General features: G+C 30.4%; 2 protein-coding genes across 21 annotated transcripts in view; one reads left to right on the top strand and one right to left on the bottom strand.

Annotated features, from left to right (window-relative positions):
- Window positions 1-9,156, top strand: part of LOC129920597 (uncharacterized) — a 26,506-nt gene extending 17,350 nt beyond the window's left edge. For 17 of the 20 annotated variants that reach the window (XM_056001980.1, XM_056001981.1, XM_056001983.1 and 14 more), the window contains 7 exons: window positions 979-1,066; window positions 1,560-1,748; window positions 1,861-2,067; window positions 5,177-5,559; window positions 5,853-5,973; window positions 7,283-8,011; window positions 8,288-9,156. In XM_056001980.1, coding sequence (XP_055857955.1) covers window positions 979-1,066; window positions 1,560-1,748; window positions 1,861-2,067; window positions 5,177-5,559; window positions 5,853-5,973; window positions 7,283-8,011; window positions 8,288-9,009 — 2,439 coding nt within the window. In that variant the 3' untranslated portion in view covers window positions 9,010-9,156. The remainder of the gene's footprint in view (window positions 1-978; window positions 1,067-1,559; window positions 1,749-1,860; window positions 2,068-5,176; window positions 5,560-5,852; window positions 5,974-7,282; window positions 8,012-8,287) is intronic. The other 3 variants (XM_056001982.1, XM_056001993.1, XM_056001986.1) reach the window with 3 other exon arrangements.
- Window positions 9,157-17,819: 8,663 nt separating this feature from the next.
- On the bottom strand, window positions 17,820-49,193 carry LOC129920596 (putative uncharacterized protein DDB_G0282499). The gene is made up of 5 exons (XM_056001977.1): window positions 47,959-49,193; window positions 39,799-40,647; window positions 24,254-24,564; window positions 21,887-22,756; window positions 17,820-18,457 (listed from the first exon to the last, which is right to left on the bottom strand). Exons 2-5 carry the CDS (start codon window positions 40,446-40,448, stop codon window positions 17,910-17,912), a joined length of 2,379 nt encoding a protein of 792 aa, XP_055857952.1. The 5' UTR covers window positions 40,449-40,647; window positions 47,959-49,193; the 3' UTR covers window positions 17,820-17,909.
- Between the last annotated feature and the right edge of the window lie 22,896 nt (window positions 49,194-72,089).

The raw sequence follows: 72,089 nt of genomic DNA, 5'->3' as shown, positions 1-72,089 counted from the left end.
ACTGCAATCTCATTAGCATTACATATACCGTAAACCAAAATATGGTAAATAAAATGATTATTCTGCGATTGTCTATCGAGTGTATACAAATGCTATTCTTGTACAAAAATTAATTTACACTTTAAAGATAGGGAACAAATACATCAATTTTGATCTCGGCAAAGGCGAGAAAAATAAAAAAGAAGAATATTGTGCGCTGGCGCATCAAGAATGTTTTTTTTTTTTTTTTTTTTTTTGTTAATTTGCTTCAAAATTTAACTTGAAAATTTGTTTAAAATATTTATGTTGGTTTCGCGGATTTTATGATTTTTACCTTTCTACACATTGAAAAAGCTTTCGTGTCAGACGATTTCGAATTTTCAAAAAAACACTCAAATATCAAACAAGTTTTCTATTTGTACTCAACGAGTATTGTCGATTGTGAAAGTGTGCAGGAAAATTTTATAGTTTTGAAAAAAAAAAAAAAAAATTGTGCTTTGTTTTTGAATTTTTTTTTTTTTTTTGGGAATTATACACACATACAGAAATGACGTATACTCGTAATTTTTAAATATGTAAACATTAGAAGTCTTTTTTATGAGCACAATAAAAATAAATAGAATTTAAAAATATTAAAACGAACAAAGAATTGTTGCTTACTAATGTTTAAGAATTTTGCAAGATATTAGACCAAAAAAAAATATGCAAAAAAGTGTCAGTTCTATTAATGTGCCATCAGATGGTGGCTTAGCCAGAATTGAACACCAATACAGCAGAGTTCAGAAATCACAATCCATGAACAATTGTGTTGTAGAAAAGGAACGTGGCTTTAAGCCAAGTGATCGGCATGATCCCGCCAAACGAGAATTTCTGACAGATTTAAGCAAACAAATTTGGCATAGAACTAAGGTCGGCAAAGCAAATAATATTTAAATAAAATTGAACCAAATTTGTTATGATATAAAATATGAACAAAAAAATGTTTTCTTTCTCTATCAGGAGTCATCATCAACGATTTCAAAAAGAGTCGATTTGCAGAAAATTTTCACACCAGCAACGGATTGTGAAGAAATTATACCAAAGAATCGTAAGTAAATTAATTGTTATAAGAATTATAAATATCAACATATTTATATTATCTTGCTAAACACGAAAGGGATTTTTTTTGGTTGCGATTGTGTTTGTTTTATTTTTGATTTTTTTTTTTTGTTTTGTTTATGTGTGTCTGTCTGTCTTAATTTCTTCGCAAAAACTAACAAAGTATTAACAAAATTCTAATTTTTTTTTACATTTTAAAGAAAAAGTCAAAACAATTAAACAAAATAATTCAAATCCATTTATGAACCGTTTTTTTTTTTATTTAATAAATTTAAATAAATACATCTGTATAGTTGTTTTGTACCTAATGCATGTTGGAGAAGATATAAAAATATGAAAGTATGCAACAACCAATCACTGAAAAAAAAAAACGAAACAAAGTATCCAATTAAATCCCAAAATTGTTTCCGAGAGTTATAAATATGTTTAAAAAAAAAAATAAGTTCACTTATTTTTTAGTAATTTTCCTGGTTTGTTGACAGGAAAACTATATGCATCGTCAGCGTTTTATTCGCCAAATCTTCATCCGACTGTCGAGGATCAGGTTGCACTGGCACGAAGGATATCGCATTCGTTGAGTGACATTAGCAACCATACATCGAAGGGTCAGTCAATGTACGTAAATCGAAAAAAGCGATCCGTTAAATGGGTTCACGAAGGTTCAGGAAAAGGTTTGTCAAACTATAGTTCATATATGTTGTATGAAGTAGAAGTCGTTTTTTAGTTTACAATATGTATATTGTTGTACGCTGTAAATGCTACATAACAATGTATCTATCATAGGTCAACCCGATATTCAGGAATATAATGAAGAATACAAGGAGAACGAGAATAATTATAATGATAAAAATCTTTTAAGATTGGTCATGAATCCACGCGGTCAGGTACGAGATTTAAATTCAGTTCGCGAGCCGTTAAGTGAGACAGGTTTGTTGTCTCCTGATCGGTGTGCTGAGTTAGTAACAGCACTGAATGCTCCAAAAGGACGAGGTAATCATAATTGATTTGTTATAATATTTTGTGTTACATCCCGTTGTCATTATTAATTGTTGCAATAAATCAATCCGTAATTAATGCAGATGCCAGGGGCGTACATGCTATTGGGGCAGACGGGGTGGTGCCTCGGGGCCTCCGATATGGATGCCAGGGCACTTTTGGAGATCATGTAAAGCAGAATTTTGTTAATATTTATACAATCTAGAACCAAAAAGACACAACACAATATATACACATTTTTTGCCATAGGCACAATTGCCACACAATTACTGGGGGCCCTATACAATTAAAAGACCCTTTAACAAATTAAATGGACTTTTTAAAAGCGAAATATAAACCAACATTATTAACCTTAATTTAGTTTCAAAAGCGCATTCCAAGAAAGCCCAGGCAATCCTTTGAGAGCTTTTACAACCAGGGGCTCCAAAAATAAACAAAGTTTTTTGAGACAAACAGACATACTCGTATTTACAGGCCTAGCAAACAATACTCTGCAATTTTTTCAGGGGTTCAAGAAAAGTTCTCCTATATTGATATTATGCTGGCACAAAAAGGGCATTTTTCTTTAATTCTTACCAAGATTTAACTGTTTTACACAAAAAAAAAAAAAAACGATTACAATAAAGCATTTGACATTGAATGAAATTACGTTCAATTCAATCATATGATCAAAAATTCACATATGAAATTACGTTAAATAAAACGGCTATTGGCAGAGTCCTCTCCTTATGAGGAAGAATATTGCTCTTATAAAGCTTTAAAAAAGCTATAATTGCTAGCATTAATAAAACTTTATAGAAGCAAATTGTTAGTTGGGTAAGAAGATTTTTAGGACTTTCGCCCGAATTCCTATAGGGCGAAGAATTATATCAGCCCTGATTTCGCACCGTAGCGTAGTTATGTAGATGGTATTAAAAAGCTATTTGGCTTCAATATTCGAAAAATATAAATTTTTAAACATTAAAAAAAAAAAATGAAAACATAAAAGAAAAAAGAAAAAAAAAATGCATTACATTTTCTTAAATAAAAAAACTAATAGAAAAAAAGCTTCAAAATTTAGACCTGCCCCGGGGAGGCCCTCTAGTGACAGTTCAATGTACGCCTCTGCCAAAACCAGCTTAAAATTAAAAAGAGTTTAATTGGGCATTTTTGGTCAAGTTAGTTTGTTTATGTACATACAAAATTAAAACAAAAATTTTTGTCCCGACGTTATATTTATATAAAGAATATATTTATATTTAACACACCCATCAAGAATGATACCTTCTATGGAAATTACTTTTGTTCAATCAAGAGCCCTCTGGAACAGGCATGAGTATCAATTTTTCAAAGCTATTTTAACTATAATTTAAAATTGCTGTTATAATTTTTTATAAAGGTTTTATCAAAGATTATAAGATTTTATTAAATTAGGTGGGTTTTTTCCTCAGTGTAATCGATGTTAGTTACTATATAGCTTCGTGTGAAATATGTTCTTAATCTAGATTTATGACAAGAGATTTAAAATGGTTCTTCAACCGGCATGAGATGATTTATACCTAAGAAGATTTATTCTGCCAGCTCTACGAAAATCAGGTTGTAATACTTCTGGATGAAAAAAAAATCCTTCTTAATACGAATTTTAAGAGGCGTTAGGTGATTCTTTTACTGTCTTTAGCCTTAGTTTTTAATTTCTTTAGCTGAAAGTTTCTAATATACAGCGAAATCGTGTGGGAACCAACATTTTTCCATTTTAAGACGATTATATTTGATTGCGATTTAATGAAATAAGTGCTTCCAGTCCTAAACAAACAGTAAAAATATTAGCCTTGAAGGAGGTTTTTTATATGAGATTTATCGATTTATTCGGGTTTCAGTTTCAGCGACCCAAAAAGCATATAGAAAAAAAATAGTCTCATCCCCAGATGCCAGATCAGAACTGTTTTTTTGCATAGCTGTGACAACCTAACGCAGATTAGCTCTATATCTCCAAACTTTTTTTTCTTTCACTTAATTTGATATAAAACAAAACCCTTAATTTTCAATCATAGAGAATTGGGCTTGACCCATTATTATTCTGAACGCCTCAATTTATATATTTCTTTTATTTATTTCATGACAAATAAATCACCTAAATTATAACAAAAATACTTTTAAAATAATTTTATTTGTATTTTTATACTTTTAATCCCCATTTCATTAAAAAAAAATCATTTGATTTAGTAACTGTTGAGTTCGCTTAGAAGTGCGTTCTTTTATTAGCCGATGTTAACTATTGTTAACAATTATTAACACATGCCGTGCGGCATGTTGAACGAACCAAGCATATGCGCATGCGCATTATAACCAGGGTTATGGGATTGTGTCTTTTCGCTCCCTCACAAATGCCTTTTTTGTGGGGTTATGCCTTTTATGGTTGGGAATTTAAATCCTTTCTAAATTGAAAAAAAAAAACAAGTAAAACTGTTGTGTATGGATTACATAGATGTTTCTCTATATTAAATGCGCTAAAAATTTAATGCGCAGAAAAACTATATCAGATATTATATTTCACTCAGTATAATGGTTTAGAAAAATGCTTTGTGAAGTGAAAAAAGGAAACTTCCGTTTTTTTTTATTTTTACACTATTTAAAAGCTTATGGTGGCACTGATTTAATAAATGAATTTTTGAATTAATTTTTTAGAAACCAGAATTAATATTTCTAATTTAAGTTATGATTTAGATAATAATAAATGTATCCCGATCTTCAAGAATACTTTAGGTTAGCTACTGAATTTATTGCTGTGATTTTCAAACTCTCTGTGGCAGGGCAATTGAAGATCCTTAGCTTTGTTCATAAATGGAAATAGGTACTAAGTTCTATAACAAAAGGAAATAAAACTTTAAATATTATTTCTTCTTCGATTTCTCATTTTTTCTAAGTTTACTTATGCTTCGCTTAAAATTGCGACTTTTAAATCTATTTTGGCTTCGGGGATTGATATCATTGAATAGAATGCTTTATAAGCTATAACTATCTTGTGCTTTATTATATCAATAACACAATTATATCTGAACTGAAACTAATGAACAATTTTTATATTGTCAACAAAAACGCAACAATAACATCATCACTACGAAAGGTGCTGAACTTTTTGCAAAACGTCGCAGGAAAGCTGAAAAATGGATTGTGGATGAAACCAACGCTGGTATCGAGTCGCCATCGGGTCTAATAGATCATCAGCAGCAGCCGTACAAGCCAACATCACCTGCGAGCATGGTTCCAGCATACTCTGATGTAGGTATTCATCGTGTCCAACTGAACATGCAACAGGATAAAATTCAAGACAAGTACAGTCAGCCAAGTTTGAAAATAATCAAATCACCCTGGGAAGCCGCATTGGAAACGGGATCAGCTAGTAATGCTTTTGAAGAGGTAAACAAACATGGTGGACAATATCCTCATTACGGGCAGTATGAATATCAACAGACACCACACAAATCAATTACACCAACACCACTACAAGTATGAAATTCAAATTTACACTAAATACCTAATTATACCTAATAACAAGTAACAAATAGCATCTGAATTAGCTTCATATTTTTTTGTGTTATAGCCTGTTTTCAATATAGCCCAAATGAGATATTCTCGCAAATTAGGTCAGTTCAAATTTCAAATAAAATTATTTTTTCTATACGCTTTGAAATTCGAAATGAGATAATTTGCGAAATTATGGGCTCTAGTGAAAACGGGCTATTAAACTAACTTTGTGTTTGTTCTTTTTTATGAAACTAATTATTTTATTCATTTTTTAGGATCAGCAAGGTTGCAAGGTTTATCAGCCGAAATCATCGTCGTCTTCTAGTCAAAGGGATCTAGCTTACAAACCCAATATACCACAGGGATGGAAAGCGCCAGCAGTTGTTTTGCCTAAAGGTATGTCTTAAACTATAGTTAGTTTTTTTTATTTATGAGAAAGCTTTTAAGAAAGATTTTAATTCGACACTTTTTTTGATTTTTAAAATAACTAAGTCAGCTAAAAAAAAAGTGAAAAAGTACAATAATGAACAGTTTCAAGCTTATTTTGTAGTCATTTTTTTTTTCGGAATGGAAAACAAAAATGTACCTACTGTGCAGAAAGTTTAGAATTCGGTGTATCTAAAAAAACAATTTGTATAGATAGGTACCCACCCACTTTCTATTACCCAAACAAATAGCTCAACGCCTTTTTTAACCGACTTCAAAAAGAGCGGAGGTATTCAATTATAGTCTGTATCTTTTTTTTTTTTATGTTTGTTACCTCATTGTGAACCAACTTTGATAATTCTTTTTGTATGGAAAGCTGCTGCCTGCAGTCTGGTACCATTTTAATTTCGTCCAGTTATTGCTAAAGAAACTATGAAAAAAACCATAAAACCCAGTTTTGATCTATGGAAGTTGGTTTTGTTTTTTTGATAAAAATTATAATTTAATCAATGGGATCTATCGATTGCACTCCAAAGAACTCTACGAAAAAATAGCAAAGAAGTCCTCGGACTTAACACAAAATATTTTTTGCTATTTGATTTTTTTACTTACGTACAATATGTACTTTCTGCTAACTAAAACGTTATTTACGGAAGCGGTTAAAGTTTTGAAGAACTGACTAACATTTGCCTGTACAAAAACAGCATCTAGGAACAAGAGGACAGATGATCTCATTGGCTTCATTCTAGAGTTCACAATATGAGTGTATTTCTAAAACCCTTTCTTATTAGGGTATATATAATCATTTCTGGTTTTCCAAACAGCATTTTCAGAGTCAAAATTATTTGAATGTGTGATTGTTAAAACAACATAAGTCCAATTTAATTTTTTTGATAGGAGTGCCAAAAACCCATGCACTCAAAACTTTTTCGGGACAATTTTGATTTTTTGAAACTAATATCAAGACAATTTCTTTCCTGCCGAAAAATTATAGTCACCTTTGGTTTATGATATTATTATTTGCCTGGTATTAAAATTTCAACTGTTCAAATTTTGTCATATTTCACTTTTTGAAAGTTTCACTGGACCATACATCAAAATATGTCCTTTATCACGACTATTTCAATTAAAAAAAAAAAGCTTTCAAATATATCACTTTTTAATCTATATAATATCTTATTTCTTGAATTACGCACCATCAATTTACCATTAAATGCTTTAAATAAAAAAAAAAAAAAACAAATCTATGAAAAAAATATTTCTCCATAACTGCTGTCAGCTGTTTCTCCATATAACGAAATAGCCAACTTTGTCGAAGCAACAACAAAAATCGAGCAAGTTTCCAGTGCAGCAAAAAAATGTGAAGAAATTACACAAAAGGATGAAGATGAGATTATTCATCTAATGACAAAAACAAAATTAATAATACCGAAACAAGAACAACAACATATGAAGACAGTTCCATACGCTGAAAACGATTATGTGAGCTATGACAGTGCTCTGCAACAGCTACAAAATGTTCTTGAGGGTTGTGAAAAACGCGAGATGGAGATGTTGCATGAACAGCAAAAACTTCAGCAGCAAATAAAACCTGAATATCAGGTTGGAGAAATGTTCTCCCAGCGAAAACAATCGGTTTCTCCAGATAAAGAGTACGAAAGCAACAATGAAGTTGCGATAATTGAAAAACAAGATGAAAATGAAGATTACGTCAAGGTTCCAGTAAAAGACCTGATTTCGACGTTTGAACAGCAGGTGGTAGCGGAAAAAATTGCTGCCGAGACCCAGATAATTATTAAACCTATCGCTAAAAAACCTAAAGTTATGAATATACAGGAACAAAACGAGCCGGCAAAGCAGGGTGAGTACAAAGGACTCTTTAGACCAGTAGACACGGAAGAAGACCATCAGCAAAAGACGACCGAAGAAGAAAAAGAATCATTCAAGTGCGATACAGATTTTCCACAACAGCAAAACGACGAAAAACAGCAATGGCAGAATAGCAAAGGCAAGCCAAATCGAAGTTAGAGCTGAAATTTTAAACATATGACTAGCAGAGAATGTTGATTTTATCCTTAGTAAAAAAAATTGCTATGCTTCCCATTTCCATTTCATTTATGTTAATACCAGATAATATATTAATTTTATTTTCGGTCTTGTTTATTTTTAATTTTGTTTCCCTCTTTTTCTTTAAATATTTGTGTTTGAACTTTCAATTAATACAAAATAACTGACAAATTTTTTTCTTCTCATTGTTTTTTTCTTATTTCCACAATTGTTTTAGAACTGTATGTGCCCAAGGAGATACCCCTTGAGAGTTATGCACCACCACCTCAAACATCCCACTATATTCCGCCGAGTAGTGGTTTTCCCGTGTACCAACATCCATCTTCTAGCTTTGCAGCACCAATTGAAAATAAGCCATATTCCGGTTTCCCATTGACCAAACCTGCAACAGATCCTTACAATCAGGTGCAACAACAGCAACAACAACAACAACAACAACACTCATTTTCAAGAACACCACAACCGCAAAAGCAACAATCGTGGACACCAACTTTATCTTCAGCTCATCCAAGCCCGGTAAGCTTCAATCCTTCGCCGTTGCCCTACAATAAATTGGCCAAGTTCGAACAACCAGATCCATCACCGATTCAATCTTACCAAACACCATATCAGCAGCGTCCATTGGATGTCCCAACTTTGAATAAGCCAGCAAACGTTTCACCTACAATTTTTTCAAGCTCTCCCATGAAAAGTCATTACGTTACACAAACTTCACCTCGACCCCAATCACAGCAGTTCCCTAGCCAGGATTATAAATCCTATAATGCTGGGGGCTTCGTAAATGATAGAATACCTATGGTTTCATCGGTCGATTTATCAAATTGTCAAAATTTTAATAATTCTGCTAGGGGTTGGGGTGGAGTAAAAAAACATGAACCTTATCGTCCAATGGTAGTAACAGCTAAACCTGTTGGCAATCTTCGCTATTCAGATTTTTAAATGGCAAAGGCAACAAAACACAACTCTGGTGACTATTAAATACCTTATATACATATATATGAATCTTGTTGTTTATAAATATAAAATTGTTTGTCTATATACGTAAATAAATCTTCATATTCTAATATATCAAATTATTATAAATTATATGCATTGTACTTTATGTATTCCTTTACGAATCGGTTTGTTAGCCTGCTCTTTTTTTTAAATAATACATATTTTTATTTTATTATTATTTATTTATTTACCTACAATTATTATTTATTTATAATTTTGTATTACATACATAAAATGAAGGTCATATAAATTTAAATTTTCTCTTTTATTTTTTGCCCGGCGAAAAAAAGCTTTTTAATTTTAATCAAAACGAGGAGTTATCTTTTTTTTAATAAGTAAGGCGCTAAGGGCCAATTTTAAATTTAGCACTAAATTGAACGGATGGTAAGGCAGTACAGATTTGTGTACTTATATTTCTAATATTAACTTAAGTGCCACAAACTTGAGTGTGAAACTGGCCCCAAGTCATTTTACTACCACCATGGTTATGAAAATGCATAAACATCGTCGTTGTTTAAGAAAATAAGCATAACTGGAAACACATTATATATCCTAACTAACAATTTAGCTTTTAAAAAGCCTTACAATTACTACTGTTGCTTCTTTAAAGCTTTATAGAAGCAGAATTGTTAGTTGGGATACCTACTTCAAACACATTATTTAAATTTTCTGAACTTGAAAGAATCGATTTTCTCTAAGCATTGCCGATTTTCTTGAACAACGGCTTTGTATCTAAATGTTATACAAGCTGTCCCGTAAAAAGATGAGAAAAATTAGGTGGTAATTCTTGGATATGTTTCCAAAAAACATTAAGCCACTATTTACAAATTTGATATAACTTAACGATGATTTAAAAAATCTGGTATACCTTTAGTCATGTTAGGCATAATTTGTCTGTTAATACTTATGATAGATATATCGCTAAGGTCTTAATTTTTAGGAGAAATTTTATCCTTTGCAAGTCCGTTTAAATAATGTTGATTGATTTTTATTACTGAGATATTTGCTTTGCAAAGCCGATCCGTTTTTTCTTGTCCGTGATATTTTGGCTTGAGGTCAATTTGAGAATTTTCTTCGAAAAATGCGTAATAAAGATGTAAACAAGAAGTTTTGTATGCATCTAGAGCACGACACCCTTAATGAAATATCTATCATTAGTAAAAACTGAAATTAACATTTATGACTCAATACAATACCAAAATAGGCGTGTTTTTAAATCATCGCTTATTATTTAGAATTTGCAATTTTTTCTTTAAGGTCAAGAACCACTTAAATTTTCTTTATCTACAAATGGTCAACCCTGTACCTATATTTAATTTCAAAACGCGTTCATCAGGAACAATTTTTGGCAAAATTCATTTCCTCCTAAGAAGGGAGAGAAATTGTATTTTGAAAACGAATAATAATTAGTTTATAGCAAAATTAATATAATACTCAAAATGTATATCATTTAACTAAAATATTGTTTGTACGCATAAACCGAACTCAAAAAATACATATTATAAGAAATAATATATATATAAATATCTAAATATAAAAATATATATTTTCTAAAGTTAAATTATTGCTTTGTTTGATTTTGTCATTTCAAATAATGTAAACGATTTAAACGACTTATTTATTATGCAAATAAATGAACTAAAACCGAAACACATTGAAAAATTCTTTTGATAAACCGTGACCACGACAAGTGGAATCCTGTCAAAACGTTCGTCGGGCAGCAATATTTAATTAATTTGAATAATAAAACTCGCGGTAAGTCTGTTTAATAACTAAATTAAAATTAATATGTATAATAATTATGTAAATTAAAATTTATTTGAAGTAATTGGCAATATGGGAAAAAACAATGCAAAAGAAAGTCAAATGTTTTTGGAAGTTCAAAAATGAATTAAGAATTAAAGATGGAAAACACAACTGAAAACCAACAAATTCCAGGAGGTATGGTTGCTGAATTATTTACAATCGAAATATTGTTTTTTCTTACATTCGGAAGCAGATATTTTCGGACCAAGGTCTCCAAAAATGTTTTGGTTAGCAGATATGAGCTCACAATGAACAGGCCTATCCATTTATGTAAAAAAAATTAGAAATTTATTTTTTTAAGATTTTCGAGAAAAAATCAAGGTTAACCCCTTGCCTAAAAAAATTGTATTTTCAAAAAAGTTCTCCAAATCCATCGAGTGATACATCAAAAGAAAGGTCTCTTTAAGCTCTATTCATAACCGAAAACCAAAAGTTTCTTGGACGTCTGGTTGCTGAATTATTTGCAATCGAAACATTGTTTTTTCTTACATTCGGAAGCAGATATTTTCGGATCAAGGTCTCGAAACAAGATTCGGTTAGCAGATATGAGCTCACAATGAATAGGCCTATCCATTTATTTATTTTTTTTAAGATTTTCGAGAAAAAATCAAGACTTACTTACCCTTGCCATAAATAAATCTTCAAACATTACCTCCATCCATCGAGTGTGATATCGAATAAAAGAAACGAATTATAAAAAAAAGAAAGAAATACCATTATAATAAAATAAAACTTAATGTAGAAAAGAAGATCCTTGTTTTTTGAATACAATTGAAAGAATATGAGCCAATCAGGACTATCGTGAGTTCTAAGCGAACAAGATTCCACCTGGAAAAATTGAATTTCACTTTTCCCCTATCGTTCCGAAAAGTTGTTAGCGTTTGGAAAACTCGCCGTATATTAAACTTTTTTTCAGGTAGTATTCGAGGTGGTCGACACCTCTTTTCTCACTTAAACTTTGATGGCGAACAAGAAACTAGTTTAGCGGAAAATGTAAATTCTCTTCGAGGGAAACTCCCAATAGCTTTTAAAATTCAAGGCGAACAAACTATTTCGGGTGGAAATAATTCCACGTGAATCTCAGGATTGGGGTGAATGTTGTTATATTTTGTAGATGCCATTTAAAGAATATCTGAGGGACAACTAGATCAAATGTTTACTTCATACAAAGCGGTTATAATTCAAAACTATCTTTCAAGCAACATAAAAAATATCTATAATTTAATCCAACTCAAAAATTAAATTTCTTAATGTTTTAATTTTTACATAAATTATAATTATAATCTTTGACTAGTTGAAATTCCAAGACAATTTTAAAACGAAAATTTTCATTTCTGAAAACTGTATTTCTTTCAGAAGAAGCTGCGAAAAAACAAAATTAAAGTAAGCTTTTTCTCAATATCGCAATCAGTTGGCAAGGTTTGCTTCATTCCCTTCAAGCCTTCAGCCTAAGATGACAAGTCCTCAAAGGTTTCATTTTATCAAAGTTTTAGCTTCAATTTCAAATAAAAAAATTTTTATATAATCAAACCGCTAAGTTTTTTTATAATATTATTTTCAATGCCTGCACATTGCAGTTTTTTTTTTTTATTTAATGATAAGGTGTTTATAAATTAGATTAAAAAACTAAAATACATTAAGGCTTAAAAAATATTGTGATAATGGCTTTTTTGTTACTGCTTTTTGTTGTTCTTTTATTTTTAAAACGAATTCATACTCCGCCTGTTTTTATTCAAGAGAGAAAAAGATCGAAAGCAAAGATTTTTTTACAGAGGTGTTCTTATTTTTTGTTTTCATTTTCAATTTTATTATTCTTTATATTTCGTCCTTATGGATTTTAATGTGGTTTTCTATTTTTGTTTTTTTTTTTTTTATTTTTTATTTCAGAGGAATATTATCGTTTGTGTTTTAATGTTTTTTCTTAACAAAAATTGAATTTTTTTTGTTTCTTAAAAAGTAAATTAGTTTAACTTCGATCACGACACAACAATTTTTTCTTTTGTTCTGTTTCAACACTTTTTTACGTTCAGTTTAAAAACGTATATATGTATAACACATGGTACATATATATATAAATTTAAGTTGATTTATCCGTTACTCATTTTTGTGTTTTTGTTTTTTTTTTTTTCTTATTTACTTATTTAAAAAGAATCTTGTTCTCCTCATTGCAATAAAATACATCTTTTTATCGTTTAGTTTTCTTTTTGTTTAGTGTCTTAATTATTAAATTTATTTATATATAGATATTTTTTATATCAATCACTTTCTAGTTTCAGTCAAAAACGGGTTTTTCCTAGACCTTAAGATAATTTAAAACAATTAAAAAATAAGTTTTTTTTTTGTTTCCTCAATCGAAATAGTAGTGTTTCTTTTTTTTAGTTTTCGTAAGTTTTTTTTTTTATTTTCTTTTTGCTTAATTTACATTTTTTTATAATTTTAAATTTTATTTTATATTTATCTATTTTACACAGACGCAAGGGACACAAGTTAACGTGCTTAAATCATAGGTTGATCGTGTGAGATGAGTTGAATTTTTTTGTTTTCTGTTTTTTTTTTACAAGTTTTGTTTTTAGTGTTTCAATTTTGTATATACAGTAAGGTTCTTTTTAAGTTGGTACACTAACAACTTTACTGATGATAAAAATTTACAATTTGAGAGTAATAACTACACTGTGTAACATTCAAAAATACTCCGGCGTGGACCTATTACGTATTTTATGGCTTGTTGCATTGATTTCGCAACGGTATGTAAAAATGTCATTACACAGCAAAATCTGGTTATAATGAGGGAAAAAATTCATCTTGGACCTTCAATACAAATTCTAGCTTTGTCAATTTTCAACTGGTTTTAACTTCTTTTTGCCTAAGAACACATTCAGATCTTTCCAACGATTAATAGAGCAGTTGGTTTGAGTACAAAAATCTACTTTTTTTATTGGGGGGATTTTTTCCTTGTTTCCAACATGAGAACGAAAATAATCAAGTTTTTCTCGCTTGGGCATCATTTCATTTCCTAGGAAACAAAATAGACTGCGTGGGAAAAAATAATTCAGAAGTGGATGAAAAATAAAATGCTCAAGACCAAGTATACATAAATGCTTAACATCAAAGTTAAAGAGTTATTTAGTCTAGATTATATTTTTCTAGCCAAAGCATATATTTTATACATATCGTTGGAAAGGTTTTTAAAATTAAAATCAGTTTGAAAATTGACGAAAGTGAAAAACCATTTTTGGACCTAAATTCATATTTTTAGTGTTTTTAAAATAAAAAAAAATTATATGCCATATTTAAATATGTTCACCAAGTCCTAAAAAACATTTTATGTAGAATAAAATTTTGTTTAAGTCACAGTTAGTTATTAACGAATTGATGCAAAACCAATATTTTCTGAACAAATATAAAGGTGAATTTTGTATGTTCTAAATAATAAATCAAAAGGCTTTTTCAAGAATTCCGACTTAAGAAGTAGTATTATGTATAAATATTAAGATCCAGCTCAATTCAACTGTTCTAAATTCTAAAGAAAAAAAATTGTCTAGGTTTAATTTTAACCACCTTTTAAACACTTCTTATTTTAGACTTTCACGTGAATCGAATAGCAGAATAGGGCTGTAAGGCTCAATTTTTGTTCAGAAATTTCAGATACGATTCATGAATTCCATTTATTTTTTATTGGAAGTGAAACAGCCTTATAACGATTGTCAAAAATTAATTGATTGACAATTGAAACCGTTGTGAAAAGTGCCAATCGACGTTGGACGTTTGAAAGTTTCAATTTTATGAATGTAAATCATTTTCAATGAGTTTTTGAATGGACCTATTTACAGTAGATCTTTAATCTGAACTTGTATCAACAAAATTAATAATTGATAACGATAATACCGATTCATCTTTTTTTTTTGATAATTGTCAAATATCATATTGATAATTGACAACCGTAATAGGGCTGCAAATCTATTAAATAAATGAAATATTGCACAAAAAACATAACATAAAAGAATATTTAAAAAAAAGGATTTTTCAAACATCTGTACAAAGTTTTACAATCACTTCTGAGCCCAACTAAACGAAAGTTGTTTCCGATTCTAATTTAAAATTGTTTTATGTATGCATATAGAATCGAACGAACGCGCCGCTAATGCCAATGCCAATTACTTTTATTAAAATTTGCAAAATAAATAACTGATTCTAAAGAAGTAATAAAAAATGAATTTGTTGTAAAAAAAATATATATATAATGTAAAACCATGAAAAATGAAATTTTTCATGGTTTCCATGAAGTAGAAATTTTTCGAATATAACAGATAAGAAATAGTTGACAGTACTAAAATTGTTCGATTTTGGTTTATTTACATTTACTATACATTGAAACTATCTAGGTCGGGATTTTGCAACTTCGAACATTATTATTTTAGAATCGAGATATACATTTAATTAGGCCCTATTACTTCTGTGTTACAACATTTTTTCATATTACAAAAAAAGCGGTTTTATGCGTGTCTAGGTCAGGATTTTGCAACTTCGAACATTTTTATTTTAGAATCGAGATATACATTTAATTAGGCCCTATTACTTTTGTGTTACAACATTTTTTCATATTACAAAAAAAGCGGTTTTATGCGTGTCTTGGAATTAGTATAGAATTTCAGAAGAAATTTGGAAAGCGTGACAGATTTTCGGATTCAAAAATTTAAGTAAAGCTTTTTAAACATTTTTTTTTTGACACCAATTTATTCCATTTTCATCGTTATCTACAGCTTCTTCGTTGTTTTTTTTTTGTTTGTATTTAAAAATAATAATTAACTCTGTATTCTTACTTCTTTTTTTTTTTTTGAAACATCCCTTTTTTATTTTTACATTTGTTAAAAATAAACAATTTTTTAAATAAATTTTCAACATTCTAATAAATAAACATTTAAATAAATTAGCAAATAGATTTACGAGGACTTATAAAATTTGGAAAAAAAAACAAACAAATATCACAGTCTATTTCGAACAGGTACTTACACTACAGTAGTAAAATAAAGTACCTGCTCGAATTACAATGTGAATTCGTATCCAAATCCCAACGCATACTGATTTTAATTAGTCCTAAAAAAAAACTATTGAAATCGGTGGGTATTATTAAGTCTTGGATACGAATATACCTAACAAATGGTTAAAGTAATCGATTTAATACTGAGTACCTTTTTTTTTTTTAAATTTAGAGCATTAAATAATACAAGAATATGAATAGAAATTTGCTAAACAGTGGGTTATGAACAAAATGTGTTTATTTTTGAAGTAAAAATGCAAAACTAAGTCGCAGAATATGTTCCCATTAATATGAAGAGCTTATACTTGGTGAGTAAGTTAAAAAGATGTAAAACAAATCCATTTTCTGAGTGTTTACTAAAAAGAAATATAATCGAGTTTTGTTGGAACGAAAATGTGATTTTTAGCTGAACCTTGACACAACTCGATTGACATTCTTTAATGAATTTTTCGCTCAGCTGAATTTTGGAGAAAAACATCGATCTAAGGTGAATTAAGGTGCATTAACTGAGGTTGCAAATTCTTAGGGAGGTTATGCCCCGGCTCGTTAAGCCGTCTTTTGCTATTTTCTATAGAAAATCGAAAAGTGTGATGCGCTACCTCTCAAAATATGTGTTCGTATTAAGATCTCAAATTTCGAAATGCTCAATTTTATACATAAACTAAATTTTTAAGCCTGTTTTGTAGGATTTTTTTATCGGTCTAAGGAACATGTGAACATTAAGTTCACACGCTTTACGGCACAAATGCTGCACTTTGTTGTTGAATAATGGGAATGTTTTTTTTATTATTATTATTAGAAAGCCGTACACACTTCAGTGTCTAATAATGAAGACAATACATTAATTTCACTTTCTGGTATAATTTTGTTTGTCATGTTCACAGGCAGTATTTAAATTTAATGCCTAACTTATCAATTATAAAAAACAATGGCTTTGTTTTGTGAAATTATAAAAGTCCCAAACATACAATTCTAATAGTATACATTGTTCTTTTTTGTCTGTTCCTTTTTTGGTGAATTTTGAATGACTTCACGCGTACAAAGTTCAATGATTTAAACTAATTGTAAGACAACAATTTACAGATATTCTTATTACAAAATGCTCGTATTATGTTTTAATATGAATGTGAAATGAATGAATTTACAATAAATGACGAGTTTTCGCGCATGAATTATATTAATAAATCAGAAATATTGGTTTTCAGTTTGTTGAAAATGTTGAATTAATCATGAATCAATTATTACAATTTTTTTTACTTCAATTTAAAACTTTAACTTCTTCGATTTTGTGAAATTTATTTTCTTTTAATTAAATATGTATATTAATCTTTTATATATATTAAATAGACTAAAAATGAAAAATAAATAGTTTTGTTTCAGTGCGCCTGAACTAAGTGAACCATACTGTATACTCGCTACAATTTTTTCAGTTTCTGTTTCAATTTAAATGCGTTATCTTATACACATTTTGTTTTTTTTTTTTTGTTTTTTCTTTTGTTCATTTAAATTAAATATATATATATATATAAATACATATATATTTAATTTTTATATACCTAAATATATACACATATATTTAATGTAAATTAAATATATATCTATATATGAATATATATAATTTCATTTAAATGACCATGTACAATGTATATATACATATATATATACATATATATGTATATATAATTACGTGTATATATATAAATTGTGTTCCTTAATTTACTTTAATATTTATAATAATATTAATGATAATAAATTTTATAGTTTTATTAATAAAAATTGTTTTATGTTCTGTTTTTTTTTTTTTTTTTTGTTTTTTCATTTCGTCATAAAAAGTGTTTTTTTTTTTTTGTTAAATTAAATAAATTTAAATTTAAAATAAAAAAAAAACTTTATATTTCAAATGTTTGCCCTTTTCAGTTTTTTTTTTTTTTTTTGTTTTTTGTTTTGTATGTTTATGTTTTTAATTTTAAGTGATTAAATAAAAAAATTATTTTAAAGTTCACCGTAGGGCTTCTACAATGCAACAATCCACAGGTGAATATATTTTCTTTTTTGGTGACGATGAGGACGAAAATTTGGGCGTAAGCTTAATAGATGACGTCCTCGTTGGTGGTGGCACTTTCGATGATGATGGTGATGATGATGTTGATGATGAATAACATAGCCGCATCACACTCCACGATGATGACAGTTTATATTGAAATAAGTTTATTAAAGTAACTAGGACTGTTGTTGTTAGAATAATAGGATTACAATTAGAAATAAAATTTATAAAATTATGGATTGTATTAATACGATTACGATGATTGCTTGTGTATAGCAATAGCTGTAGCAGAGATTTAAATTTCTGATAAATGTTTTTGCATGACGATTTTGTTTTGAAACGCCAGCTGCCTTTACTATTTGCCGTCGTCAGTGGTGTTATTGTTTCTTCATTTGGTGGATCGGGTACTCTTCGTCGTCGCAATTTATACAAAGATGGTGCTGCACTATTATAGGTGAGTTCTTCATTTTTGACTACTTCATTGGGATGTTTATCGTAATCATCTATTTCGATTGAATTTTGTTTTTGTTCGAGAATGAAAAAGAACGGAAAATAAAAAGAATTGGAAGAAAATTTAAAAATTATTAGAAATAAGCTTTTTAATATTGTACATAAATTTGCTTGATATTTTTTTTTTTTTTTTTCAATATTGTTGTTGGTGGCAAATATTAAATCAAGTTGTGCAAGTTACGTTGTTGTTGTTTTTATTACAGCTCGAATAATTTTAGCACATTCATGGCAAATATTTCAAGCTATAGGTTTTATTATATGAATAAAAAAATCTAAAAATAAAAAATACAGATAAAATTAAAATTATAATAACAAATCAGACCAAGAATAAATGTCTCTATATTATTTTAATCTTAACGAAAATTACACTAAAATCTCTTCATTCATAATAATTAGATTAATTAGTGTGTAGTAAAAAGATACATGTACTCAAAAGATGCACTGGTAATGTGTTTCATTACTTAAACAGGATATACAAATTGTCCAATGGAAAATGGACTTTCTAACGATAGGTGAACATGTGAATGTAGATATTTATGACGTGTATGAGTCATACAAAATAAGCTCTACACAAAAGAAATTTAGATTTATAATATTCAGGGTTTTCTCTTTTCTTATTACAAGTTGGATCTCCAGGTGTGTTATGGATAATCAATCAATCACTCGGGGAGCAAATTATCAAAACGATATCTTCTATTTCAAGTTGTCGTTATGATATTTTTGAACATAAAACTTTATGAACCGTTTTCGAAAAAAAGGGAAATTACTAAGTATGTAGGAAATTTAGTACATAGTTTAAACCAAAGCTAAAAACATAAACAAAATGTAGACGGACAAACCGACAAAGCTCCCTACGTTGATTGATGTCATAGTCAAAATGTCGAAAATAAGTGTTTTTGAAAATGTAGAATAAGAGAAAAGTTGAAATAGACCATGTGCAAGTTGAGCAACAGAGTAACTCCAAAAAGTCTCATTTTGCATTTTTATTATTTTCAATAAAAAAAAAAAGTTATGTTGGAAAAAAGAATTTTTTTAAATGGTTAAACGTGAATTAACTTGTGAATTTATATTTTCGCAAACAATTGAGTAAGGGCGTTGAAAGAGTTTTTCATAATTAATCAAAGGTTGAAGATCAAGACAAGGTTCCGAAATAAAAAAAAAAAAAATATCAGACAGGTAAGCATTTAAAACTAAATAAGATAACTAATAAAAAATTAAAACACTTTTAATTAACTTCACATGATAAATAGGTATGACCCGATAGTATAAAGGAAGGATTCAATATTCCTAAACTACATGGATGAATTTGTATATCAAAACTACTGCAAACCCATACAAAATGACACGTTAGCACACTCATACTTGTACATATTATATTAAATGTGTAAAAATTTATTTTGAAAAATTATTAGAACAGAAAAGTCAGACTTAGAAAAAGAATAAAGGCTAATATATATTGTATTTTCCTTCTTGAACTTCTCTCCAATCTTCGCCTCTCTTTCCTTTGACACGATAATTGCTTTATTCAAGTCTAAATTTTGGAGTCCAGAGCGAGTCGTTTTTGTGTCGTTTTAGTACAAATGACTTACGTAAAAGGGTGGAATATTTAGTTATAAATTGCAGTATTTGTGACGATATTTTAAATTTTTTTAATGGTAATCGTTGTGCAATCTATGAAATATTGAAACATATTTTCAGTAATTAAGATTTTTTTATAAAACAGATTTTCATAACTGCATTTTTTGTAAAAATTCAAACGTGCATTCAAGAAATGCATATTTTAAAATTTGTCTTAACGTTTATTTATTTTTTTATTAAAAAAAATAAGAAAACAAGTTTATTCCCGGCATGGATGTCGACGAACCGGAATTTGCCGACACTGCGATTTGAATTGGCCATAGAAAATTTGAATGCATGGGAAGATCATTGTACATGTCTATGGCCGCTTGGTTAACAGTTGATTGGATAGCCAGAAAATCTACGTTTACTGGTTAAGAGGGTCAGTCTTTGGACATCCGTTGTTATAATTAGACATTTTGTTTGAGATTCTTGTTTTATTGGTACGAACAGTTGGGCCAGTTAAAATTGGTAAATGTTCAGAAGTCCTTAAGCTGTTTTAATTTCTTGATTGATTTGTTTTGATATTGTTGGCAAGATCTTCTTCATATAGACAAAAATTGACGCCATTTTATTTTATGTCCCAGTCTGACTTTTCATTTCTTTTTGTTTTTTGGTTAATAATAAAATAACTATATAAATTAAAAAAGATAAATCCATACAAAAAATCTATATAAATAATAAATCAATAAATAAAAATTGATAAATATATAAAAAAACCTATTTAAAATGAAATTGCTAAAAATACTACGTATGTACGTTTAAAAATATATAATTAAATAATTATTTAAAACCCCAAACGAGGAATAATGATAATAATAATAATAATAATGGCTCTCCTCTCTTTTATTAAATATTTAAGTGCTTCTCATCGTAGCACCGATGTTTCACGGTTATAGGTGTGAAAACTTTTTCAAATTTTTGTATAGCTGAGAATTTCAAGACGGCAGTGATGCAGTATATTAGAGTATTATATTTTTTTAAGTAACTTACCATAAGTTTATTTTTTTATTCGTATTATTTATTTTTATTAATATTATTATGTACTTATTTTGTTTTCGTGAATGAAGGACGGGTAGTGTGACAATTGGTTTGCGAAAGAATTAAAGCTATCGCAATATGAACAAAATAAAACTAAACGTTTTTTTTTTTGTAAATTAAAATGGTTTCAGCCAATGCAAATATTACCCATCCCATAGCGCACCCACTGTCGAAAAAAGAGTTAACAAGAAAAGAAGAAAAAAAAAAACAAAAATTGGATAGATTTTTAGTATTTTTTTTTTCATTTGAAACGTTTCATCAAATCGAACAGAGCCAAAATAGGTTTTTTTTGTATAAAAATTAAAATTAAAAAAAAAAAAAAGAAACGAATATGCATTCAAAATTCATAGCCACAAATGCTGTCCAAAAGCAATTTAATCAAAATTTATAAATAGATCTGCATGGAGGAGGATGTTTTACAGAAGAATAATGAGAGAGAGAAAATCATACAACAGACACTTGTAAAAAAAACGTTACTCGCTTTGAAAATAACTTATTTTGAAGTAGATTAATGATTGCAAAGAAATTTAAAATATTTACTTTGCATTCGACCGAGAAGCTATTTACTCTCTCTCTCTCTCAGGTATCCTTTTAACTTATCCTACATGCTTTTAATTTTTATGTTTTTTTTTTTTTTTATTTAACCAAAGTAGGGAGTGAAATTATTTTGTTAGAAAAAGAAAACTCAGCAGGAAAAACTAAATGAAAGATTTTTTTTTTTGTTTTTTTTTTCTTTTTCAATTTTCTGTTACTACTCTACTTACTTGTTTTCTTAGTTGGCTTATGGGACGGTGAATAATTGCTACTACTGTTATTAACAGCGGCGCTATTTAGATTAGGACGTGGTGAAGTTTTATGAGGTGGATAGAAATGCGGGTGTATACCAATTGTTGAAACTTGGGTATCAATACCTCCCGGATCGCTGCCGTCTTGGTTGCCATTATGATTATTATTATGATTGCCCCAGTCAGGCCAGTTTATTGTGCTTTGCACAACGTTACTGCTATTTGTATTAATATTTGCCATTGGCGCAATATAACCCCCATGCATACCATTCTTTTGTGAAGGATGTTGCTGCGATGACGGTACATTATTGATTCTAATGCCAGTTGGATGTTGCCCATTTATACCATTGATCCCGCCGCCGCCGACACCAATGCCATTCATGCCCATATTGCCATTGCCGATGTTGTTGGGTTGTTGCATTGGTATTCGATTGTATTGGTCGATATTTGTGTTGATCGATGTGCCACTGTTTCCGTTAATCATCAGACCACCACCGCCGCCGCCGTTGTTCATGCCAATGCCAATACCACCACCACCCATGCCAGGTAATTTAGGTAATGGCATTTGACCACCGCCATTTATATTAATATTGTTATTGTGCTGTTGTTGTTGTATGGCAGTATTGCTATTAATGCTACCGCTATTGCCACCGTTTACACCATTATTACCAATTCCACCGCCGCCGCCGCCACCGCCTCCCCCGCTACTACCATTGCCACCACCCATGTTGCCATTCGTTCTATTGTTTTTATCTTCTGGTGCACAACAAACTTTGAAAACTACCTTCATATTGTTCGTTGAACATCGACCTCCTATCCTACGATAGAGATCATCTTTCGATGACGTCGCTGGAAAAAAAAAATACAAATTTATATCAAATATGATTATAAATACAAATTTTTAGATTCAAATATAGTCATCAATATAAATGATTTTTGAAAATTACAAAGATTACATGACTTTTCATCAAGAAATGGCCGTGAAAATGATTTTTGAAGCCAAAAAAGCACCAAAGGCACCACTGTGCGGCAAAGAGAACAATAAATAGCCAAAGCGTTCTTGACCGAAAGATTTTTAAATCTTCAGTGACTTCATGAAGTGTCAACTTCATTTTTATTTCTTATTTGGTAAAAACAATTATTTTACAAATAGTTTATAAAAAAGAAAAAAATATGGTAAAAATATAATTTTTGCCATTTTTTGACAAATTTTGAAACACATACGCCACCGGAAGTCCTTAAAAAATTTGAGCCAATTTTTTTTCTACTTAATATTTAGCTATTATGTAAATTTTTTTTGTAAAAATACCATTTTTTTAAATTTTCTTCCTTCTTCAGAGCCGATGCGCGACCGGAAGAAGATATGAACTGATTTTGATTATTTTTTAAACCCTTATCGTTTTAGTGTAATTTCATTGTATTTATGTGAGTAAATACGAAATGACAGTCGGTTAAAGTCAAATTTTAGTTCTTAAAAAAACACTTTCGTTATTATTTCGTAAAAAGTTTATATTATGATTATCATTTTCCTAACCGTTTTGTAGCCCTCTGCATTTCATAGAAAAAAATATGGCCGAGCAATTGATAAATGAACACAAGTAAAATAGGTGCGATAAAACGCAAAAAAATCGTTTTGCTAATATCTCGGCTTGAAGATGTCCTACTATAAAAATTATTATATAATTTTCTATCGATTTGTTGCACATTTCAATTTTCAAGTAATGACTAACAAAACAAAAAAACGGGAAGACTTAGGTGGAGAGCTCAGTTTGGCGAACAACCTCAACCAACTTGATATGTGTAACTGGAGACAGCTAGCCGAAATCCATCCTGTGACCATGTTCTGTAACTTTTATCACTGGCGATAAAATATTTCAATGGTTTTAAAATCCATTTTATCTCATCAAAATAAAAGAAATTTCGTTCAAAATCATAATTTTTTAATATGTATATAGATTCCGAATTTGAAAGAAATTTTGCTTTATTTATGGAAGAAAATGGAAGTTAAAAAACGTTTATCGCCAGTGATAAAGTTACAGAACAGGGGTCCTGGACAGTGAGCGCCACCTTATGTAAGTGAAAAGGGATAATAACCCTTAATCCATTAAATTTGAGCGTAGGTTCACACTTTTTGAAAATTTTTGAAAGCGTTTTCTTCAAAATAATTAAATTCAGAAAAAATTAAATTTTTTTTAGAACTTGAAAACAAAAAAATTGATTTGCTGATACAGAGTAAATAAAGAATTAGGATGATGTAATGTCAAAAAAAAAGGTTCTAAATGCAAACAAACATGGATTTCAATAATTATAAGTTTTAAAGTAAACAAATTGTAAAAGTTTACTTACAAATGAAATAGTAATCATTTCCAGGAAGGAACTCCAAACCACCTGGCTGTGGGGTGAATGGCCGGAACGTTATTGTAAAAAACATTAGTCTTTGTGGTTTATCACAAATGGCTATGACTCGCGGATCTGCATTTGTTATCCGACATGTTTCATACTCAACTTTTGATACATTATATATGATGTATTTTTCGGTCTCGTTTTCGAATGTGCCAGGCTCATAAACAGGACATATTATGTGCACTTGGTCGAATTCGAAGGCCAAATTTCCTTTGTTTACATCGATAATATGATCTGTGTTATCTATGCGAAATCTGTAACGAAAAAAAAAAACAAAAATAAATGATGGTTGTGTTTTAAATTTGTATTTTCTTTATCATAATAGGGGTATTGTACGTATTCATGCATTGATATTTTTATATATGTTTTTTAAGAAAGAAGTTATCTAAATCGCATTGCAGTAATTGAGCATCTACAACACAGGAATTTGCATAAAGATTATGTGTATTCTCATGGAGCATAAATCAGCATATTAGAATAAGCTCAAAGTTTGCAGTTTAAATTAATCTAAGTAATAGCCGTGTTTTATTGGTAACTCAGTACTTAGCACAGTAAAAATTTGCACGGGAAACAACAACAAATGATTATTAGATAAACAAAAGTTTTTTATTTGTTGGTTAACAGAGACATTTTTTTTTCTTAACTTATACATTCTTGATCCTTTAACAATAAAGGATTAGTAATAATAAATAAAAGTAATAGTTTGTTGTTGTTTAAAGAATAAAATGTGAACAACAACAAACGATTACTATTATTTATTAATCATTTGTTATTGAAGACTCATAATTTTTATTTAAAACTTAAATTTTAACTTTGTCTTGGGAAGAATTGAAATTAATTAAAATACTCGTTTTCTTTTTTTTTTTAATTCAAAAATTCTAAATTTAAATCGAATTGCATTTTTTGTTAAATTTTTTTTTGTATTTTTATTTTACTAACTGAACCGAAATACATTACATTCGAAACAAATTATTACGCTTGTAATAATGAAATCTAAAAACATTAGTATGAAATTACCCCAAAAATGTGAAAAATTAAAATATCTAAAAAAAAAATAGAGCTCCCAAAAAGCAACCAGTGTGATTTTTAGGCTTAGTGAACCCAAATGCATTAGGTTTGATAAGAAAATTTCTGGAAAATGTTAACAAACAGTTAAAATAAGCATAACTTTAAAATAAGTACGAAATTACCCCCAAAATGTGGAAAACTAAAATATTTCAAAAAATAGAGCTCCTAGAAAAAAATGAATGTGATTTTTAGGTTAACTGACTCCAAATACATTGAGTTTAATATAATTTTTTTCTGGAAAACTTTAATAAACCCTCAAAATAAGAAAAACTTAAAAATTAGTATGAATAGTTACCCAAATGTGAAAACTAGAAAGAAACAAATATTATTTTTGAGCTTACTAAACCCAAATCTATAAAATTTGATATAAATCTCTCTGGAAAATTTTAAAAAGTTGAAAATTGTTGGCCAGTGTTATTATTTGAAGGCGCTTTGTTTTTTTTTTCGAAGTAAAGAAGATAATTTTTTTCTTTTATAGAATCAAAACTAAAACATTGTAACGAAGCGTCAAACTTCACCAGTTTCTGAATAATTACTTATTACTTATTTTTTCAATCAATCGTTCTTTAGCTTTTTGCTACAAAATACCTAGTTCAGACTATGTATTTTTGTATAGCTTTTTCTCCATCCGAGGATCCCCTTCACTTGGAAGCCGAGGATTTTATGAAAATAGATCCTTAGCTTAGGTCAAAATTTAAAAAAAATTATTGGAAAAGTTCGTTGTTTCTAGTTTTATTTTGCTTTCCTCAGGAGAACCCTGGGTGTCGGCGAGCTTATTGAAAATTAAGCATCAAAATATCTTTCGCCCAGTCAAATTACACTTTTGGTCGCAAATAATTCAGACAAAGCTGGAAATGATTTTAATTTACTTTGTACGATTTGTACTTGTACGACTCTTCTTTGAGATGTCCAAAGTACATTAAAATCATTTCCCAGCTTTGTCTGAATTATTTACGAGCACACCCTATTTTCGATCTAATTTGACTGGGCTACTTGTTTTTGAATTGTTGTACAGAATATCACCGGGACACAAAGGATCGTTTAAAATGATAAAAATGTGAACTTATAAAAAAGTTAAAAGCAATAACGAACGCTTCTAACTTAATGTTTGGACATTTCGATGACTCTTTTTAAAAAATAATTTTATTGGGACACAAAATATAGGCCTGTTTCTGTGCCGAAATTAATTAAGTTTTTGTTCTGATGGTACAGAAGTACAATAAGAGAAAGCCAGAGGCAAGTATTATAATGAAAAAAGCAGTACTACCAGACAAGTCTCAACGATGGGACACAGAAGACCAAAAGCACTTTGTATGCGTTTTTAATTTCGTAGAAGAATAGTTCTACAATTTGGGGATAGAAACTAAAAGTTGAACATATTAAAGTATGCGGTTAGGAAATTTGAGGATTTCACCAACAACATGCTAGAAGAATTAAAACCGAAGTACCTACCGATGAATTTATTTTTTTATTTATTTGCTAAAAAAAAAAAATAAAAACAACCGTCTGCATTGCTGTCTGTATCTGTATTATTTTAATATTCCATATCCTCTTCAGCACAGAAACCTTACAGGAATAAATAGCCAGCCGTCTACATTACAATCTGTATCTGTAATCATCTGTCATATCATATCTTCTTTCTTTACATATCTGTCTCTTTTGGGCTTTTTTTTTTTTGTTTTTGTTTAATAATTTGCTTCCTTTTCATCTCTTACATGTCCTTCAACCAACATAAATGTTTTTAACTACTGTGTCCCACGACAAAAAAAAAATAAATAAAATTATGCAAAACAAGGATACTGCGCGACGGAATTCATTGAAAATTAGGTTAATGAGATGCAAGCATGAACCAAAGAATCCACACATTATGGAAGGAAAATCCATCCCTACAGCGCCAAATAAAACCAACATCATGAAAAGTGGGTGGGTGGGTGTTTGGTTGGTGTTGGTTGATTGTTCTCCACCTTAATGTCAGATACAAGAAAAACATACCCTCTCCTTTCCTATAGCATACACAAATATGTATGTATACTCAAATCAGTATCAGTACTCGTGGACACTCTTTGCTTCTTTTATTTTACACCGCTTATTTCTCTTTAATTCTCATCCCATCATTGTCTGTGTGTTATACATACCTAGGTTAGGTATGTAGGTTCTTTGATGGGATTTCATGACACTTTATTTAGATCTTTCAATTGGAAATGAGACACTAATTTGATATCATTGCAATTTTTTTTTGTCAATAAAAAGTATCGAACAGTTTGGACCCAAAGACTATAAAAATATTCAAAATATATTTTTGTTGGCATGAAACAGTTTTCGTTTAAGCTTTTCAACCAAATAAAAGTAGACTTTTTGGCCTCATGACAAGGCATAGCTTATTTTGTTATGTATTGGTACCTTGTTTTAATTTATATCATATAGCACTAATATCAAACGAGTGTTTGATTTAGGCAAACAAAAAAAAAAAAAAAAGACTACGTACCTACTCCTGAGAGATTTTTTTTTTGTTTGTCTTGCGTCAATCATGTTTGACTGTGTGTCATTTTTCTTAGAAAATAAAATTATAAAAAAAATCTACCCTAACTTCACCACACTAGCATACCGGTAACGTAACAGTAGAAAAAAAAAATCTATGCATGCTATAAAAAAAAAAAAAACAGGACATCAAACACAGAAACGAAAACGCACTTTTTTTTAACTCTTCTTTTGCCTTTGTTCCTCCCTGTCTAGCTTTTTAAACAGAAATAACCAAACCATAACTCCATCAGTGAAAGAGTAGAAAGATGGAGTGTTAAGAGGCGTGAACACACTTCTTCGAAATGGTGGTTTTGTTTTTCCCTACCGGATTTTTTTTTTTTTTTATTTAATGGGAACTGGTTACCGTTAAGCAAAATTTCATACGTATGTTATATATGTAGAGTAAGGTACGTAAGGATAGAAAGGGTGTGTTTATGCTATATGACAAAAGCAACCAGATACCCCAAAGAACCAACGTAACAGTTAACATGAAACCTCAGTAGCATAGCACACGGGTGTTAGACAGTGAGAAAAAAAAGGATGATGTTGATGATGATATTTAAAAAAAAATTTTTTTTTTTTTTTTTGATGATGATGATGATGATGATGATGATGATGATGATGATGATGATGATGATGATGATGATGATGATGATGATGATGATGATGATGATGATGATGATGATGATGATGATGATGATGATGATGATGATGATGATGATGATGATGATGATGATGATGATGATGATGATGATGATGATGATGATGATGATGATGATGATGATGAATTTTTTTTGGAAATTTTATTTATTTGAGACATAAAGGAGTTAAAATTTTGTAGGCCCTTTTTTGCCGTTTCCAAGTTTTCTTAGTTTTTGCCGAAGGTCCACATTGGTTACTCGGATTCAACGAATTGTTGTAAAAGAACAACCCTGGCATCCCCCTCAAGCTCGTCCGCCTGTGCAGGATGACGTTAGAGACTGCACGCTGCTCCGTCAGGGTCAACAAAGATTTCAACGAAAACTTTGATGTAAAAAAAGGTTTTAGACAGTGCAAAGCGACATCAACCTGGCAAGCCAGGACATCGAGTTAGTAAAGTACATCATTTACCTTAGCTCCACTATAAACACAGACAAAATCATCAACGTTGAAATCAAAACCATTGCCATTGATCAACAAATCCCTCTCTCGATCAACTAAGGTGTCCTTATACAGGGTGATTCAGGAGGAATGTGTAAGTTGGGTCGAGATAAGAAAAAAAATCGTATGGGATGGGATGTCTGGGGCGTTGATTTCTAATAACTTCTTTTCCTAATTAAGTCAATTTTTTTTTATTGCCATTCTTGGCGTTCGGTGGCGCAAGCAAGTGGAAGAGGATCTTAATCAAATTGTCCTGCGAAACTGCAAGCAGCTAGCTAAGAAAAGAGCTGACTTGAGAATCTTGTTGGCTGAGGCCTAAGGCCCTGGTAACCCTAAAAAAGTAAGTGAGACTAGTGTAATCATTATTCGATTGACAATTACAAAAATACTCATTAATCAGGATTCAGCAAAAAAAATTTGACGTTTGATGGTTTCATAATGGAAATCTGGGTCATAGATGAAATTCTTCAAGAGTGAACCACTGTAGACTACAACTTCTTTTTTTTTTATTCCATTAGCTTTAAGTCTGCAATTGATATGTAATTTTTCTTTCTGATTCATTTTAACGATTTCCTTTTAATAAAACAACATTTTTAACCTAATTCGAAACTTGAAAAAAAAGAAGAAATCACTCACCCCTGAACGAAACCTATATACGCACCTGAAGCGCAAATACTCACACTTAACAGAGATTGCCACTACCAACATTACCAGCACAAATATTTCCATACTACGGGGAGAGGAAAACCGCTTTGCGTTGCTATTCTTTATGCCGCTTTTCATCCATCTAGATTGGTTGAAATGAAGAAAGTACATGGGGGTAGTTGGGCACAATATCAACAACTTTATTAAAAAAAAAAAAAAAAAAAAAATACCGCCGTGTATAGGACACAACGACAACGCAACGTTAAGAGAAAAACATAGGTTTCATCCCATTAGTGTGCCTTATTTTGTTTCCCTGTGAAAAATTCTATAAAAATAACAGTGGCCGATGAGTGAAAAATTGAAATTTCAAAGAAGAACATCATCATCTTTAGGCGTCCTTCCAGTCATAAAAAAAAAAAAAAAAAAAAACTATGAAGAACCTATAAGAAGGCGAGGAAGCGGGATTTTAGTTTTTTTACATACACACATAGTTGTCGGAGTCTCATTATTCTAGGGTTGCACTAGTATATAGAATAGGAGTTATAATGGTGGAGGTTGCTTTTACGCAAAAGCTTCTCTCATACTAAACCTTAATCCCATATAGGAATGTTTAGGTTAAAAGAATTTTGAAACAAGGAAGGCGAAGCATAAGCAAAAAAAAGAATGGGGAAACCTTTTCTGAACATCTGATGGCTTCTTGAGAGTTCGGGGTAAGGAATTTAGAGTAACATCCCTGATCACAGAGTTTAAACTTGCCGGTAGTAGAGTGTTCACTCGTTGAATGAGAAATATGTCACGCATTTTAATAAAAAAAAAAAGAACTAAAAAGAAAAAAAAAAAAAAACTTGAGCTTTCTCACGCATAGGTTTAAAGATGCATACGTATTATACGAACAAACTTATTATCATAAAGGATTTTATTTCTAAAGAAGCAAACAACATATTTAAATATGCATTTTATTATATATCTCATTCCAGATACGTTTCTGTTCTGATTTATTTTGCGCCTCGAAACAAATTAACAGCGATATACTACATAAAAAAGGATTCACATCATTCTTAAATTTCATATTTTAATAGCTGTAATAAATCATATTGAAACTCTAACTTGTGGAACAATATCATATTTTTGAATCAAATTCATAAAAAAAAATGTTTGTAACCTTTAGTCCAAATAATACATTTCACTCAGGCCCATCAGTTGTGCGCTTATTTATAACTGGGTAATTACACGCAAGTTGGCCAACAATAAGAAAAAATGAAAGTGAAATTTTCAGAAATTTAATGATGATACTAAAATACTTCCAAGTTTTCCAACCCACCTTCGGTACAATTGATCGAACTGCATTAATGTATATAGTTGTTTAGATTGAGAATGACGCTTAAGATTGGAAGGGTACTACAGAATTCATACATGGAAACCAAGGCAGCAGTTTGAGATGGAAAAAATTTATTTTAGTTAAGTTGGGATGTGCCTATGTCCAAGTATATTCGCACTATTTATTGAAGTCATTACAAAAGCATTACCAGAAGGTGTAGATTATGCTGGAGTTACTATCATAGCTCTGCTTTTCGCAGATGAAATAGTTCCGTTTGCCAATACTCCAGCATCGCTGCAGCTTATGATAAACAAGTTGTTCGAATACTGTAAGAGATGGAACTTGGTTGTTATATTGAAGGTCTAGGACAATCGGACTTCCCTGAAAAAAGTTTTGGCCTAAAAAACACTTTATAGGTTAAAAATAAGAATCGTCATAGCAAGTTCATAGCAAAATTCATATTCGTTATCTCCTTTTGATGCCCTTTCAAGCCATGTATAGGTCTCATTCGTATCGATGCTGGTTTTTTTTTTTTTGGGCATTCTCCTTTAAAAAATAAGGAGTTTTTGAGTCCAAAATGGGTAGATATTTTTACTTTAGAAAGCCCTTAAAGACGCTAGATTGAACTATACACTATACTGCTAGTGGACGCGCATGAAAACCACATTGTGCAGCCGACGCGTCGGGCGGAACAACTTTTTTTGCGAAAAACTCATAAACCGTCAGTGTTACACTGAGGGAAAACACAACATAAAATTTAATCTGCTCAACGTTAACCCCTTGTAGCCCCATGTGACATTTCTGTAACAAACCGAAAAAGATCGCCCAAAAGCTGTGAAAAACATATTTTTAGTCTTTTAAAGCTTCTTACATAATCTTTAAGAATTGCTTTATCGAAATAATGCGCCATATTTTTAATAAATAGCACCAATAGTTTTTAATTGGCAGTTAATGTTGAAAGTTTGGCTTTTTTGGAAAACAAGCAAATTTATGTAAAAACTACGAAATTCAGAAAAAATATTTTTCGTGCATAAACTAACGGGGTTTTATTTTTGGATTTTAGGAATGCGACTAAAAATAAATATTAGATAGCTTTTTGTTTGAATTTTTGCATTTATATACAAAAATAAATTATTTAAACTTTTTTTTTTACTGCGTAAATTACGATGTTGGGTTACAAGGGGTTAACTTAATTTGAAAACAAAAAAAAACGAAACATCTTTACCAAATTATGGACGATCTAGTGTTTTTACCGACTTCCAAAAAGGTGGAGATATTCAATTCGTCTGTATTTATTTTTTTTTAATGTTTGTTACTCCATAACTTTGGACTGAGTGAACCAATTTTGATAATTATTTTTGTATTGGTGCCTGCAGTATGGTCCCATTTCAATTTCGTTCAGTTCTAGCTATAGAAACTATGAGAAAAACCATAAAACCCAGTTTTAATTCATGGAAGTCGGTTTTGTATTTGTGTATAGGAAAAGGTGATATCCAATTAAATAGTTTTGCAGAGATTTTTGACAACTCAAATAAGTAGTAGTCCTGTACTGGAAAACTAACACTTGCATTATTTGTTTTCAAGGGTTAAATAATGCAGCGTTCGCACTGATAAATCTGACCCTTATCGAGACAACATGAGGCGAAATGATACATTAAAAAGGGCCCAAACTAATAGTTTTCGCGGCGGATTGTTTTAATCGGTTTTAATTTCAGATTAAAATTGCTCTTAGGGTTCAAGTTGCTAGAATTTGTAGGACTTTTTATATAGGAATTTAGTAAATGTAATTATTCTAGGTACGTATATAAAAAAAAATTATAAAAACATATAAAAATAGTTTTTCAAAGGAATAAAACAACATCTGAAATCAAATTGCCCTCCAAAACATGTATGCAATTAAAATTTCAAAACCGTTAGAGCCGTTTTTAAAAAAACTAATTTTTTACAAATAATTTTTTAGTAAAAAAAATGTTTAAAATAAAATTGGTATGCCATTTTTTAAAATCACTAATCTACATCTAAAACCCAAATTAAAAAAAAATTCAATGTACGGTTTTCGAAAAAATCGAAAAATTATTTTTTTTCGAAATTTTATTTTTGACTTACATAAATTAAAAATGCTTTTTTACAAAATTTTCGTTGAAATTGAATTGGTAGTTTCGGAGAAGATCGGATTTCTATGACAGGTACCGTTAACAAAAGCGTTGGAAGCGTTTTTGAGAAAATTCAACTTTACTAAAATCGGTAGTACCTGCCATTATTTTTGGCCCAAAACAAATTAATTCCAAAAACCCGTCTGTAGAGTCGCCAAATAACGCCACATACCAAGTTTGACATTAATTAGTCCATCCGTTTAGGTTGTAGCTTCGTATACAGACAGAGAGACTGACAGACAGACGGACTTCCGGGACCCACAAAATACATTTAAATCATTTATCACATGTTTAAAATATCCCAAAATATTTTTGTTTTTTTCTATAAGCCTTCACCTCTAGTTGGAACTTGAAAAACGCGGCTTGCAGACAGAAAATTAAAATATTTTTTGAGAAATGTTATCGAATATTTAAACAAATATACAAACAAAACTCTTAGCCTATTATCTTATAACTTTAAACGAGCTAAAATTGTTTATATATATATATATATATATATAAATATATATAAAATTGGGATCTCGGAAACGGCTCTAACGATTTCGATGAAATTTTCAGGGTTAGTTCATCTAAGCGAGTTAAAAGTTTTGGAAGTATTTTTGGAAAAATCCGCCCACTGCCACGCCCACTTTTTTAACATATAAGTTTTTTCGGGAACGGCTCTAACGATTTCGGTGAAATTTTCAGGGTTTGTTCATCTAAGAAAACAAGGTTTGTTTAAATAAGCGAGTAAAAAGTTTTGGAAGTTTTTTTTGAAAAATCCGCCCACTGCCACGCCCACTTTTTTAACATATAAGTTTTTTCGGAAACGGCTCTAACGATTTCGATGAAATTTTCAGGGTTTGTTCATCTAAGAAAACAAAAAGTTTTGGAAGTTTTTTTTTTTGAAAAATCCGCCCACTTCCACGCCCACTTTTTTAACATATAAGTTTTTTCGGGAACGGCTCTAACGATTTCGATGAAATTTTCACGGTTTGTTTATCTAAGGGAGTTAAAAGTTTTGGAAGTGTTTTTGGAAAAATCCACCCACTGCCACGCCCACTTTTTTACCATAGAATTTTTTTGGTAACAACTTTAAAGATTTCGATGAAATTTTGAGGGTTTGGTCCTCTAGGCAAATACAACATTTTGGAAGTATTTTCTCTTATATTAGTCTTGTTTTCGCAGAGACAGATTCAACGATTTCAATAAAATTTTGAGGGATGGTTGCATGTTTTACGCATTGTTCTTTTTCTTTTTGTTACAATAACTAAACAAAATTTTTTAGATCATGACTTTTTTGATCATGTATTGAAACTTTTAAGTAATTTGTTGATTTGGTATCACTAATTATCTTTGTTTTACGTTTTTTTTTTCGTTTTAATGCGACTATTGTCAACGTATAAGAATAAAATAACTCACAAAAAGCAACACCATTGACCTAATGTCAATCTTATAATATACAGGGTGTCCCAAAAGTAATGATTCAAACGAAATATGCTGATTGGGGAACTTAAGGGCTCTCAGAATTTGGTAACTTGTTCATCCCAAATCCTTACGGTTTTCGATTTAATGCAATTCTTGTGAATTTTCGAAAAATCCCTACTTGGGAACAGTATTCTGCTTTCTGCGCCCATTACTGATTTTTGTTTATTAAAATTCTTTTACGAAAACATTGCCAAATAATTAGGAACAATTAATTAATCAAAAAATTAACTAACAGTTGCAAGTTTTATAAAAAATCTATTTCTAACTTTTATTTCCGACCAACACCGCAAAAACAATTTTACGGTGTGAGAATGGTTTATTATTTTAAAAAGTTGCCCTGTTATTGTAGTTTTCAAAAAAGTATAAAAGTTTCCAAAGTTGCAGTTAGATCCCAAAATATTACGAATTGAATTCAACAAAACAGGGTTTTTCAGTTGGTTGTTTTTTGTCCTGAAAAACCCTGTTTTGTTGAATTCAAATTGTAATATTTTGCGATCTAACTGCAATTTAGGAAACTTTTATACTTTTTTGAAAACTACAATAACAGGGCAACTTTTTAAAATAATAAACCATTTTCACACCGTAAGTTTTTTTTTGCGGTGTTGGTTGCAAATAAAAGTTAGAAATAGATTTTTTATAAAACTTGAAACTGTTAGTTAATTTGCAGCGAAATGGCGTATGGAATAAAAAATATTTTGATTAATTAATTGTTCCTAATTATTGGGCAATGTTTTCGTAAAAGAATTATAAAAAAAAAAACAAATATCAATAATGGGCGCAGGAATCAAAATACTGTTGTCAGGTAGGGATTTTTCGAAATTTCACAAGAATTGCATTAAATTGAAAACCGTAAGGATTTGGGAGGAACAAGTTCCAAATTCTGAGAGCCCTTAAGTTCCCCAATCAGCATATTTTGTTTGATCCATTACTTTTGGGACACCCTATATAAGTAAAAAAAAAGAAAGGAGTAAAGCATCCACTGATACAGAATAAAACAGAGATAGGGATAAAAATAATATTTCTTCATACTAAGCTTTGCCGACAAGGCTAAACTTGAAAAAAAGATTAACTTTATATTCACCATCCAAAACTTTCTGACCCGTAAATTAATTGAACAAAAAGGGATCTCATTGCTGTAAGCATTTTCGATAATGCAGATTCCTGTAACCCTGGTCATTGCAAACTCAAACCCACTCCAAAAAATTGCTGTTTACATTTGACTTTTTTCACTGAAATTTATAACATTTAAGGATACCGAGCAAAGCTCGGTCACCCAGGTACTTATTATTATTTCTGAAATGTATCCCCAGTAAATGCTTTAACTATGTTAAACTGCTATTTTATTGTTAGGAAATTTATTTAAAACAAATTTTCATCGCCTCCAGACTATTACCGTCGCGGCGCGCCGGCCGCCTGTTACTAATGGTAGACATGTATTTATTTTTGTTTGTAAATTTTATTCTATTGATGCTCATCACATTATATATAACAAAAAAAAAAACAAAAAAAAAAAAGTAGACAGGTAGGTTTTCCTTACTACACAATATTGCATAAGAAAATCCTTATGATATGTATTTTATTTGAGTATTCATACGTGTTGGTTTTTTTTTTCCTCTGCTTTTCCTTTCCTGATGCACTATGAAAATATAATACACATAACACCTTAAAAAGGACTCGGGTCCTCTTTGTGTCATTTCCAGTTCAAATCCTAACCTAAACCAAGCATCCCATATAAATTTGTATCCCTCCACCAACACAGGTCGCTTCATCAACTGATGCACCAACATTATTGTGAAAGCAAATGACGAAGATGCGAGGTGATGATGATGATGATGACGGCTGCAGCTACAACGACATAAACACAGGACACCAACAAACCTCTATTTTTTAACGTATCAAATGGGCGTAAGTCAATAACCTTAGACAACACGAAAAAATAGGAGCAGACACCTCCCTAGTGTTTTAAATTGTTCAAGTCTATACCTTTGGCACAGTGGGACATAGCAGTCGTAACAATTGAAGTTTATTCTACCAAATAAAGATCTATAAACATGAAGTTTAGCTGTAATTTGTATCAAACTATGAAATTAGATTGAACCAAAAACTATAAACAGTTAGCTAGATTATGAAGTCAGACCCCGCTACCAAATATGACGAACGATCATTATTTATACTCAAAGAAGGATAGTTGACTACAGATAAACTGAGACTTTGAAAGGAATTGCACCAACTTACTGCATAGGAGGAACAGCAAGAATGGGTACTCGAGCACTGATATGCATCAGAATTTGTTTTAAGCACTTTAATTGCGTTTACGCTGGGAATAATTTCTTATTCATATTAAAACATTAAAACACTATACAATACGTATTAGTTGGGCAATTCCATGGTAACTTACGCTACATTCAGAAAAATTTCCAGTTAATAAATAGATTTTTTTTTGGCAATTTTAATATAAATTCATTCGAAAATACTGTCCATGAATGTAGAATAACTATTATTTTCATAACACTGGTCTGCAAGGCCAGGATTTTTATGTGCTGTTTCCGAATCCAAAGTCAAAATTGGCCTAGCACGACACGTTTTTTAGATAATCCCGTTAGAAAATCTCGAAAACCCATTTTGTTTGCTGTTTCCGAAGCAATATTTTGGTGTAATTTAAACTTTTTCAACTTAACTTGTGGGGGTTTATAAAAGAAATTATTTTTTTTTCTTTTAAATTCAGTTTCAATCTTCTCAATATCTCTTTACTTATCTGAGATATCTATATTTAAGTGAGTTTGGCATATCTTACCATAAAGAAACTGATCATTAAAAATTCATATTTCTTCAGTCAAATCTTTTATAATTTCAAAAAATTTTAACTCAGACATATATGTGAGCGCTCAACTTTTGTTTATTTTTTCGATCAGACGGTGGTCAGAGCGCGATCTACGAGCTCAGGAAAAATTGATGGAGTAGACGGAGTAAAAAACTGACCGCGGTCAGTTTCATTTATTTTGTTCATGTCATGAATGAGATGACACGAGAAAAAAAAAATCAAAACTTTTGAAATGGTAGCAGAAGCTAGTTGTTCTCCCACTGAAAATAAAATTAAATTACTTAATTTAATTTGACAAATTTTCGTCAGCTTGTCTTTTGTTTTGTTATATGTGATAGTTCCGTGATCAGGTTTGTTTCTTTATTAATTCCAAAAGCTCTGAGCTTACTCTGCTCAAACCGAACTCGATGAGCTCAGACTCTGCTCGGTGCTCTACTCAGAGTTAAAAAAGAAAAACACCTCATATAAAATAAGAAAATTACCTTAAAAAAATCAAAGGAAATGACGATTTACATGAAAATTTCACAAAAAATAAAAATCTAAAAAAAATAGAGCCTTTTTTCTCAGTATTCACAACCGGATGGCGGCTATTTAACTGCATGTCCAATATAAGGACCACTTTAATATATACATATTTATATTTATATAGCCCTCATTTACTTGAACACTGACATAACTCAAAAAAACTGTTTTTTTCAGGAAACTAGTTATAAATTTAATATCGATTTTTGTATGTAAAAAGCTAGTTTCGAAAGCAAATCTAGTGCTCATTCAAATTTCGTGATTTTTGAATTATAATTTATAACAGTTTTCAAGTAAATGAGCAATATAGCATTTAGACTATTTCAACTGGTATTTTATATGGGAAATAAGCGGAGGGCGAATACTTAATATTAATTTTAGGGACTCTTATTTTGAGAGACTCTGTTAGTTGTTACAAGTAATTCTACTGTTTTTAGTTTTCCTCAAAAAATACGGATGGTAAAAATATGATACATTTTCCACTGATGTCGGCTCTTCCTCAAAATCGCTAATGGAAAAAATTAATGTATAGACGCAGACGGTTTGTATAATAATAAAGGTGAGTATACAAGAGCAAGTTCGTGCGACCCAGTAGTGCATTTAATTTTATAAGGAATTATAAAACCTAAAAATCTTCCAAATATTCCTCCGTTATAATTATGTTGGAAATACCAATATTTTCGACACAAAAACTTGAATAACTTTTTATGGGATTTTTGAGGGCTTTTGAAATTTTCTTTAATCGATGTTTTTTTTCAATTCAACTAAGCTCTACGCGTTTTTTTTCCGGGTCAGAACTCTGTTTTGATCAGACTATGATATGATTTCTTTAAGAATAAAATAATATTTAAAACAAATCACTTTTTAAATGGTTTAATTTATTTTCCATATCGTATCTAACTGAAACTTTATAGATGTATGTAGTTCGGACGGCAACACAATATTTTAGTGGTCCGGACCCTGGGAAGGGGCATTGGGGGGTTGAAACGCCCCAAATCAATTTTAGCCTACTTCCAATAATCGTATCGAACTGAAACTTTGTACGTATCGTCGCTTCAGAAGCAATGTGTCCTACCTCAAAATTTAGCGATTTTGATTTAAATATACCGAAAAAATCACAAAACAACAAACTTTCATTAAAATACTTCTTAAATTGAAGGCGTGAGGACATAATGTTGTTTTGCATTTAAGGTACCATCCCTGTTAATAATGAAAATTATTGTTCTCATTAAGATACAAAACGAAATTTTTTCAAGCATTGCTGATAAAAAAAACACAAGAATAGGAATTATTTTTATGCGAAACGACACAAGTCTGAATATTTTTTTTGTTTTTTAAGTATTTAAAAAAAATTATTTTTACCATTCGATAGAGGACCAAAAAATAAATTTTATTTGTTCTACAACTTTTAGCTCCTCGCATAAACTCTAGACGAAAATTAGTTTTTTAATAGTACAAATATTTCAAATTGCCTTTCTGAAAAACGCCAGATTTTGAGATAGGAAACTTTGCTTCTAATGACTATACAATATTTTAGTGGTCCGAAACCTTAGGAGGGGCATAAGACACAATATCAATTTTATCCTTCTTCCAATTCCGGATGAGAACACAATATATTTGTGGTCCGGACTCTGGGGAGGGGAATTGGGGGTCGAAACACCCTAAAGCAATTTTAGCCTTGCAGGTACGAATTGAACCTACTTTCACTAGCTTGTTTTTTCTTAAAATTTGTAAAAAAAAAAAATAAATCAAAATTGAAAAATGCCGATCCATACATGTCAAAATTAACTTACATACATACGAGTAGATATTTAGATTGGAAAAAGTTACTTACATGCTATTTGATGTATTCCAATGCATGTAGAATGTCTTGGCACAATTCGATACTGTTGACAAGAGCACCGTTTCTAAGCATACTAATGTCAAAATGGTAAAAAACGACGTGGCTTTGAGTCCAGGTAAAATGCGAAAACGAAACTGTGGTGTATGATGATGATGATGGTGGAGGTGATGGTATTGCTGTTGTTGTATCTGGCGGTGGCGCGAATACTGCTGTAATAACTTTGTTCTTCCTGATAAAATCGTTGATGATATTTGCTCTGTTGATCTATCGCCTACGCCTTCCATTACCGTTGGTGACGATGACACAATTCGTGATGGTAGCGGTTCCGATATCGATTTACTAGTTATTGTTGTATTAACAGCAATGCGTGGTAATGTGGATGTAGTTAAAGGGAATATTTTTGTTATTACTGGTGCTTTTGTTTGTGTTGGTGTTGGTGGAAAAGATGGTGGTGGTGATAAAAATGTCCTAGATAATAAATATTGAGATTTCTGTTCCGTTCTACGTAGCAGTTGGGGAGTTGCTGTTGTTGTTGATGATGATGATGTTTCAGCTGCTAGTGACCGCAGGGGAGATGTTCTTGCAGATTGGGGTAGGCGCTTTGAACTACCACCAAACATATCATTATTCTTTGTTATCATCTTGGTCAAATTTGTAGCATTTTTTTTGGACATAGTTTTATGCTTTTTTCTATTTTCGTTATTCAATTGCTGATATATATAATAATATATAATTGTTAATTCATGTTGAATATTTAGATTTGAATAAATAAACAATATTCATCGTAACTGATTTCTCTGTTTGCTATCTTTTATTTTTTCTCATCAGCAACTGCAGTTCCTGAAATTGTATAAAAATAGTTTTGATTAAAAATTTTGCGTTTTTTTTTTTTTCTTATGTAAATGCATTTTGGGGTTATGCTAAAGGAAAATTCTACTTCTTACTTTTATAGTATATAAGATTATTAGATAATTAAGGATTGAATTGAAGTCTTTTAAAATATGTAGGTATATACAAAAAAAGCAAAGCCCAATTTAGCAGATGTAAAATATTTTGTTGTATGACACCGCATCCCAGAAGTTATTCCAAAAGCTTACATATACTAAGGACCCTATGTCATTTTAAATCATCCAAAGGAAGCTACCACCTTAACTGTACAACCATTATACTGCCCATAATCTCGTTAAGGCTCTAACTAAAAAATTTTCGATTTTAACTTTTTTGCGTACTTGGTCATTGTCTATGACTTATTCCCATTTATTTTTTTAGCCTAGGTCTTAAATAAGTCAGAAAATTCCAAATATTTTTATATATTTTTTCATTATTATATGCAAATTACGGTAATGAATTAAGTGTTTCCCTCTATAACTCAGAAATAGGAAAAAAGTAGTTAGGGCCTTTACGAGATTATGGGCAGAATAGCAATGAATATTTTTAATGATTGTATAACATTCATAAAGTCTTATCAACAATTCCAGGGACAATTTTAAAATCTAATTAAATTCAATTCCATTTTATGTTGGCCAAAACTAAAGCAACTTATGCGTTCTCTTTCTATTTGCGAATAATATCATGGTAAGAGTTATCTTTGAATCTTACTATGCAGACTTAATAATATTGTCCATTTTCACTGATGCATATTCAAGAATAGTTCTTTTTCTGACTTATTTATATATACAAAAAAAAAACAGATTCAAAACTATTAAAACAATAAATTTATACAATTTATTAAATGGTCCAAGAAAAAACTTTATCGGTGGGCCAATAAAATAGGTTCACTTAACTTATATGGCGATATAAGAAGAAAATGACTTAATTATAAAAGTAAAATGGTATCTATCGATGATATTGATTTTATTTAATGGGTTAACATTGAAAAAAGGTTTTTTTTTATTTACGAGTATCTTAAAAATTCTATTATGTTTCCAGTAGTTTTATGTTTAGACTTTTCTTATTGGATTTTTCAATTATTTTAATTTTAAAACTCTGATCCTTACTCAAAATTTACAGCGAAGCAATTCCCGATCTTTGACAACAAGTTTAAGGTACGGAGAGTAGGAAGACTATGTTTATATTGCGAGGTGTTACTTGTTTATCAAGAGTGAAACTGTTCTGACGGTGGTCATATTTGACCACGAAACATCAAGGTAAATCTTTCCAAAATATGGAAAATCACCTCAAACCAGTTCGTCCCTTCCCAAATAAAATGAGTAGTAATTAAAACTGTCATCTGATATTTTAAATACATATTATTCTTGAATTTGATGTTTGATTGAAGTTGATTGAGTAAATAGTTTTTGAGAAATTCAATTTCAAAATTCAAAATTTTAGTAAAAAAAATTAATTTTGGGCATTTAAGTTTTTTTTTTTTTAATTTAAATGTAAGTTCTTAGTCACTAGATTGCATAAAATATATTAGGTATTGTATTTGTTGAATCAATTCTTTTAAAAAATTAAAATTATTTTGAAATAAAAAAAAAAATTTGTAATTGTTTTTCAGAAATTAAAAAAGAAGATAAGCAATTTTATATTCGTTTTATTTCGTCGGTTGAAAACTAAAATTCACTTACTACATAAACAAGCTAATTCGAGATATTGAGGTTTAACTGCTCGTACATATGAATTTTAGTATGCAAAATTGCAAAATGGTGAATTTTTAAATGCAAAGCGGATATTTTTTACAATTAGAAACATTTAAAATAAATCAGTTGGTCTTATTAGTAAATTTTAAGTGAAAATTGCAGTTAGTGAGGATTGGTTGTGAACCGACGATTTGTTCCTAAGAAAAAAAAATGTGTAATAATTATTTAATCGACAGATTCATAAGTTCTAACCACTCTTTAGCGTGACCCAGAACCAACGACATAAAAAAAATCGTATCCTCTGTTTAAAAAAAAATTAATAAAATAAACTTTAAGAAAAAATTAAATAAACTTAAAAAAAAAAGATTAGATACGATTATGAAATCTACAATTTTTGAATCCTAAAATCATTTCGAACAAATTTGCATCACTACTTTAGGGATACAATTTTGTGAAACCTGCCGCGTCTTCAAGACCACTGAGTATAGGTATCAAACTTGTGTTACCAGTTATAATAATATGCAGTTCGTATCGACTTTTTATATGATAAATTTGCGAGGTATATACAAAATTATGTTTCTTTACATTAAATCATTTATTTTTAAAACCTGATTTGTCCATTTTTTTAAACTCGCTTATTATTACTGAATTTGTTATCTAGGGAAAGCCGCACCTGCCTTCAAAATATGAAGTTTCTATTCCATCAATATCCAATCTTACAGCTACGCGAAATATTTTACACGATAAAAGTCACGAACTTATCATCATTTCAAAATAAACAGCAGCTTTTTTATATGTAGTTGACTACTTATAAACAAGCTGACTACTGGTTGAAAATCTTAAGTCTAAAGGTCTTTAAAGTTAAATAAGTAGGTACTCTGAACATTGTATTCTAATCAAACATGGTCAAACTGGAGGGTGACCGGGCCGAACGGACTTGAAATTCGGATTCAGCGGGTCCAAAAACATACGAACTTGAAATTCGGATTCAGCGGATCCAAACACATATAGAAAGATAGGTCTGGTCCCGAGTTTAGTTTAGTTGAATTCGACCAATTTTTGTGTGTAAATATTCCACTGCTACCTAATAATTATTATTTATTGTTATTTAAAAATTGGTGTCGATTTCTGTCTCTAGCGGAATTGTTTCCATCTTTGCTTGTTTACAAAATGAACCTATTCCATTGACCGGTAGTGTACCTATCTACTTTGTTTTTTTGCAATGATATTACACATTCTAGGTATGCATGTTTACCTAGTTTTTTTTAACAAACAATAAATCTAGTGAATCTTAATCTTAGTTTTATTCAAAATCAATCTAGGTAGGTATAGGGGAAAGTGGGGCACTTTTGAACACGGGGCACATTTGAATACTGCATATACAATTTTAGTTTATCAATCTTTTTTAGAAGTAGCCAACACCATATCCATAAACGTCAATGACTTTCCTTGGTTATCTCACCTGACTTTGAGATTTATAGGTGAAAGGTGATTTTTATATTGGTTTTGCATTATTTCAGTTTTTTAGTTGTAAGAGTTTAAACAAAATTTGGTGCGTGATTGCAAAACGCAATACAATTATTGTTAAGAGTTTATATGTTTTAAACTAAATCACGTTGAATTTTTGAATAAATACATATATTAATGTTAAATATTTATTCAACATCTTATGTCGTTGGGGTAGTTTTTGATTATTGAAGATTTAAAAAAATGCCTGAATTTTTCAAGTTCTACTAGACTGATCTCGATGAGAACTCGATTATATACCGCTTAAGGAGTATAGAAATTAAACTCAAGCTGCCTTGCCTGCACCAATTAACGCTCCAGGTACATGAAGAACATCCGCTTTCTTAACATTTGCATTTAATGTCTAGAAATCATCGGCGTAAAGCAAAATTGTTCTAAATTTTTTATCGAAAATGAGATAATGATGCAGTTTTACTAACTTGAGAGTGCTCTTTTCGAATTTGAAAAGCGTTTTTGTCTAAAAAAAATTTCTTTTCAGCAGATAATATAATTTAATGGGACATAGAACAATAAACACAGGTAAGTAGCCTTCTGAAAAAATATCGCTTTGTTTAAACCAGTTTGAAACTTAAAAGTCGTCCTATGTAAAATAAGCTTTTTGTGACTTACAACAATTTTGCAATTTTGCTTTACGCCTACGAAATATAGGTTGATCACAAAATAAATCTATTTTACTCTGAGAAGCATAAATGGTATGAATTTTTGCTTGTTTTTTGTTTTTCTTTTCAACTAATAAATGTGATAACTATAATAAAGAAGAAAAAATAATAATGATAAAAATTATTTTTATTTAAGTGGAGCGATTGAATATAATTCAATTTTAAAGTTCAAGTGACCTCAACTGCAAAGCGTATCGCCCAGGTAAGACAGTGGGCTCATCATATACGACAGATTTAACTGATGAGCCCAATGTCGTTCCTGGGCGAAACGCTTTGCAGTTGAGGTCACTTGAACTTCTAAATTGTGATAGGGGAGAAACAATTAGTTTTTAAAAGTCTGCATTTTTCAAAACTGTGAATGTATTCCAATATTGTTTTTGAATTTGATTCATTGAATATTCAAGATTATACTAACAGTAATTTTTTTGTTTTACGATATTTCAACATTTAAAAACATAATGTTTAAAAAAAAAAGTCATTTCGTCAAAAGTGTCCATTTGACTTTAAAAGAGGTACATTTGACAATAGTGGATTAAACCCAACATCGTGAGTATTAAATTTTTCAAACTATAAACGGATCTAGCTCCTCTGTTTTTTGAATAGAAAAAAAATAAATTTTTGATTTTAAACAATTTACTAAGCAATATAACGAAAACGATAAACCAATAAATTCATTTTCTAAAAAAAAGAACAAAAAACAAAAAAAAAAAAACATAAGTTACACTAAAAAATCCGTCCACTTAAATCAAAATTGTGTCCCCTAGAATCAAAAACAATCTATTCCACTTTTTCTTTTATTGAGTTATTTAAAAAAAAAAACGTTCCGAAGCACTTTTTCCCACTTTATTAAAAAAACAACTTCTGTCACCCAACGCGTTCCGAAAATATTTAATAATTAATTTTGGAATAGAAGTGTTTTGAAAGTCATGCATAGGAATAGTTTTCTTTTGAAACCTAGCAAAAGAAATATTTTGCTTTATATCAGGAATAGTGTTGTTTTGATTCTCAAAAAATGTGAAGAATGTGGAATATATTCGTTTTGATTCAAACTGTAATATTTCTATAAAGTATAACTCTGGAACAAGTTGACTTTGAAAGTGCTCAACCACACTAAAAGAAAGAGGCTGAAAAATTGAGATAAACTGCGTTTCTAACTCATTTTTCACAAAAAGTGGAATAGATTGTTTTTGATTCTAGGGGACACAGTTAATCGATGTCGATATATTTTTAAATAATTTATTTAATATGTAATTCCAAAAAATCAACGTAAAATTGTGCCCCCATTGCCAAAGTCAAAGGTGCCACGAAGGAGCTTCATAAGTGTTTTTCTTTTTTTTGTCAATAACTAATACTTTTTAACACAAATCTGACTTTAATTTACTAAACTTTAAACGCATAGTGCTATCAAAGTATTAATTCACAATAAAAAAAAAAAACGTTTTTATTAGGTTCAATAATCGCTTACATACCGGTGGTCAAAAAATAGATCAAAAATACAGAAAACACGTGGTACTCCGCGAAGAGTTGAAGAAAGACTGCGAAATTTCAAAATCAAACTAAGCTTCTTTCTGCATCCAAACTTTAAGGACACGATCATACCGAAAAACGCAGAGTCAAATGTGCCCCTGTGTCAAATGTACCCCAGCTTACCCTAAACTTTCAAGATCAAGAAAACGAACATATCGTCCCGTTTCTGCGTGAACCACGTATCTACATAGCAAATTTTGTTCTGTTCTTAAAAGAAATATACATTTTTCTAAAAATTAAAATTATGAATTGAACAAAAGGAAATCAAGTTATGTTTATGACATATTGATTGAGATGTTTCTAAACTAAAACCTTTGTATCTATTCTTTTTTTAAGTTCTAGAGAAAATTTTAACAGAAAAAAAAATCTTAAACAAAAATGTACTTACGAGGTTCAAGCAGAAACGGGACGATATAGTTCGTTCAAGGAGTTGCGAAAGCAAAAAGTGTTCAAATATGCCCCACTCTCCCCTACTATATTGACAATAACTAGGCATTGTTTTGATCAGTAATAAAGTAAAAAATATTTATTAAGTTCAAAATATAATCAAAACACAAGAAATGATTTTCTAAGGATATTAGCAGGCATTTAAAATCTTCAATGTTCAACGAAGATTTATTCAGATTCAAAAAAGACATCGAAGAGCAACCGGTTTGCTGGACCGAACCTATACTTTGCTGAAATGTCTTCCCGAATAAATTAATCGAATTTACTTTGATAGGTATACCTATTTTTTTTTTTTTGGATATGTTCTTCCTTTTTTTTTTGTTATTTTCATAAATCTGTTTTTAACTTTGTCACATTGGATTTTTTTAAAGATTTTTTTTTTTTTTTTGTATGTTATTTCTTTTTATTCATTCATTGGTGTGTTGGGTTTTTGTTCATTATTTATCGCCTCCATATTTTCTACCTTTTGCTTTTTTCTGCAAAAACAAAAAAAAAAAAAAAGCTGCACCGAGCCAACCAACACAGTATCGTTAAAATATTATGTATTCCTGTGTTATCGTCAATTATGTTGTGCTTTTCTTAACCATCAAGGTATACACATAAATATATATGTAAATAATGTACATAATATATCTCTTACCTTTTTTTAACATAAAGGTATATCTTTTTTTGTTCAATGAATAAGGTATAAATAAAATCAAAAATTCCCCAAAAATAAGACCAATATAATAATTTTTTTTTAAAAGACACAACTAACTTAACTATACTAACATTTTAGTTGTTTATATTCGAAAATATTATATTGTTATACATAAAAATTACGAGTTTGTAGGTACCTTTCGTATAAGAAAAGATAGTTTTTTTTTTTTTTTATTTTTCAAAGGAATTTTTTCGTATCCATTCCAAACTAAAGTAGCCAAAAGAGAGAATTCCCCAACACACCATGAAAAAAAAAAAACAAGAAATCAAATGTAAAGAAGAAAAATCCAGTTTTGATATATTTTTTTTTGTTAAAAAAAGCAGAAGAAATTAAGTGCATTTAATTTTTTTATGTGGAGCGCACGCACCAAAACTTAACACAAACACATTCAAATCATCCAAAGAAATCCCCATAAAAATACCATCAACCATCTCCATCAACCATCCACCACCATCATTGAGTTTGAGCGGGTGGCGGTGGCGGCGGCGAATACGTCGTCTATGATGGCAACGACACACTCTACACAGCAAAAAGCGATAGAGAGAATTTATACACAGCAAACATGATGAAAGAATAAAATATAAATGAATGGGTCGATTCGATTGGTTAGCAAAGCAAGAAAGGTAAAAAATTCTAAAAATTCTCCTTTTTTTTTTTAATTGTTTTATGTATTTAATTTCAATACAAGTTAAGAAAATAGGTACTCTACCTTGTTTATTCCAAAAAATTGATTGCTGTTTATATGAAAACAGTAAATTTGTTTAGTTCTTCTTCATGTCGTGGAATGAATGAGAAATTTCAGAGAGCACCACCAAAAGGAGCAAATTACAACAAAAAAAAAAATATATTTACAATTTCTTTCTCTTCGTCTCCGGAATGGTTTCGTTTTTCGTTCATCCAAAAATCAAGTTTTTTTTTTTTTTTTACTTTGTTTTTTTGTTTTATTGTCGCTTTTCTTATGTTTTTTTTTTTTTGTTTATTGGTTCATTTCTTTTATCCACAATTTTACACAAGAAACCGACAAGACGACAATTGTCGGTGGATGACGATGACGACGTTTATAAAAAATGGAATAAACAACAAGAATTACAGATTTCCAATAAGTATTTGTATTTACACATGCAAACACCATACATCTGCATACATATACGAAAATATAAATACAAAACAAAAAAAAAAAACTGAACGTTTCTCCCGTTTGTCGTCGTTCCGGTATAAAGCAAGAGGAGCAGCTTAAGCAACTTCAAATTTCAACGAAGCCGAGTTGAGCCGATTGAAGGTGGACAATTATAAAACACACACACTAATGAAAATAAAAATGGACACAAAAAAAGAAGAAGAACAAGAAACAGAGCGCAAGAGAAACAACAACACTTTTTCTTTATTTATTTATTATTTTAGTTTGTTGCGAAGAAGAAAATAAAAAAAAAAAACTCCAACTTAACGATGTGAGATGATGATGACACCGAAGACGAAGAAATATTAGTTAAGTGATGTAGTAGACACAAAGGACGAATAAAAAATTCACTCACAATCACAAATATTCAACAAAAAAACTGAACGAAACAAATAAGAAAGAGAAGAGTATATTTTATCAGCGACTGCGACAATGTAGAATTGATTATATATATGAAGAACTAATTTATCAGACAAATTCTAACCGTTTTTTTTTTTTTCAATTTGTTTTGAGTATTTTTATTTTGTATTAGTAATTTTTTTGTTTGTTTGTTTTGATTGCTAACAAAAATTATAAACAATTTATTGTGTGGAATTATAGATTACTCGACTCGTATGCACAAATACATTAACAGAACACACACGCATTGACACGCCAGAATCCATCTAAAATATTATAACGAAGACGAAGAACGAATCGAAGAAACACGAAGAAGTACCTTTTTTTTTTTGTATTTCTTCTTCCTACGTTTTCTTTTGTTTTATTTCAAAAAAAGAAAAAAAAAAATCAAGTAAAAATTTGGCCCTTCAAATTGAAAAATATATTAAAAGCAATTTGAAATAACTTTATTTGATTTGTTCATTTATTTTACACTAAAAACTTATAAACAATTAGTTGTTTCACTTTTTTTTCACAGCAGAAAATCGTTTTTTAATTCCCTTGATATAACTTCTTTTCTATCGTTGTCCTCGTCGCCTTTTTTAACTTGCTTTTTGTGGTAAAGTTCTTTTCAGTGTGAATTTTACCTAATTTGTTTTTTCTTTTTGTTCTTCCGGAAACCATTTACACTACACACCAGCAGAGCAGACAGCTAGGCACGCGAAAGTTTTTTAAGTGTATGGTGTGTTTTTGCTTGTTTTAAAATTAAATTGTTTTTAAATTTCAAAACACAAGATGCAAATTTGAAAAAAAACAAAAAAACACAAATTGTGATCATGAGAGATAGATAAAGGTGGAGCACACACACAAATTTTTTTTTGTTATGATTCCTTTTTCATATTATAAAGATGCACGCGACAAACGAACACGACGTGGTGCTTCCTGACCGTTCTATACGGTATCTAAATTACATCTGATTTGATTTAAAATGGAGTCCTCGTTTCGTTTGAGTTTATCAGAGCAGGTAGAGTGGATTTTTTTGTTGGTTGTGTTTTTTTCGCTCTCGCTCACCCAATTGTCAGGGTTGGAGTTATGATGTTTTTTATGTACCAGGTATTGAAAGAATTTAGAAAAAATGTAGTGAAATTGAAGTACGATAGTAGTACTCGGCCACCTCTCAAAGGAACAGGGTTAGTTCTGGGTTGAAAAAGTCGATACGATAGTAGTTTTTTCGATACACTTGGCTTTGGTAAAGTAAACAAATAGGGGCAAATTCATAGTCGTTTTTATACTACGGTTTATTTAAGTTTATCTTAGAACTCCAGTCTTTAGCCCTGTTTCATTGGAGGTGGTAGTTTACTCGTGAGTAGAAATCTACTACAACAACTACAATTTCGTATCTCCTCGAGTAGAACATCGTGTGTTATTTGTAGTACTAGATCTACTCATGAGTAAACTACCACCTCCAATGGAACAAGGCTTTTGTTAGTAGTAATTTAGACAGCGTCTCACGGAGAAAAAAAGTGCACCTTAAAATAATATGATGCGCACATTAAATTTAAACACCTTAAAATAAGGTGATATCCGCTTAAAATAATGTGAATGTGAATTTCATCTTATTTTAATGTGAATTTTCATCTTAAAATAAAAATTTTAAAATTATAGTCACACTTTAGCTTTAGTTGCTGTTTATCATACTTATTTCCAACAGTGAGATAGCACGATGGTAAGGCACTGTCTAGTGACCCAACAGTTGTAGGTTCGATCCCCAGAGGCTGCCAGTTCTTTTTTGTTTCTATTAAAATGTTTCCACATAAAAATAAGATGATCTGCCGCTTAAATTAAGGTGGAGATCATCTTATTTGCGCATTCAAGAAATTAATGTGATTTATGACCTTAATTTAAGACGGAAGTCATCTTACCAAAAAAAAAAAACCATGCAGAAATTAGCTTAATTTAGAGTGGGATCGGCTCAATTTTATGTGGTCTTTCTTCTCCGTGATGAATATGGCCCAAACACCTTTACTAAATTCCATACAGTTTTGTCATTCCTATTAATTAATGTAATAGAGTTATTCTGCATAATTTTTTTGATTTGATTCTTCTAAGATTTAGTTAAAATTGAATTATTGGTCAACCATACTCTTCATTTTAAGGAGCGAGTTAAAAGTTCAAGGATTCTGTTTGGCGATAGATAGGTAGCCGGCTCTGGCAACACTGTTCAAAGGAGGAAAAAATCATTAAAAATTATTTGTTTTTTAAAATTATTCTTCAATAAAAGTTGAAAGACTCAAAAATCTCCCACGAAAACTTTTCATGATCGTGCCTATTTGGCATAAAATGTTGCCATTAATATGGCTCTATGTGTAAACACTGTGCTGGCTCCTATTTTTCAAATTATGCCATTTTAGAAAATAAAAATGAACTTGGTCATTCTTTATTGAAAAATTGCCATTTTTTAAACGTCAAATCTAAACAAAACATCTGTAATTTATCTTGTCTGTGGAGGTGGACTGAATTTATAAATGCCTATTTAAATTAAATGTTGGCAATATAATGAACTCGTGTAAATGCATGAACATAAAAAAATGTTTCTTTGATTATGTTGCCATTTTGTTTTCCGAAATACTGGCAACTTTGTCAGTCGTGTAAATCCTGCATAAGGGTTTACACAGGGTTGAAACCGAAATGAAAACGTATTAACAATCTTTTTTTGGTTGGAGATGTAAGTGTGCTAAAATATGCAGAATTAAGGTGTGTTTTACTATCACCACTGAAATCCTAATAGAACTCAGATTCTCAAATGGTTGAAGAATTGCACATTAAAAATAAGTACGGTTTTTTTCATTCAAATAGGGTTAAATCTTTTCTCTTTCGATGAAAGATACTTCTAATAAATCGCAAGTAAAACATTCACGTACGTACAAAATAGGTCTGTTTGGGTACTGCCTAAAACAGAAATATTTCTACTTTTTTCAACTTTTTTAACTGAAATTATGTAGTTTTTCACAAAAAGATGGCCGCGAGAGAGAAAAAAATTTCCCATTCTTGAGAATTTCTGCCCAAAAAAAGTTTCTGTTTTATGAAAAAAGTAATACCTAGGTAAAAAAGTGTTTAAAAAATAATACATATTTTTTTTATATAGTTCTTATATTTTTCGTTTCTTTATTTTTTTTTTCCAATTGGAGTTGTTGTTAACATTTGTTGGTGTTAAAAAAAAACCCAGGGCCAGATTAAATTTAAGGTCCCTTTTTTTTCTTAATTTTTCTATTTAAGAAATGTTTTTTTTTTTTTTTACTTTTCGTTGCTCAAGAATTGTTTTAATACATAAGTCATACAAAAAGCAATTCTCATAAAAAATCGTCTCCGAAAAACCGACCGGTTTATTTGCTTCGGTCAACCGTTGTTTTTGTTTTTTGTTTATTTGCCCTTCCGACTTTTTTTTTTTTGATTGCCATATCAAGTAAAAAAAAAAACGAAAACCGGTTTTTTGACCCGGTTTAAAACCAGAAAGTTTAACCGAAAGGGAAAAAACCGGTAAAGCCGAAAACCGATTTCTGTACTAACAACTTTTAAGTTTAAAACTAACTTTGTTATTACTATGATTTTAAAATTTATCGTCTTCAAAGAAAATACATTCCGAAAAACTGTTGGTTTTCGTTTATTTTAACCTGTTTTTTTTTTCCTCAATGTAGAAAGTAGAATGGTTCTTTAATCTTCAGACTTTGTCTTAAATGACTACCTACCTCAATTTGAACAGATGTTTTTAATAAATAGCTGTTATTGCATAAATCGAAAATTAAAAATGTTCGCTGAATTCTCCTCTAATATTATGAAGCTGGTCTTATCCAATGGATGCATTTTTAAAATAAAAAAATTGTACTCAGGGGGCGTGGTCCCTACCCTTTGATATATGAAAAACTTTAAGGTACCTTAAACAATTACACAACTGCCTTAAAAAGCATATGAAATATCGAAAACTTGAGATTTTCTAAATAAGAAGATATTGAAAAGCAAGCTGAATTTGTAAAAATTGTACCTTCAGTAGAAAATTAAATTTCCTTTCGATATGGGTTCTATTAAAAATTGAAAAAAAAAACATTGTAAAAATTGTAAGAAATTATGCGAAGAAAGAACAAAAACAACTTATTTGATGTTTTGACTGAAAAGCTTATTATTTTTGTGCTTGAAAAGTTTCTTTATATTTAATTTATGAAGGGAAAAAGAATTCTCTCCCACAGACACAACTCGTAAGAGTCACAAAAAGAATTTATTCTTTTGATTTGTGACCTGCTCCATAGACTTTAAGAATTTTTGTGACTGTCACAAATTGCGACAATGTAATGGGAGGAATCAGGATATTAATCTTTGAACATGATGGTCGCATATTCTTTAAACATGAATGCGGCTAAAAATAGTTATGGACTTTCAAAATATAGCCTTTTCTTACAATTTTACATAAGGCTTTTAAAGCTTAACTGCATGTCAAATATTAACGGCTGTATTCATAAACGTTGTCTAAATGCTCACAATAGCGCAAAATTTTAAACAATTTAGTAAATTGCTAAGGTTATTTAGTAAGTTACTAGGTTAAAAATCCGTATGATTTTTGGCTTAGTAACCTACTAAAATGGCTTTAGCAATTTACTAAATCGTTTAAAGTTTTGCGCTATGTTTTTAGCAAATATTTCTGTGAACGATTTCGTTGTGTTAATTTTGTATGGGATTTTTCGTTATACATTTGCAACGCTTTAGAATGTACCTACTACCTACATTTACCATTTTGTAATTAAATGTTGTTGTTGAAACTTGTCCACAATCAACTGCTATTGGAGCAAAAATTGTCAGATAAAAAGTATCAAATTTTGAAAACAATATTTAACGAAAACAACAACAAAATATAAGAAACATTATCTCTGATCGATGTAATTGGAGATATTTGTTTTTCTTTTTTGTTCTCTTTATTCGGGCTTTTAAAAAAATCAGGCCAATTCACATAATTAAACAAGTAATTTACGTACAAATTTTGAGAAGATATATTTTAACCAATGCCATGAACGATGAACGAAGAACCTGTGTGCTCCTTATGGTGTGCTGCACTTTTCACGCATCAGTAGTACTTCAACACGATCGAGTGCAAAATTAGAAAGCTTGCACTTCTGAATCCGTTGTTAAGGTCCGTGATTCGTTTATGCATAAACAATTAATTTTTTTTTAAATACTGATTTCTGATGGTTTAGTTTTGCCTGGTTGCAAAAAAATAGCTTACTATGTATGGAGATCTATTCAAGTGGCAAAAATGTGAGAAAAATGAAATAAAAATACATTCGAAATTCTTGGTAAAGCAAAGCTAGGGCTGTGTACTTACTTTTTTGACTGACTAGATAGATAATATTCTTTATTTTTTTTTTTTTCATTATAAAGTTTAAAATTTTTGACGGAATATTGTGAATATTCTTTACAAACTTAGTTGTATTAATTTTTTTATATCTACATCTGAAAAAAAAAAATGTATAAAATAAACGATTCAATTGAATAAAATAATTTCGTTCCCACATCATTTGATGAATTTCTAATTTAAATAAATATTCATTTTACTTAGTTCAATCCATATATATTTATTTGATGAGCTATTTTAAAAAAGTTGATTTTTAAGTATATTTTAAGGGAAGATGGCCTTAAGTTTACCATAACTCCAAGAAAAGTAACATTCACACTTCAATGTTATATACTTTTAAAAATTTAATTAAAAAATCTCTGACATCACATTCGAGTTAAGCAAACCGAAAAAAATATAGTTCAGTCCAGGCCAAAAAAATATATAATTTTGTAAACTAGAGTAATCATTCGAAGTAGGATTTTTATGCACTTAAAAACGAACAATATGCGCTTAAAATATGGTCTTAAAAATTCATTTAAAAGCGAACAATTTTATAAAACATCAATATTTCTTTGAAATTATCAAAACATTTTACGTTAATTTTATGAAAATTTATATACCTAAGAAACCATTTCCGAAATCAGAGATGAACATTTTTGGAATTAGGTACTGAGGTTTGCTTATAAAAAAAAATAAATAAAATTGCCTAAAATTTTCTCTTAAATAATCCAAGTTATCATTTGATCGTGTTGGAGTTAATTTTTTTTTTATGAGTTTAGACAACTTTGGTTTGTCAAATTTGCACAGTATTTGCTTGCGTTTTTCAACTTTTTTTCAATTGACGTTCAGTCACTTTTGGTCAGAAATTTCAAGCGTGTTATTTCGTTATTTCAAAATTCTGTAAATAACTCCAAAATTCTCTTTTTAAAATTCTGCAAATCTTTTATTCGGCTTTTCGAAATTCTGTAATTTCAACCTTTATGTTGTTCAAATGTCGTCAAAATTTTTTTTAAACTTACAACTTACATATCAGTGGCCATATTTTTAAAGACACAGTATAGATTTTAATCATCATCGTGTTTTTATGAAAGTACAAAATATTTGTGTTTCATTTAAATAGACAAATGGTTAAAACAAATTGATATGTTTTCCAAAATAGGTAATTGATAAAAAAAAAATAACTTCAATTTATCGTATCCTGCAAACTTTTCAAGATTTTTTCCAACTCAAATAAAATGAATGTTATATTTTTTACCGGTACAGCCACCAGACTTAAAACCCTGAAAATATATGCAAGTATTTCACAATTCGTATCGATTCTAGTAACGAGTACGGTAAATAGTACTAACTTTGATCACTTTCTAGAGAAATTGATTGCCCTATTAATATGACTAGGTCAAAGAGTTCAAATCCTGATTTCTTGAGTTTATTTATGAGATGTTTGAGTAATATTGATTTTTATTTTATTAACAAAATTTTATTGAAAAAACACTATAAATTTAATTTTGGAAATTAAATGACATTTAAAAGTCTTTAATGTCTTTAAAAATATGACACCCATTGACAATTACCTACTTAAAAACGGTGTATCCATTTTTGAATATTCATAAAATTTTGAATTATTTTTCGAAAATGGCACTATGTCGCCATGAAAGTGAAAAAAGTGAAGACAATGCAGATGAAAATGATGAAGAGTGAGAAAACATTAATTAAAACCATTAATTTCATTATTTTTTTCTAAATTTGTCTTTCGTTGTATAAATAATCATTTTTTAACAAAATTAAATAAAAGAAGTAAAGCTTCTAAAAATAATTATTACAGGTTTTTGATCGAACTAATTCTATATGCGACTATAAAATGATTTTCAATATACAGTATACACACTATATCTACAATATACAGTATACACCCCATCAGCAACACTACTTTATTCTTTTTTTTTTTATATATATGAAAAGAGGGTAGCTTTTTACTTTTTAATTATAGAAATTAAAAACGCTTTATAGTAGCGTACATAGAAACAAAACTAACACACTAGGCTAAGTGTCCTACATTTTGATGAACTCTCGGCTTCGTTTGACTATGTCCTGGACGAAGAGGCTCTTTAGAGTTTGTGACAATGTGAACATCTTCCATGGGTGAAAGGATGATTCACCTGAATGTGAGCTTGGTGCTGGTTAAGGTAAACATGCGAAAGTGAAGAGGAAACTCATCTACCCGCAAACAATTGACGAGGTCAAAAACTATGAGGCTACGCAAAAGAAAACTATGCTGATGGGGAGCAAGACAGCAGCGTTGATAAAGGAATGTTGGACATTGCTCATGGACTGCGGCCAAGACGATAATGAAAAGACGATGCACGGCATCATTCACAGCCGTCGGTCCCTCGTGCGTCGTCGTCGTATCTCAACAACACAATTTGTAAAGAGGATGATTAATTAATATCAGATGATTTATACAAAAAACATGTTGTTTTAATACAAAAACTCCATCTTATTAGTATGTACATTTTTTGTTTGCAAAAAAAAAAAACAGTGAATAAACAGAGTAGAGCAGAGAGATGTAGATATAACTGCTAATATCCTATCAGCTGCATCTGAAATTGTCAATTCATATTGTAACAATCGTATTGGGAATTTGTTGCCCTCGGTAAAAGTGTGAAATGATGTTTTCCTGCCAGTTGGTTCATATTTTTAAGAGGTAGATTATTTAATATTTAAGTACTTCCCTCTTCCACGAACACCATAATAGGTTAGGGTGGGCCAAAAAAATCAATTATATTTTTTCACTTCCGACACAGACAAAAAGATGACTTGATGTACTTATTAAAAGCACCTACCAAGTATGACCTCTTAATAAGAAGACTGTATCATAGCCTTATAAGCATTTTTTTTTAAACTAAGACTTATGTTGCGTAAATACAAAAGATAACTTTAATTTACATTGGAACTTTACATATTTTCAAACGTCCAAAACGCGTCCAAAACACGTCAAAAACTGGTTAGATCAAAAAGCGTCAAGCGCTTTGTTCAAACTTTATAAAATTACACGCAACAAAAATGCGCTCTATGCTTTTTGATCCAACCATTTCCAAGAAGTTATTTAAATTATTTTCAAGTTTTTTTTGTTTTTTTTTAATTGGAAGTAAGCTAATTTTGATTTTGGGTGTTTCGCAACCAAAATGCACCTCCCCAGGGTCCGGACCACTAAAATATTGTGTTGTCATCGGAACTACATATATGTACAAAGTTTCAGTTCGGATAAGTGGAAGTGGGTCAAAATTTAGTTACAAGATTTTATTACATTGTTAGTTAGTTAGTAACAAGCGAAGCTAATAAAAGCCGTATTAAAATAGTAGTAAGTTCACTGAGAGAAAAAACAACTTAAAATCAACGAAAATCATGTTGATTCAACGATATTTTTCAGAATAATTTTGCATTGAAGACGATAATTTTCAAATCAAAGTAGAACATCGTTAATCAAAGTTGTTTCAACTTTGAAAAAAGCATCAATTTAAATTTAAAAAAAAAATTGATAGTCACTGGGGACCGATCCTACAACTCTTGGGTCACAAGGACAAGGCGAATGCTTTACCAACGTGCTATCTCAATGTTTGAAATTAAAGTTAAAACAATGGTCCGACACAAATTAAAAATTTTCATACGTTGTTTCAAATTTAATTTAGATAGTTTTTTCAACATTAAATCAACGTTGACCATAGTACATTTTACATTCCTTTTTTTCCCTCAGTGTTGTGTGCCGACTATACTCGCTCCATCACCATTATGTATAAGTTATAGATTCATTCTATATTCAATCGTTCTAACTTCGTCTAGCCAACCAACACCTCGTATGTTTTTGTGTGATAGTTTAAATAGTAAATGAAAAAAAAAAAAAAGAGTGTTCTTTTTATGAGAAATGTAAGCCAGAGGTAAGCCAGCTGACACACGCGTCTATCATGATTAGTACTTTAATTTACTAAAACCATGGAAATCAATTTGCTACGTTTAAATATTCGCATACCCAAGTACTTGGTTCATTTAACCAAAACCACTCATCACGGCATCGACCTATAGAATGAATTGAGTGTATGTTTTATAAAGTAGATGTGAAATTGGAGATACATATTGCATAGATAGATAGATACTTCAAAGATAATTGAAGTGCCGATACCATGTTCATATAGGATTTATTTGTCAAGGTTGATGGCCAGAGAGTTATTTATATTGTACCTAATGTTTTTTTTTTTAAGGTTCGCATTAGATTTTATTAATTTTTTTTCTACTGAAATAGACACTCTTATTTAAATATAATTCACTATCCACAAAATTTCTGTCTAGAAAATCAAATAATATTTTGGTTAAGAATTTAAACTTATACAAGCCAAATGTACATCTATACAGGACTTATGGATTTGTTTGAACAGAATAAATCCAGGATCTGGAGTTTTGTTTTTTTTTTTTCTATTGATTTATTACTTAAAATTATGATTGAACTATTGTGAAAACGGATCGAACAAATTAAAAACCCATCGATGTTAATAATAAAAAGTACGAATTTTTATTAACAAACAAATAACAAACAAATGATGGTAGTAATCGAACAATGAAGGACAAACTAACCAACAATGAATTAGAATTAAAAAAAAATTTAAATACAACAATGATTTTTATCAAAAAAACAAAACCGACTTCCATGGATCAAAACTGGGTTTTATGGTTTTTCTCATAGTTTCTATTGCTAGAACGAAACGAAATTAAAATGGGACCACCCTGCAGGCACCAGCTTTCCAATACAAAATTATCAAATTTGGTTCACTCAGTCCAAAGTTATGATGTAAAAAAAAAAAGAAATACAGACGAATTGAATACCTCCTCCTTTTTGGAAGTCGGTAAAGAGCTCCAAAAGACATTTTGTGTGGAACTCATGCCTGGAGAAATACCAGACCGGCCTAATAATTATTTTATACATTTTTTACTTGTTCTATTATAGGGCAAGTATTGGTTTTTTATCAAGAAATAACTTTACATCCTTAAGTTTATGGCAAGGACCTCGTCTTGTAAGGTTGAACATATAGCCAACCACAACTGCTGAAGTTGGTGAAGAAAAAGGATCGACTTTTTTTTAAATAATTTTTTTTTCTACCTTTTATTTTCGTATGTGATCTAAGCCTAAGTATAAAATTTTTTTGTTTTGATTACACTATCTCTACCATTTATTTCAGAAAAATTGTATGTGTTTATTTCATTAAAATTTTATTTGAAATTTCAAACTTTAAGTTGTAAAAACAGAATAAATCCAACATTTTTAAACGATTATCTTTGTCCACCAGATACCGATAGAAACAAAATTTTTGTCTTATCCCACTCAAATCCACATAATTTTCATTTTATCTGAAGATCAAAAATTTGAAAAAGGTAAAATATAGAGCTGTTCAGTTTTTTTTAGTTTACCCAGAAGCTCATCTCGCCGTAGTATGAATAAAACTTTTTAAATGAAAGTTCAATTTCATAATATCGTTGGAGAGTGGAGACTACTTTGTTTGAAAATGTACACTGTGGCGTATGTGTGCTATTTTTTCAATTTTTTTTTGTATACGATTTTGAACAATGATTGTTTTGTTATAAACTTTATATAATACTGTAAAACAAGTATTTATTTATAACACTGGTTAACAAGGGTAGGTACTGTTGTCGGAACAAAAATATACTTTTTTTTTAAGGTTTTCGGTGGTGTTCTAAACTTGATTCCGAAGTCAGAACAAATTAATTAATTTCCGTTCTCGAAATATTACTTACTTACTTTACTTAGGGTGGCCAGCGCCATAAAGCGGCTTCAATCCGCTGTGGATTTGGGCCTCAACCAACAAGCTTCGACAGTCAGCTCTATCTTTAGCTCGCTGCTTCCAGTTTCGCACCCGAAGTTGATTGAGGTCCCTTTCCACTTGGTTGCGCCACCTCAGACGAGGTCTTTCTCTACTGCGCCGTCCCTCTGGGTTAGAGTCGAAAACTTCTTTTGAAATATTACCGTTAGAAAATGCCAAAAAAATTTTGTTTGACTACTTTGGAACTTATTCTTTTATACCTATAAGGAAAATCGTTTGAACATAGACCAGTTTTTGAGTTATTCGGTATAACTTGAAAAATTTGTATGGGAGGTGGTACACTTTTTAAGTGAGACATAAAAGCAACAAACAGGGGATGGTCAAACATTACAAAATGGACAGGACATGCTAAACGGCCAAGCAGAGCTGGCTTAATCTGGGTCCAAAACGATCAAGACATCTGTTGTCTCTGAGCAGATTGCATATGAACTCGTAATAGGGTCCTGAGTCTTAACTGGAAATTGTCTCATAGGCAGGGACTCCCGCCTTGACACTAGCCAAACATACTAAAAAGTGGTATATGTCAGTTATTTTTCTGTCAACCATTTCTACCAAACCTTAGTTAAAAGTGAGCCTTCATCGAAGTTTTACCTGGGAAATGAAAGACTCACATATAAATTTTTGTATGTAACATTTCTAAAAGAACACCAATGAAATCAGCCTTTTGTTTCAATTTTGCATTGAAAACTAGTACATTTTGTTCCCCATAATTTTTGTAGTAGGTACTAATAACCTTTTAGCATAAAATAATAAAAACTAAAACAAAACAAAAATGTCGAGGAAGTCATTCAAAAGATGATTGTTATTTTGCCGGACCAAACCAACACAATTTTTCCTTGCATTTGCTTTTATATATTTTACCAACTGTTTTCTTATATAATATTGCTTTGTTTATTTTGCATTGCATCTACATGCGTTCATTAATTTGCCGTTGACAGGATGTGGGCACGAAAATATGTAGATATATACCTACAAGCAATCCTCTAGCTACTTTTAATTTTCTTTTCATCATGCGTATACCATTGCGTGGTTCTTTTTTTTTTTTTTATTATTTTATTTTGCATCGGAGAACGAATCGTAATGCATTTCAGAATTTTTTTTGTATGTTTTTTAGAGGAGGAGAATATATCCACCCCATACGTGTTTGAGAGGTTATGCGGTCCATTGTACAAATTTTTTTAATATTGAACTGCCATTTACAATACCTTGATATGCAAAACGACAACTGGGCCGCATGCGTGTGACATTATAATTTTAAATTTTGAGGTAGGTAACTGATGTACAAAAAAAAAAATGCAGGACTGGGTTGCATGTCCTTGCTCTCATGGTTATATTAAGTTTAATAAACTTCGTAAGAGAATAATTTTAATTTAATTTTATAATTAATCTTAAAAGAAATGTAAGAAAAGTTGATTTAAAAATTACGAAAATACCTTTTTAAATGATTTTAATCTCCAAATAAAGTCTGCGAAACAAAGAATATTGGATTTTGGTTTTGAAAATAAATAAGTTTTTATATCAACTTAAATTTTCGAAAATTTTTCAAAAAAATAATTGGTATGCCATTTTGAAGAAATTTACAACATTATTTTTTAGGATTTTCGAGAAAAAAATTTATTTTTTTGGAATTTGGAAGCAGATATTTTCGGATCAAGGTCTCGAAACAAGATTTGGTTAACAGATATGAGCTCACAATGAATAGGCCTATCCATTTATGTAAAAAAATTACAAATTTATTTTTTTAAGATTTTCGAGAAAAAATCAAGGTTAACCCCTTGCGTAAAAAATTTGTATTTTCAAAAAAGTTCTCCAAATCCATCGAGTGATACATCAAAAGAAAACCAAAAGTTTCTTGGACGTCTGGTTGCTGAATTATTTGCAATCGAAATATTTTTATTTAATTTTTTCTAACATTCGGAAGCAGATATTTTCGGATCAAGGTCTCGAAACAAGATTTGGTTGACAGATATGAGCTCACAATGAATAGGCCTATCCATTTATGTAAAAAAATTACAAATTTATTTTTTTAAGATTTTCGAGAAAAAATCAAGGTTAACCCCTTGCGTAAAAAATTTGTATTTTCAAAAAAGTTCTCCAAATCCATCGAGTGATACATCAAAAGAAAGGTCTCTTTAAGCTCTATTCATAACCGAAAACCAAAAGTTTCTTGGACGTCTGGTTGCTGAATTATTTACAATCGAAATATTCTTATTTTAGTTACCAACGGTTATAATATCTGAATACACATCGCTCATTTACTTGAATACTGTCATAACTCAAAAAACACGAATTTTGAGTTGTTGTTAATGCAGAAGTTATTGGAATAAAGTAATCCTTAGTCACTTCTTAGCTTTAAAAACTGACGGAAAAAGAGCACTAGCTTTATTTTAGAAATTAACTTTTTATATACAAAAATATATCGATACTAAATTTAAAACTCGTTTCCTGAAAAACCAATTTTTTTTTTTTGAATTATGACATTGGACAATACACACATGTATATAGACTTAAAGTCGACAAGTCTGCCACATGAACAAACAAATCAACCTCTCATCAATGCGTTGAAATTGATAAGTTTCAATTAAATTTGTCATCCCTAGAGCACAAAAAAAAAAATATTTTGTCTGGCAAAGACCGACATGCTGCCTATAGTTGGTGCATTTCGAGAAAAAACAAGTGCAATTTCATTATTTGGTAGCTCACTATCATCAACCTTCATTCCCACACCCATCCTGTCATCATCATCATGTTCCATCAATTCTCTATCAAATATTTTTCGTAGAAAATTAAAACTTATTCCTGGGTCTCATGAACTTGCCCTAACACCAAACTGTCGCTTCGAAAATCAGTGTTTTATCACGAAGTACCTACGAAGTGAACAATGACACCGACAAGAATATTTTTGCGAAAGTACTGGAGTTCCTTATAGTGTCCCCGGATAAGATAAAATGTTGTCACAGAAAAAAAAAAAAAAAACATAACAAACATAGACGATGTGATTGACCTGCTACACTGTATGTAGATAGATTTCCAACATCATCGGTCACCCAGCCAAGAAGGGATTCAGAGGCAACCGGCACATTGTTGGAATCGATAGCTTCACTGTGTACATATACTCTATCAACTAGGATCACAATGCGTGTCGCAAAAAAAATGTGTTCTAAAAAAAAAATTTATCTCGTCAAATCGACCATTTAAAAAGAAACCCCCTTACAACCCAAACCTAAACTGCTTTTCCTTTGTATTTGTCCAAAATTGGCAATTTTTTTTTATCTCTATTTAAAGGTCTAAAAAGATAGTCTATGTATATTTGAAATGCATTATAGTGTAGCTGCATTTAGTAGATACACTAACATATTTATGAGGGAATTGCGGGATTGAAGCCACCTCTAAAATAATTTGAAGTTATTCTCGCAGCTTTAAGTGGGTGAACATAATGATTATTCTTTCTCCAGGATGCAAAATGTCCTTTGTAGTACAGTTAGAGAAGGCTAAAACGTCATTGATAAATGAGTTGGAGTTTTGAACAAAGATGGGAGTCATCAACCTGAAAATCGGGATTCCTTGGAGGTTGGAGGATTTCCATTTCCTACCTATTGGTTGATTTTGAAAAAGCATTTGATCGATAATCACGGGTTACCTTGAGGAAACGAGTAGTTCCATAAACCTGTAGCCAGTGAGTTATTTTAGGGGACAGTTCCCATTCGTTCCCTATAGCTTTTTTTTGCATGAGAAGAGTGCCACTGTGGCTTTTCTTATTCATTTTTGTATGTTAGTTTTCCATAGTTTTATTTACTATCCAAAATAAGAGGGCAAGTTCTATTTTTTGAAGATTTACGACTAATCTACAGTTTGTTACCCATTTTAGTAGCTTGTTGAGAGCAGTTTGAATAAGTTTTATTTAAGTAGGGAGAGATTTTCCTGAGGATGCGATATCTAAAGGTTCATCAATTACCTATAATTTTTATTTGGAGACTGCTTTATTTTCTCAGAATCAACTTTTGAAGTAAAAAAAAAGAAAATAGTGATCATAGTTTTAAGTGCATGGATTTGTAGGATAAATTATATTCACTGGCAATATTATAGAACCTTTCTCGACTTTTTTCAAAGTCTTCAAACTATCTTTATCTCGAAAACGGATCGAGATATAGAAACATTTTTTTATCTTTTCGTCGTATTTTAGCAAGAAGAATCTAAAAAAAATATTTTTTGATTCGCAAAATTGTGATTTACGATTTTTCAAAAAAGGGTTTTTGGCCCGACTCCTAATTGTAATTTAAAAAAAAAAATCATGTGTGCAATTCACACGTGGTTGAAGTGAAACCCTTAAAATCATTTTAAAAAAATCGAAAAAATATAACTTTGTTTTTATTCCATCACTTTTTTTATATGTTGTCAATATACAATAAATTTTATACCATTCAGCTCAAAATATTTATATCGACCATGTCTATACAACATCTACAAAAAGTGCTAGAATTTTTTTAACCCAATTAGTTTTCATAAAAAAAGGCAAAACAATCAATCTCTTTCCTTTTCTAACGCCATTAAATCCATTTTTTAAAAGACAACCTATAATAAATTCTATACCATTATTATTTCACCTTTTATATGACGCTTCAATCATATTTCTAACATGCCTACAAAAAAAGTAAGAATTTTTTAAAGTTAACCATGTCGCAATTTCAAACTGAGATTACAGTACGTCCTCTACTGCTGGCTGGCCATCGGCAACAAATCTTCACAGGTGTTTTGGGGTATTTTTCAAAATTTTTCAATTAAAGATTATATAACTTTTAGAAAACGTACCGTTATGTGTGATATATTAAATGAAAGGTAATATTATCAGCATGCGTATTAAAGTTAAATAAATTTAATATGTGCTCTAGATCAAAAAATATAACGTGTTTAGAAAAAGAACATCTTTTCACCGTTATCTCAGAATTTTGAATATGAAATTAATTGAAATTTTGCACAATCATAATTTATTTAATTACTTATCTACTGTATAAATTTCATTCATCTACCTATCTATTAAAGCAAAAAAGTTATGATCAATTGATTTTTCGTGTCGCTTTTTCGTTTCATCTTGTTTCAAATCACTACGATACTAAAGAAGTTTTCACTTCAAAAAATTGTATAGCCGTTGCAAAAACGCGCAAGAGATAACCTTTGTTTCTGGTTTATTGGAAAGAACTGTCACTTGCTTCCATCTTCTTTATTTTTTTTTTCTTAGCCCTGATTTTTCAGTCAGTCAAACTATCAAACGAATAATGTCAATATAAAAAAAAATAGATATTCCTTAGAATAGGTAAGCTCTAACTGAGGTTTATGTGATTATTGAAAAATTGGTCCTTAAAAAACTAAAATTATTTTAATATCATATCAGTTTTCAGATCCTGAATTGTAAAATTCGGTTCACCTTTTTTTTGGTTTATAATACTGTTGCAGTTTAGAATTTCTTCGACTTGCTAAACAATAAGCTAACACAAAAAAAATATACCAAAGAATGCTTAAGCCATTTTAAATAAGATGCAGTGGTAGAACTAAAGAGGAAAAAAGTGTGCGTTAATTTTGAGCAGGAGTGTATACCTTTTTTTTAACATTTTTTTTAGCAACTAATAAAAATTTAAAACAGAAGCATTCGAGAGAATTCCTCAAAAAATCAAAATAATTTATTTTTAATTTCCATGCTAACTAAACATGACTTTAACCGCTTGCTACACAATATATTTTGCAAATAAGCAGCAAATTTAATCTGAAACAAATGAGTTTATATTTTAAGAGCTGAAAAAAAGTGTTTATACATGGCAGCCCAACTTCATTTTTTTAATTAAGTTCAGCTAGATTGGCAAAATTACACACTGTTTGGTAGCGACGGCATGCCATTCGAGGAGTTAAAAACCAATAGTGAACGGAAGAAATTAGCAGCCTTTTCCATTGACGACTGACAATTGGAGGGCTAAGAGCTGAAGTGAACCAAGTCACAAAAAGTGAATTAGGAGATATAACGAGTCAAAGTAAATACGTTTTCATTGAATCTTATGGTGAAGATTTTTTTCGAACAAATGACAATTTGAATAGAAACACTTTTGGATCAAACTAATGAAAGACGTTAGTAGAGTCAAACCTTGCGCAGATTTAGACACTAGATTTGGATATTTTTCTTTTTTTGACTTGGTCCGTTTCAGCTGTGAAACCTCCAATTGTGTCAAGTCATTGAAAATTTGGTTTAACGAATGACGGAAGTCATTCAAATATTTTTTAAACATCTCACATAGTTTGCGTTTTGCTAATTTTTCCGTAGGTATTGCAAAACCCTATAAATATGAATAAATATTTTTTTCTTAAATTTAGCTTCTAAAACATGCAAAGCAACGCAAATAAAAAGGAAATAGGTTTTTTCAACCGACTTTCATAAAAAATTGTTGGGCCCACTTTTGTATGTCTTTTCTATCATCTTCATGTCATATTTGATTACGATTCTCGAGTTCGATTTTTTATAACGGCAGTGTACCAGTACCTACCTACTAGGTCTAAAAATCTTCAATTTATTGCATACAAAAAATGTTGAGTTAATAGGTAACTGAAGTATGCTAGCACATTGTTCAAGTACCCCTTTTGTCACAGATTCGAAAACTTTTATGCCTACCTACATACATTTAAAAAAATGCAGCGATAACCTTTATGCCATCGTCAACGCCGCCATGTGCATGTGCAATGTGCACCCGTGATCCTAGCTGAGTGGAGGACATGCCTTCTTGTCCTTATCAATTGTGTATGTTCACTTTTTTAAAGACTTTTTCAGCATTTTTCTTGCAGAAAAAGTGGAAATGATTTCTTGTTTGCTAAATATCGTACTCGTCGCATTTATATATAAACTTCCCTGCCTGCAACAATTCAACCCTTTCATTTGAAAAAGTGCGTAACGCATTTTTTTTTTTTTTTTATTTTTTTTTTAATTGAATGCAATTCACACCTTAAATTGGCACACACACTGCACAAGCACATGCACATATACCGCTATGCAGTTGAAAGAAAGAAGGTACAGGACTGGGCATCTAGCTTACCTACCAGGCTATCAAGCTACCACACCGCAAGTACAAAAAATAAATAAAACGAGGGAAGCATTATAAGAATTAAGAATAAAGAATCGAGTTGTAATTGCATACTGAGTTGCACACATAAATTCAGGAAAAAAAAAATTTTTGAACAAAGAAAAACTCAGCACAAACTCAAAGGATAATTCACAACAGAAACCAAAATGATGGATGTTAGACCAAAGGAGGAAACAGAATTATTATATTTATATTATAAGCACGGAAACCCCTTGCCTGGCTTCGTTCCTTTTGGAACTGGAACCCAGCACCACGGTTACCGCTTTGATTAACTGGAAAGAATTTGTTTTGGCGTTAAGAAGGTAACTACTGTGTGGTTTAGCATTTTTTTTTAAGCTTAAAGTTATAAATATACCTACTACAAAAATTGCAGCTAGAATGCAAAAACTTGGTTTAAGGGCTTAGATATATCCATTTGTAATCTTTAAAAAATCGATTTTTTTTACATATTTTATTATTTAAGAATACTTATGTCCGAAATTTTTGTAGACGTCTTAACTTAAATGTTTCCCAATCCCTTAAACGCATTTTTCTCGAAACGGTCTTTACAAAGTGCGTGTGGAAAATTTCTCCGAAACGCCTGGACCGATACACAGAGTGGTACATTCGCCCATTTCTTATCCAAAATGGTATTTTTTTTTGTTTTTCCATTGCCAACTGTGGTTTGTTATTTTTGGAAAAGCTTAATAGCACACGAATCAGTACTCGAAAACCCCAAAGCTTTATCTTGTCACATAGTGCAACGCGATCAGTCGAAAGTCAAAAATCATGTGAAGTTGTAAATCAATTTTTTACATGTATCATTAAAATTTTTATAATTTTGATTTTAATTTATTTTTTTTAATGGGAATAGGTATTGATCTTTACTGATGAGGTATTTATTTAACTATAAAATATATATTTCAGATTTTTATTCATGTGATTTAGGCTGGAAAAAAGTTAAGAACCTAGTAAAATATCTTCAGAAAGCTAAGAAATGTCACTTTTTTGTTATTGTTTTATTTATACAAAAAATTAAATGGATAGAGATATAAACTTGTTTTGGCTTCAGATTCAAATACCAAAAGTTCATTAAATAAAAAAAGATCTTTTATTGGGACGTCATATAAAATATAACCCGGGGGCAAGCATTGCGCTTTCAAATTTCAGGTCTTTATTTTAACATTAACTCGGCCCTCAAGAAGGCGGAAGGTTAATACGGGAAATCCCATATAAAACGTCAAACCAGACTTCTAACTCTAACTCAAGAATTATGAATTTTGGCACTTATACATTGGTCAATTTTACTGTGTACAAAACGGTATGTATATTTAAATTTATTTTTGGACACTTATTTTCTGCCAACTGTCTTTCCCTGAAAGAAAATTTTTATTTTGGAGTCCCTGTTTGTAAAAGCCACCAAAAGATCGCCTGGGCTGTGTTGGACTGCGATTTTGAAATTAAATTATATTGAATAATGCCGATTTATATTTGGCATTTAAATAGGTAGGGGAAGGTGGCGGACAGTGAGACACCTTTTTTTCAAATTTGTATATCTTAGAATGTTTTCAAGATAGCTTAACAAAACTTTGAAGACAGTTTAAGACACATTTTATCTTAATGTTGCAAAAAATCTTGTAGTTAAAGAATGAATGAGAGCATCACATTGGACTAAAATGTAGAAAAAGTCAAAACGTCTCACTGTTTGCAAGGGTTGCGATCAGTGAGACATTCTTAGATGAAAAATAAATTTACGAAAATGTCAAATAATTAGGTAATTGACAAGTACATAATTAATTAATTTATGTTACTTTAACCCATTTTTTCAAATAAAAATAACAAAAAGCCCAAAAAAAATGAAAGAAAAAACACTTCGAAATTATATTGAAGTCATGCTAAAATAATAAATTTTTTTTTAAATTTATATGTCTCACTGTTTGCTTTTTAAAAAATCTATGTCTCACTGTTTGCTTTTACAAAATGTCTCACTGTTTACTTTTTGTCATTTTTCGGAAAAATATAAAATTAGAAAAAACGAGAAGGAATTCTAATTACATGATATTTTTTTATGAAAGAACATATAAATATAATACATATGTAAAAAAAATTCTGTCCACTAACTAGATTTTTTTGTGTTATACACTCCTTTTATAACACTCCAAAAACTACTTTCACCTGATTTTGGTTGATATTTTACGGTGTAGGAAAATGGACAGCTTTAATTTAGTCGGGACAAAATTAAAAGACGCAGACGGGGAAATAAACGTTTTGACCCAAACTAGCGTTACTGTGCTTATTTTCAGAAAAGAGAAAAATGGATTGTCTCACTGTTTGCACTGTCTCACTGTTCGCACCTTTCCCCTAATCCATTTAGTTTTTCTGGGGTCCAATACTTGAAATTTTTTCAGGGGCCCCAAGTAATTGTTCTTATATTCAAACCTGATGAAAACAAAACGAAGATTTTGTACTTTCGCACGCGCGTTAGTGTTCTGAATCCTGCCAGGGGAAGGTATGGTAATCATAGGACGTTTTGTTTATTTTGGCAATATTATCTCATACAGAAAAATATTTGCTTGAAACTCAGAGAAACTATAGATTCTAAATCAATGTATGGTTGAATCATAAACTATAAATATATTGTTCAGTCCTATCGTGAGTTTCACGTGAACGAAATTCCACCCGGAAAAATGGAATTTCAATTTTCCCCTATTTTGAGTTCCGGGCGATAAAGTTGTTAACGTTCGGAAAACTCCCCGCATTTTGAATTTTTTTTCAAGTGATAAGTTGGGTAGTCGATAGGTTGAATTCCCTTCGGGTGAAACTCACGATAACCTTATAAATTCCAGACGAACGAAAATGTTTCGGGGGAAAAATTTCCACGTGAAACTCAGGATAGGGCTGATTATTTACTGTCGGCTTTTTCACAGAAGTGTTTAAAAAAAAAAGCCGCAGTGGCACAAGCAAAGAAGTATTAATTTAAAATTTATATCAGAACTAAGTGTTGTATAGGTATTTGACTATAAACCTTCCAAATCAATACGGACCTTTGAAAACATGAAAGTTATTGATTTTTGATCAGCAAATGGCCCATATTTTCTATATTGCGGTGCACCGAAAAACAAAAAATAAACTATTTGTAAATACCTATTTGGTTGCTAGCTTTCTCCTAGAACTACGTGATAGCGATGTTTTTTTTTTTTACAAAATATGGTAGGTATCTAAAGCAAGAATATTGGAGCTTTCAAATTAGATTTTCAATACATGCACTTCAGACTCCCAAAAATCACTAAAAGAATCGAAGTTATTTTTTTTTTTTTTTAGGTATTTTGCGATTCAACAAAACTTTTTATAACAGCTAAAAAAAAGCGTTCAATTGGATTTTGTATCAATAATATAATAAAATATCTATATGTTTAGTTATATTATATATATGTACCTACTTCATATAGTTAGTAGCTACCTGCGACCCACTTATGCATTTTATTTAAAAGAAAAAAAAAAAAAAAAATTGAACTCATATCGCCCCTGTTTTCTGTTATGACACACTCGAAGCTGCATCGTACCGAGAAAAAAAAATTATTAAGGTAGGTTAGGGTGAACTGCCAAGAAAATGCGTGGCCAAGCTTAAAACTTTTAAAAGTTTACGCCTTATATACCTGCATGTACGATGTACGTATGTACGTAAGTTTGTGCAATATTATTCTGTTCTATTGGGTAAGGGTGTAGGTATTATAAAAATTGTTCATCTACGCATTTCTTTTTGCTATTTAAGTCTTTTTGCAGATCAGTCAGTGCAGTGTTTGATTATTCATATTCTTGTTTTATTTTTTTTTTTTAATTTATTCTTCCCCTATGTGCTATTTCCCACCCTCGTATTTTTTATTGTTTTATTTGAATGTGCTCCACATATATATATATATATTATCCATATATGCACTCTCGCACATACGGGGTGTTCTTGTTCTTTGACAACCCAAAGAGCGTAAATATCATAGGTCTGAGCAAAATTGATTCACTGAGGGTAAAAAAAAAAAACAGGATACAGCAACCACACAGAACTAAACAGAAGAAAAACATGAAATAAGAGGCACATACATAAGTTGCAAATGCAGAATGAAACAAAAAAAATATAGGTATTAATAAGAAAAAAGTAGAGGTTGATAAGTTGCAAAGGTTCTAAAGTTAGCAACCGTTTTATACGCGCATTACTCCAGGGCGTAGGTACCTGGGAACCTCAAAAACCTACAAAACTGGCCGGAATTTTGATGTTACATGGAACACTTGCCTGGGCCGATTCACATCAAATCTATGCTGTGTACGTGTTTTTGAGATCATCCAGAGTATTTTTTTTTTTAATCAATACTCAAGGACCCAACATAACGGTTCTTGTCAATTTCAGAAAGTTTGACTTTCTCAAAAACGGTTCCCATGATTTTCAAAAACAATACAACTTTTTATTTTTTAGACAAGATCTATCTTCTGGTGAGAAAGGTTTTTTTTTTGCAAAAACATTATTGGCTATTGGAGCATATACTATAGCGCCGTAGTTTCAACAACTTTGAACTAATTTAACAGGACGGATGTTTACATTTTGTGCTTATTTCTAAAAATGGCGTCCGCGTCAAAAGTCTCAACAAAAAAAAAAGTAAAATGTCGGATGCTAGCTTCTTCCGTCCTGTTAAATTAGTTTTTGTTTTGGCCACCGGTAAGCGCATTTCAACTTTACCAATCGCCAATTAACAGTAGCTCCCATAAAACCGATTGGAAGAGTACCTACGGTAACTTAGGCGCCGAGAATAATATTGATAACAGTTTAATACAATAATTTTTTTTTACTATGGGAGGCGGGGGTCTCTTTCATACCGTTTAGGCGGGACTAAAAAAGGACTTAAAATTTAAAAAATCTTTAAAAAAAACAATGGC

Source organism: Episyrphus balteatus, chromosome X (genome assembly GCF_945859705.1).
Source record: "Episyrphus balteatus chromosome X, idEpiBalt1.1, whole genome shotgun sequence".
Lineage (NCBI taxonomy): Eukaryota > Metazoa > Arthropoda > Insecta > Diptera > Syrphidae > Episyrphus > Episyrphus balteatus.
Note: the sequence above shows the minus strand (reverse complement) of the source record. Positions and strands in the feature narration are given on the sequence as shown.

Coding starts and splice junctions, on each gene's coding strand:
- LOC129920596 (XM_056001977.1), bottom strand. CDS start 40,448: ATGATAACAAAGAATAATGATATGTTTGGTGGTAGTTCAAAGCGCCTA. Junction 24,565..39,798: donor TGGAATACATCAAATAGCAT/GTAAGTAACTTT, acceptor TTTTCGTTACAG/ATTTCGCATAGATAACACAG. Junction 18,458..21,886: donor TAAGCCAACTAAGAAAACAA/GTAAGTAGAGTA, acceptor CAATCGAAATAG/ATGATTACGATAAACATCCC.